The sequence below is a fragment of the Salvelinus fontinalis genome, unplaced genomic scaffold (genome assembly GCF_029448725.1).
Source record: "Salvelinus fontinalis isolate EN_2023a unplaced genomic scaffold, ASM2944872v1 scaffold_0080, whole genome shotgun sequence".
In the NCBI taxonomy this organism is placed as follows: domain Eukaryota; kingdom Metazoa; phylum Chordata; class Actinopteri; order Salmoniformes; family Salmonidae; genus Salvelinus; species Salvelinus fontinalis.
Window position 1 is genome coordinate 271216 of NW_026600289.1, and position 72089 is coordinate 343304.

Consider the following 72089-nt stretch of genomic DNA (forward strand, 5'->3'; position numbering starts at 1 on the left):
CTGAGTGAGAATAGTGGAGCATAACAAAGATAACTGTCAGACCTCCATATAGATTTAAATGATTGAGTGAGAATAGTGGAGCATAACAAAGATAACTGTCAGACCAAGAAACAAAGAGCTCACTGCCTTTACTGCAGGTAAAAATAGCAAACCTGAGAGAAAAAATGAAACAATAAATATCCATTACTCCAGTAGTCCTGTTTAGTTAGAGCTACAGTTAAATCACCTCAGAGCTGGGAGTGAGATCTGCTCACATCAGAGGTAGATAACTAGGTATGTTGACTATCAGTTACAGTCTGGGAGTGAGATCTGCTCACATCAGAGGTAGATATCTAGGTATGTTGACTATCAGTCAGTCTGGGAGTGAGATCTGCTCTCATCAGAGGTAGATAACTAGGTATGTTGACTATCAGATACAGTCTGGGAGTGAGATCTGCTCACATCAGAGGTAGATAACTAGGTATGTTGACTATCAGTCACAGTCTGGGAGTGAGATCTGCTCACATCAGAGGTAGATAACTAGGTATGTTGACTATCAGTTACAGTCTGGGAGTGAGATCTGCTCACATCAGAGGTAGATAACTAGGTATGTTGACTATCAGTTACAGTCTGGGAGTGAGATCTGCTCTCATCAGAGGTAGATAACTAGGTATGTTGACTATCAGTTACAGTCTGGTCTATGACCATCCTCAAGGAGGATCATCAGCATGTTTCCACTGTCCAAACCTGCCTACACCTTTAACACCAGAGACAACATGATTCAGGTTTCCACTGTCCATACCTGCCTACACCTTTAACACCAGAGACAACATGATTCATGTTTCCACTGTCCATACCTGCCTACACCTTTAACACCAGAGACAACATGATTCATGTTTCCACTGTCCATACCTGCCTCCACCTTTAACACCAGAGACATCATGATTCATGTTTCCACTGTCCATACCTGCCTACACCTTTAACACCAGAGACAACATGATTCATGTTTCCACTGTCCATACCTGCCTCCACCTTTAACACCAGAGACATCATGATTCATGTTTCCACTGTCCATACCTGCCTACACCTTTAACACCAGAGACAACATGATTCATGTTTCCACTGTCCATACCTGCCTACACCTTTAACACCAGAGACAACATGATTCATGTTTCCACTGTCCATACCTGCCTCCACCTTTAACACCAGAGACAACATGATTCATGTTTCCACTGTCCATACCTGCCTACACCTTTAACACCAGAGACATCATGATTCATGTTTCCACTGTCCATATGCTACACCTTTAACACCAGAGACATCATGATTCACGTTTCCACTGTCCATATGCTACACTCGCATTAACATCTGCCAAGTGACAAATACAATTTGATTTGGATGATTCCATCTCATCATTCCAAGTTTGAGACAAAACAATCATAATGAATCAGATTACATGGACACCAGGCTACATGAATATAAAGAGACATGAGACAAAACAATCATAATGAATCAGATTACATGGCCCCCAGGCTACATGAATATAAAGAGACATGAGACAAAACAATGGACCTGTTGAATGTAATAAGTTATAAGACCTCTATGATTCATTTCATTCTTCAGTTCTACCAGCTAATGTGAGATATTTAGATTACAGAAATTTTGAGGACACATACTGTAATTTAAAAGGAAGCCACATCCCTACATATAAGAGTGTGTATAGTTTCTGACACTGACTCCAACTGAGGTTCCCAATGTGAGGGGTTTGGAAATAGTATCTGAGGAAAATCTGTTTCATATTCAAAATGATCTGATAACTTCAACCCTCTATGATAGACGTGTAGATCCCTCCGGAGCTCCCCCCAGTCCACCTGTTTAGGAGTTGGTATGAAAGTCAGTCCTCTTTCTAGAACCTCACTCTCGGCTTGGTTGAGCCCAATGGGACATTGCTGGTCAAGACCTCAAAATGGTTGTGAAGTAGTATGGACATATTGATGGAACGAGATCACTAAACTGGTGGTTAGACAGGGTAGATCCAAGAGCCTCTGCTGTCATCTAGAGGGTGTTTCTCTGTACTGCTTGACACATGGAGACTCAATGGAGGCCCAGTGGTTAGACAGGGTAGATCCAAGAGCCTCTGCTCTCATCTAGAGGGTGTTTCTCTGTACTGCTTGACACATGGAGACTCAATGGAGGCCCAGTGCAAGTGCTCAAAGTAAGGCCCAAACAATTGTTTGTCAGGTTGGGATCTATAAAGCAGTATGTTCTTTATTGAATAGCAACTGGTTCATAAAAAGAGAGTGCCTGGAATACTCGGTTACTGAAGACATTGCCGAAAGTTATTAATTGATTCTTAAAGAATAAAGCTTGTTTTACAAATCATGATTCTCATCTTGAAGAGTCACCTGTGACAGTATTCATAAAGAGTAGGAGAGCTGATCTAGGATCAGTTTAGCCTTTTAGATCATAATGAATCAGATTACATGGAGAGGGGGGACCTGATCCTAGATCATAATGAATCATATTACATGGACTGGTGGACCTGATCCTAGATCATAATGAATCAGATTACATGGAGAGGGGGGACCTGATCCTAGATCATAATGAATCAGATTACATGGAGAGGAGGGACCTGATCCTAGATAATAATGAATCAGATTACATGGACAAGGGGACCTGATCCTAGATCATAATGAATCAGATTACATGGAGAGGGGGGACCTGATACTAGATCATAATGAATCGGATTACATGGAGAGAGGGGACCTGATCCTAGATCATAATGAATCAGATTACATGGAGAGGAGGGACCTGATCCTAGATAATAATGAATCAGATTACATGGACAGGGGGACCTGATCCTAGATCATAATGAATCAGATTACATGGAGAGGGGGGACCTGATCCTAGATCATAATGAATCGGATTACATGGAGAGAGGGGACCTGATCCTAGATCATAATGAATCAGATTACATGGAGAGGGGGGACCTGATCCTAGATCATAATGAATCAGATTACATGGAGAGGGGGGACCTGATACTAGATCATAATGAATCGGATTACATGGTGAGGAGGACCTGATCCTAGATCAGCACTCCAACTCTGGGACACCGCCTGTATGAAACCAAACACATAGTTGTAAAATCTAGTTACAGCAGGTGTTTACTGCCATCTAGTGGAAGATACCAATAACACACTTTATTGTCAGGGTGGGGAGGTGGCTGAGTGAAACAGAAAGTAAAGTTGTTATTTTGTACAGGATCTATTTTGAGACGACAGAGCAGAAATCACAATATGGGGAGAACTGACAAATAAAGTAAGAATTTCTGAACAATAATTAATTATAATGGACAGAGTAAGAGAATGAATACCTGGAATGAGATATTACTAGTTAGTAGAACTGCTACTTGAGCTGAGTTGCTGACAGACAGCAGTTTTCAAAGTGTAAACTAATCAGTAGGCTGACATGTTATCAGTAAAACGTCTGGTAAAGATGGTGGGGGAGCTTTTCAATTATATAGTTTTATGTTTATCTCAGGGTTTCTCAATCCTTTTGTTCTTACCAGCACTTACACACCTGATTCAACTAATCATCAAGTATTGGGGCGGCAGGGTAGCCTAGTGTTTAGAGCGTTGGAATAGTAACCGAAGTTCAAATCCCCGAGCTGACAAGGTACAAATCTGTTGTTCTTCCCCTGAACAAGACAGTTAACCCACCTAGGCTGTCATTGAAAATAAGAATTTATTATTAACTGACTTGCCGAGTTAAATAAAGGTGAAATAAAAATAAATACAATTTTAAAACAGTTTAATATTTGAGAGACAGCAGTTTTCAAAGTGTAAACTAATTAGTAGACCTACATGTTATCAGTAAAACGTCTGGTAAAGATGGTGGAGGAGCTTTTCAATGATATGGTTTTATGTTAATCTCAGGGTTTCACAATCCTTTTGTTCTTACCAGCACTTACACACCTGATTCAACTAATCAGCAAATATTTTAAGACAGTTTAATATTTGAGGCATACAAATGAACATTCTGAAATTAAAACCTTTTTGGTTTGTAGGCCTGCTTACAATTATTAAAGGCCTACAGTAACTCACATTTTGGAGGAAAAAAACACAGCTAAACTTGGTTTCTAGTAAATTATATGTTTATCAAAAACAATGTAAGAGAGATGTCTTGAAGAAACGCGTCTGGGTTTAGAACTCTGTGTCTCAGTGCGCTGCCACAGTGGGAAGTTCGTTTTACATGGCCCGGTGCTACAGGGGAGTGGACATTTATTTATAGGACCAATGGAATGGTATTAAATGCGTAAACTCTGCTCACCCGGGGCACCGGGCAATGCACAACTAATTCACCCAGGGACCGTCACTTTATTTCCTTATATGAAATTGAAAGTAACTTTGTAGCCTACGCAGTTACAAAATGTCTGTTGAAACTGCACACATTTGTAACAAACATCTTCAGCCCGTGGAGAACACTCAGTTCACTCAGGGGTTGGGGTTCCCCAACCCCCCCCAGCCTATTGGGATTGAGGGGAAATTGTGATGTGAGAGGATTGGACGTGTGTGTCTGGGTGTGTAAGCATTTGAGTGTTTTTTCATATAAGGAAATAAAGTGACGGTCACTGGGTGAATTAGTTGATTAGTTAATTCGTTTTGCACGTCTCTAGAACGTTAGAACAGTGGTGGAAAAAGTACTGAATTGTCATACTTGAGTAAAAGTAAAGATACCTTAATAGAAAACTCAAGTAAAAGTGAAAGTCACCCAGCAAAATACTACTTCTGTAAAAGTCTAAAAGTATTGGATTTGAAATATAATTAACTATTAAAGGTAAATGTAATTGCTAAAATATACTTAAGCATCAAAAGTAAAAGTAAACCAGATGGCACAATTTTCTAGTTCTTTTAATTTACGGACAGCCAGGGTCACACTCCAACACTCAGACATCATTTAAAAACAAAGCATTTGTGTTTAGTGAGTCTGCCAGATCAGAGGCTGTAGGGATGACCAGGGATGTTCTCTGTTTAGTGAGTCCTCCAGATCAGAGGCTGTAGGGATGACCAGGGATGTTCTCTGTTTAGTGAGTCTGCCAGATCAGAGGCAGTAGGGATGACCAGGGATGTTCTCTGTTTAGTGAGTCCTCCAGATCAGAGGCAGTAGGGATGACCAGGGATGTTCTCTGTTTAGTGAGTCCTCCAGATCAGAGGCTGTAGGGATGACCAGGGATGTTCTCTGTTTAGTGAGTCCTCCAGATCAGAGGCTGTAGGGATGACCAGGGATGTTCTCTGTTTAGTGAGTCTGCCAGATCAGAGGCAGTAGGGATGACCAGGGATGTTCTCTGTTTAGTGAGTCCTCCAGATCAGAGGCAGTAGGGATGACCAGGGATGTTCTCTGTTTAGTGAGTCCTCCAGATCAGAGGCAGTAGGGATGACCAGGGATGTTCTCTTGATAAGTGTTCAAATTGGACCATTTTCTGTCCTGCTAAGCATTCAAAATGTGACGAGAACTTTTGGGTGTCAGGGAAAATGTATGGAGTAAAAAGTACATAATTGTCTTCATGAAAGTAGTGAAGTAAAAGAGAAAGTTGTTAAAATATAATTATTAAAGTAAAGGACAGATTCCCCAAAAACTACTTCAGTAGTACTTTAAAGTATTTTACTGAAGTACTTTACACCACTGCATTAGAAGACAGATACATGTGTTGATTTGAAGGAAAGACGGGCAGATTCTGGTAGGTAGGCTACAAACTATTATAAAGTTAGGTCGTCGTCAGACATTCAACAGTCACAGTAGGTTTGAGCTACAGTATAATCACTAATCATGCCGACCAACCTGATGGTCTCTGTTGGAAATGTTGTGAAAAGAATCTGGCCCAGGCTATAAATATCTTGCATTACTCATCTCATATGTATATACTGTAATCTATACTATTCTACTGTATCTTAGTCTATGTATTACTCATCTCATATGTATATACTGCATTCTATACTATTCTACTGTATCTTAGTCTATGTATTACTCATCTCATATGTATATACTGTATTCTATTCTATTCTACTGTATCTTAGTCTATGTATTACTCATCTCATATGTATATACTGTATTCTACACTATTCTACTGTATCTTAGTCTATGTATTACTCATCTCATATGTATATACTGTATTCTATTCTATTCTACTGTATCTTAGTCTATGTATTACTCATCTCATATGTATATACTGTATTCTATACTATTCTACTGTATCTTATTCTATGTATTACTCATCTCATATGTATATACTGTATTCTATACTATTCTACTGTATCTTAGTCTATGTATTACTCATCTCATATGTATATACTGTATTCTATACTATTCTACTGTATCTTAGTCTATGTATTACTCATCTCATATGTATATACTGCATTCTATACTATTCTACTGTAACGGCTCTCGTCGGTGGAAGGAGAGGAGGACCAAAGCGTTTCCATATTTATTGGAACACTTTTTTCAATACGAACAAAAAACATGAAAACCTACGAAGCTACAGTCCTGAACAAGAGAACATAAAACACATGAACGCACGAACAGGAACAATCACCCACAAACAAACAGTGAAAACAGGCTACCTTAATATGGTTCCCAATCAAAGACAATGAAAACACCTGCCTCTGATTGAGAACCATATTAGGCCAAACAACAAACCCAACATAGAAACACAAAACATAGACTACACCCACCCAGCTCACGTCCTGACCAACTAAACAAAGACTAAACAAAGGAAATAAGGTCAGGAACGTGACATCTACTGTATCTTAGTCTATGTATTACTCATCTCAAATGTATATACTGTATTCTATACTATTCTACTGTATCTTAGTCTATGTATTACTCATCTCATATGTATATACTGTATTCTATACTATTCTACTGTATCTTAGTCTATGCCGCTCAGACATTGTGACCAATAACATTTGATTTGATTTGATTTAGATTAGGCGATATACACTACATGACCAAAAGTATGTGGACACCTGCTAGTCGAACATCTCATTCCAAAATCATAGCCATTGATATGGAGTTGGTCCCCCCCTTTGCTGCTACAACAGCCTCCACTCTTCTGGGAAGGCTTTCCACTAGATGTTGGAACAGAGCTGCGGGGACTTGCTTCCATTCAGCCACAAGAGCATTAGGGAAGTCGGGCACTGATGTTGGGTGATTAGGCCTGGCTCGCAGTCAGCGTTCCAATTCATCCCAAAGGTGTTGGATGGGGTTGAGGTCAGGGCGCTGTGCAGGCCAGTCAAGTTCTTCCATACCGATCTCGACAAGCCATTTCTGTATGGACCTTACTTTGTGCATGGGGACATTGTCATGCTGAAACAGGAAAGGGCCTTCCCCAAACGGTTGCCACAAAGTTGGAAGCACAGAATCGTCTATAGTGTTATTTTATGCTGTAGCGTTAAGATTTCTCTTCACTAGAACTAGGGGGCCCAAACCATGAAAAACAGCCCCAGACCATTATTCCTCCTCCACCAAACTTTACAGTTGGCACTATGCATTCGGGCAGGTAGCGTTTTCCTGGCATCCGCCAAACCCAGATTCGTCCGTCGGACTGCCAGATGGTGAAGAGTGATTCATACACCACTCAAGCCAATGCTTGGCATTGCGCATGGTGATTTTGTGTGCGTTCGGCTGCTCGGCCATGGAAACTAATTTCATGATTTCATAATTTCAGCTCCCGACGAATAGTTATTCATAGTTATTTTGCTGTTTGGAACTCGGAGTGTTGCAACCGAGGACAGCACTCGGCGGGCCCTTTCTGTGAGCTGGTGTAGCCTACCACTTCACGGTTGAGCCGTTGTTGCTCCTAGAGGTTTCACAATAACAGCATTCACAGTTGACCGGGGCAGCTCTAGCAGGGCAGGAATTTGACGAACTGACTTGTTGGATAGGTGGCATCCTATGACGGTGCCACGTTGAAAGTCACTGAGCTCTTCAGTACGGGTCATTCTACTTACAATGTTTCTCTATGGAGATTGCATGGCGGTCTGCTTGATTTTATACACCTGTCAGCAATCGGTGTGGCTGAAATAGCCGAATCCACTAATTTGAAGGGGTGTCCACATACTTTTGTATATATAGTGTAGATGCTCTGTCCTGCTACTGGTAGGACTATAACATTATGTGAACTGACCTGAACAGGTTTAGACTGGTCATTTATGATATGTAGGCTATAGCTGAGGTATAGACCTTGATCTGCATATCACTAACAAACTGCTATTATACATTATAACCTAGTCTACTTTACATAATATAACATCTACATATCACTAACAACCCTCTATTATACATTATAACCTAGTCTACTTTACATAATATAACATCTGCATATCACTAACAACCCACTACTATACATTATAACCTAGTCTACTTTACATAATATAACACCTACATATCACTAACAACCCACTACTATACATTATAACCTAGTCTACTTTACATAATATAACACCTACATATCACTAACAACCCACTACTATACATTATAACCTAGTCTACTTTACATAATATAACATCTACATATCACTAACAACCCACTATTATACATTATAACCTAGTCTACTTTACATAATATAACATCTACATATCACTAACAACCCACTATTATACATTATAACCTAGCCTACTTTACATAATATAACATCTACATATCACTAACAACCCACTACTATACATTATAACCTAGTCTACTTTACATAATATAACATATCACTAACAAACCTCTACTATACATTATAACCTAGTCTACTTTACATAATATAACATATCTTACTTGATGCATAAAACTTTCTGAATGGATCAATGATTTCCCCCTCAGATCATTCATGTCCGTTTCAGCCCTTCTGTCTACATTCTCAGATACGTTTAGAAAACAACAGATTGAAAGACAATAAATATCCTACTTTTAATGAATACAAATAATTGTGAGACATGGCCTTGTGTTGCTGTACTGTCTATAACTACCTTAACAAACAGTGACTTATTATTATTATTATTATTATTATTATTGTTGTTGCTGTACTGTCTATAACTACCTTAACAAACAGTGACTTATTATTATTATTATTATTATTGTTGCTGAACTGTCTATAACTACCTTAACAAACAGTGACTTATTATTATTATTATTATTATTGTTGCTGAACTGTCTATAACTACCTTAACAAACAGTGACTTATTATTATTATTATTATTATTATTGTTGCTGTACTGACTAGAACTACCTTAACAAACAGTGACTTATTATTATTATTATTATTATTGTTGTTGCTGTACTGTCTATAACTACCTTAACAAACAGTGACTTATTATTATTATTATTATTATTATTATTGTTGCTGTACTGTCTATAACTACCTTAACAAACAGTGACTTATTATTATTATTGACAGTTACCATGGAGATGAAATGTCACAACTACATGTTCATGTGATGCATTAAATCACCTGACTGTTTCTATGTCTGTTAGTAAATGTTTTATTTCTCAAAGAGATAATGAATAAATGAGAACAATTGACATTCAAGAATTAGTTATCAATGTTTTAACCACGACCAACATGTTGGATCTCTGTTTAGTTGTCACTGTGTTAACCACAACCAACATGTTGGATCTCTGTTTAGTTGTCACTGTGTTAACCAACATGTTGGATCTCTGTTTAGTTGTCACTGTGTTAACCACAACCAACATGCTGGATCTCTGTTTAGTTGTCACTGTGTTAACCACAACCAACATGCTGGATCTCTGTTTAGTTGTCACTGTGTTAACCACAACCAACATGCTGGATCTCTGTTTAGTTGTCACTGTGTTAACCACAACCAACATGTTGGATCTCTGTTTAGTTGTCACTGTGTTAACCACAACCAACATGTTGGATCTCTGTTTAGTTGTCACTGTGTTAACCACAACCAACATGCTGGATCTCTGTTTAGTTGTCACTGTGTTAACCACAACCAACATGCTGGATCTCTGTTTAGTTGTCACTGTGTTAACCACAACCAACATGCTGGATCTCTGTTTAGTTGTCACTGTGTTAACCACAACCAACATGCTGGATCTCTGTTTAGTTGTCACTGTGTTAACCACAACCAACATGCTGGATCTCTGTTTAGTTGTCATTGTGTTACCACAACCAACATGCTGGATCTCTGTTTAGGGGTCAGTGCTCTAAAATGAGTCTCTCTGTGGAGAGAGAGGAGGGGGGCCCTGCCTCTAAAATGCATCTCTCTGGGGGACATGACACCAAAACTAAGAGGTAAGATTACAATTTTATGAAGAATTTATAAAGTTTATTTCCTAAATAAATATCTATCTTAAGATGAATGCACTTACTGTAAATCACTCTGGATAAGAGCATCTGCTAAATCAGGGGTTCTCAATCCGGGGTCTGTGGAGGTACTGCAGGGGTTCTCAATCCGGGGTCTGTGGAGGTACTGCAGGGGTTCTCAATCCGGGGTTTGTGGAGGTACTGCAGGGGTTCTCAATCCTGGGTCTGTGGAGGTACTGCAGGGGTTCTCAATCCGGGGTCTGTGGAGGTACTGCAGGGGTTCTCAATCCGGGGTCTGTGGAGGTACTGCAGGGGTTCTCAATCCGGGGTCTGTGGAGGTACTGCAGGGGTTCTCAATCCGGGGTCTGTGGAGGTACTGCAGGGGTTCTCAATCCGGGGTCTGTGGAGGTACTGCGGGGGTTCTCAATCCGGGGTCTGTGGAGGTACTGCAGGGGTTCTCAATCCGGGGTCTGTGGAGGTACTGCTGGGGTTCTCAATCCGGGGTCTGTGGAGGTACTGCAGGGGTTCTCAATCCGGGGTCTGTGGAGGTACTGCAGGGGTTCCGCGCCACCCTGACTGTACTCGTTGCAATGTAAGACATTTGATAGAATTTTTACATGAAACGACCACTTTGCCTACTCTTAATTATTGCCTAATATAATGGAATGCATATTTTTTTTACCAATTCTGATCGTTGTTACAAGCAGAATTTGGACAATATTACCGTTATATCAACACACTCTTCACACCCGTTTAACAACTCTAATAGCTTTGGCATAGTAGCATCAAGTCCCTTGCCAATAATGTTGCCTACAACGTTGCATACAATGTTAATTTTCATCCAACACATATTACACCCGAGATGCCTTCAATCTCCCAATTTATAGCCACGCCCAATTTAGTATTATTTTTAACAACGTGATGTTGCGCTCCAAAGGGATAACTTGAAATAACATGATGTAGATAAATAAATAATCAAAAGAAAAACGTGTTTATTATACACTCTTAGAAAAGAAGGTTCCTTATAGAACCAAAAAGGCTTCTGTCACTTCATTAATATATGGAACCACTAAAAGTGATATATATGTTTTGGTTCATGGAAAGAAGAACCTCTAGAGTTCTGATCAACAAAAGGTTAATGTTTTGAGGATGTGAACCCAGCAGCCCTCCAGTGGTCAGATCAAGTCCACCTGTTTTTTTCAGCTAACCAATGTCTCACCAATGTCTGTAAGTGAATTAATACCTTTTAATTGCTAAATTCCATTAGATGGCAGCATAAGACCACGAAGCATCAGTTATAGGCTACAAGCAGCAATATGATTGTCATAAAATAGCATGCAACCACAGACTGTATGTCCCATGATTTTCTAAAATGGTCACTCATTACTTTACAGTTAATGTTAGCTATGTATCTCGTATTAGGGCTAAACATATTGACTATAGCAGGTATTGAACCCCAGGTAAATTATCACTAGTCAGAACCTCAACCTCAGTATACATTCATTATAAAAAACATCTTAATATCTGATATTGCGAGTAAACAACCTCGGAATAGAAAAGACAAGAGTGCGTCTTCCAGCCCACCAATAAATTACATCATTCAACCCTCCCGGTTAGTAAATTTACCTCAACATGCCCCCGGAGAAGGCAGAGTAACGACACCAGCCTTTTAGCGAGGCTGAGTTGACATACTTGCTCGAGAAGGCATCGCGGGTCGATGCTGGTTGAGGAATTTGACAATGAATGTACCTGGAAAATAAGTTTTTCTCGACCAGAGATGTCTGAATTAATGTTCAGGCTTATTGGTAATTGGTATATTAATGAAGTATCATTTCAAAACATGAGCATAAAAACAGGTAACAATAAACATGAATCATCATTATATTACTTCACAGTAATCTGTTAAATGCTTTTTCAGTCCTTCCTCTTGCGTTAGCAGTGTAGAAAGGGACAGAAAGAAGCACACAGGAGTTTTCCTGTGAGGGGGAGTGGTGGTGTATCCTGGGAGAAAACTAAACTAATCTTCTGAAATGTCATTTGTGGTCTTATGCTGCCATCTATTGGAATTATGTAGCAACTGCAGTAGTACTGAATAATGTGTAATTCCTTACTAATGTATTAATTACTCAGAATTGCAAAATTTTACATTTTCTAGTTCATTTTACCACTTTCAACTATAAAATAGAAATGTATTGCATTACAAACAATTAAACTGACTCAAACCAAAAACATCATACATTTAGTTAATTATATCTCTACCAACAGCATCTTACATTTAGTTAATTACATATATATATATAACATAATATATATATAATTAACTAAATGTATTAAACATTATTCAGTACTACTGCAGTTGTTATATATATATCTATAACTATTTGTTTAGATGGGTGACATAATCTGCCAAAGTAACAGCCCTGTAGACAAAGAAGAGCTCTTCAGTAGGAACCAAAACATTCAAAGGTCATTTTCTCAAAAGTGAGGCTACAAGTTTATCAACGTTCAAAGAAGAATGACTTTCCCATTGTTCCTCAACTGTAGTGTATGTTATACCATTTACATTTACATTTTTAGTCATTTAGCAGACGCTCTTATCCAGAGAGACTTACAGTAGAGTGCATACATTTTATTACATTTTTTTTTACATACTGAGACAAGGATATCCCTACCGGCCAAACCCTCCCTACCGGCCAAACCCTCCCTAACCCGGACGACGCTATGCCAATTGTGCGTCGCCCCACGGATCTCCCGGTTGTGGCCGGCTGCGACAGAGCCTGGGTGTGAACCCAGAGACTCTGGTGGCGCAGCTATCACTGCAACGCAGTGCCCTAGACCACTGCGTCACCCGGGAGGCCCGGGTTTTTTAAAGCTATGATTCTCTGCTTTTATCCAATGTAAAAAACACCATTGCACATTTTTCTACATAAGACCGAATCGAGACGGTCGGTCACATTTTGAGGCAGATATACAACAATTTGCAAAAAAAAAACATGATTATTTGTCCCTCTGAAATGAAACCATCAAGTCAACGGATCCAGTGTTTTGCCTTCCACCCAATACAATGGATCTGATCCCAGCCGGCGACCCTATGCGACGCCGTAAAAGGGGCAAACGTAGCGGTCTCCTGGTCAGGCTTCGGAGACGGGCACATCGCGCTCCACTCCCTAGCATACTAATCGCCAATGTCCAGTCTCTTGCCAACAAGGTTGATGAAATCTGAGCAAGGGTAGCATTCCAGAGAGACATCAGAGACTGTAACGTTCTTTGCTTCACGGAAACATGGCTCACTCGAGAGAGGCTAACGGAGTCGGTATAGCCAGCTAGTTTCTTCACGCATCGCGCCGACAGAAACAAGCATCTTTCTGGTAAGAAGAGGGGCGGGGGGGTATGCCTTATGATTAACGAGACGTGGTGTGATCATAACAACATACAGGAACTCAAGTCATTCTGTTCACCTGATCTAGAATTCCTCACAATCAAATGTCGACCGCATTATCTACCAAGGGAATTCTCTTCGATTATAATCACAGCCGTATATATTCCCCCCCAAGCAGACACATCGATGGCCCTGAACAAACTTTATCTGACTCTTTGTAAACTGGAAACCACACACCCTGAGGCTGCATTCATCGTAGCTGGGGATTTTAACAAGGCTAATCAGAAAACCAAACTCCCTAAGTTCTATCAGCATATCGATTGTGCTACCAGGGCTGGTAAAAGCCTGAATCATTGTTATTCTAACTTCCGCGACGCATATAAGGCCCTCCCCCGCCCTCCTTTCGGAAAAGCTTACCACGACTCCATTTTGTTGCTTCCAGCCTACAAACAGAAACTAAAACAAGAAGCTCCCGCGCTCAGGTCTGTTCAACGCTGGTCCGACCAATCTGATTCCAAGCTTCAAGACTGCTTTGATCACATGGATTGGGATATGTTCCGCATTGCGTCCAACAACAACATTGACGAATACGCTGATTCGGTGAGCGAGTTCATTAGAAAGTGCATCAGCGACGTAATACCCACAGCAACGATTAAAACATTCCCAAACCAGAAACCGTGGATTGATGGCAGCATTCGCCCGAAACTGAAAGTGCGAACCACTGCTTTTAACCAGGGCAAGGTGACCGGAAACATGACCGAATACAAACAGTGTAGCTATTCCCTCCGCAAGGCAATCAAACAAGCTAAGTGCCAGTATAGAGACAAAGTAGAGTCGCAATTCAACAGCTCAGACACAAGAGGTATGTGGCAGGGTCTACAGTCAATCACGGATAACAAAAAGAAAACCAGCCCCGTCGCGGACCAGGATGTCTTGCTCCCAGACAGACTAAATAACTTTTTTGCTCGCTTTGAGGACAATACAGTGCCACTGACACGGCCCGCTACCAAAACCTGCGGGCTATCCTTCACTGCAGCCGAGGTGAGTAAAACATTTAAACGTGTTAACTCTCGCAAGGCTGCAGGACCAGACGGCATTCCCAGCCGCGTCCTCAGACCATGCGCAGACCAGCTGGCTGGTGTGTTTACGGACATATTTAATCAAACCTTATCCCAGTCTGCTGTTCCCACATGCTTCAAGAGGGCCACCATTGTTCCTGTTCCCAAGAAAACTAAGGTAACTGAACTAAACGACTACCGCCCCGTAGAACTCACTTCCGTCATCATGAAGTGCTTTGAGAGACTAGTCAAGGACCATATCACCTCCACCCTACCTGACACCCTAGACCCACTCCAATTTGCTTACCGACCCAATAGGTCCACAGACAACGCAATCGCAACCACACTGCACACTGCCCTAACCCATCTGGACAAGAAGAATACCTATGTGAGAATGCTGTTCATCGACTACAGCTCAGCATTTAACACCATAGTACCCTCCAAACTCGTCATCAAGCTCGAGACCCTGGGTCTCGACCCCGCCCTGTGTAACTGGGTACTGGACTTCCTGACGGGCCGCCCCCAGGTGGTGAGGGTAGGTAACAACATCTCCACCCTGCTGATCCTCAACACTGGGGCCCCACAAGGGTGCGTTCTGAGACCTCTCCTGTTCTCCCTGTTCACCCACGACTGCGTGGCCATGCACGCCTCCAACTCAATCATCAAGTTTGCAGACGACACTACAGTGGTAGGCTTGATTACCAACAACGACGAGACGGCCTACAGGGAGGAGGTGAGGGCCCTCGGAGTGTGGTGTCAGGAAAATAACCTTACACTCAATGTCAACAAAACAAAGGAGATGATTGTGGACTTCAGGAAACAGCAGAGGGAGCACCCCCCTATCCACATCGACGGGACAGTAGTGGAGAGGGTTGTAAGTTTTAAGTTGCTCGGTGTATACATCACGGACAAACTGAATTGGTCCACCCACACAGACAGCGTTGTGAAGAAGGCGCAGCAGCACCTCTTCAACCTCAGGAGGCTGAAGAAATTCGGCTTGTCACCAAAAGCACTCACAAACTTCTACAGATGCACAATCGAGAGCATCCTTTCGGGCTGTATCACCGCCTGGTACGACCACTGCTCCTCCCACAAACGTAAGGCTCTCCAGAGGGTAGTGAGGTCTGCACAACGCATCACCGGGGGCAAACTACCTGCCCTCCAGGACACCTACACCACCCGATGTCACAGGAAGGCCATGAAGATCATCAAGGACAACAACCACCCGAGCCACTGCCTGTTTACCCCGCTATCATCCAGAAGGCGAGGTCAGTACAGGTGCATCAAAGCAGGGACCGAGAGAATGAAAAACAGCTTCTATCTCAAGGCCATCAGACTGTTAAACAGCCACCACTAACATTTAGTGGCTGCTGCCAACATACTGACTCAACTCCAGCCACTTTAATAATGGGAATTGATGGAAATGTATGTAAAAATGTATCACTAGCCACTTTAAACAATGCCACTTAATATAATGTTTACACACCACACCTCATCTCATATGTATATGTATATACTGTACTCTATATCATCTACTGCATCTTGCCATCTTTATGTAATACATGTAACACTAGCCACTTTAAACTATGCCACTTTATGTTTATATACCCTACCATCTACTGCATCTTGCCTATGCCGTTCTGTACCATCACTCATTCATATATCTTTATGTACATATTCTTTATCCCTTTACACTTGTGTGTATAAGGTAGTAGTTGTGGAAATGTTAGGTTAGATTACTCGTTGGTTATTACTGCATTGTCGGAACTAGAAGCACAAGCATTTCGCTACACTCGCATTAACATCTGCTAACCATGTGTGTGTGACAAATAAAATGTGATTTGATTTGATAGTGAAAAACACCAATCTCTTTCATAATTTCTTTAAACAATAGAGGCTAATTTTCGAACATTTCTGAAAATGGATATATAGAGTTTTGGAATTAAACTCTTGTTATGTTTCCCCATCTGAGCACAGAGTAGATGAGAGATGTAATGTTTGTCTCTGTTGTGTTGAAGCCCAATCAAGCAGGAGAGACCAGCCTCCCCTGTACCCAGCTGTGTGTCCATGAAGAGTGACTGGTCTATGGAACTTCCTATACTGTTTAGAGAGGGAGACTTTTCTACTGAACAAAGGTAAGAAGAACTCATGGGTCATGGTCAGTGAGTTAAACAACACTGTCTCTAGTCATTTCTCCTCTCCCATTTTCCCATTTATTTTTGTTGTTTTCATAATCCATAGGCTAATCCTTTTGTCCATTTTCATAGTCCTTAAACAATATTAAACAAATATTAAACAAACACAACATTCCCTCCTTGTGTGTGTGTGTGTGTGTGTGTGTGTGTGTACTCCCTGGATGAGGAGATGTAATCTCATGTTTTGTCCACAGAAACCAACAGGAGAGATCAGAGTCAGAGATTCTCAGTGGTCAGTCTTCCCAGAGTCATCAAACAGACCTGGCCTCCATATTCAGTGTATGTGGTCCTGTTATGTACATTTGTTTTTGTTTACCTCAAGTAAAGTTGATCTGTCAATCATTCATTAATGTGTTAATGAGAAAGCATTTATTTTCTTGCTTAACTTATTTACTTGATTTATTTCAGTTGCTTGAAGAGAATATTATGACATTTGTGAAGAACGAGCTGAAGATGTTCAAGAGGATTCTTAGTCCAGAACTCCCAGAAGGCTTTGAGAGTCAGAAGCAGGATAAGGAAGTGGTGGATGCTGAAGATGAGAAGCAGGAGAGCAGTGCCAGAGAGGGGGCTCTGAAGATCACACTGCACATCCTGAGGAAAATGAACCAGAAGGAGCTTGCTGACACACTGGAGAAATGTAAGAGCTGTCTGCCTCATGTTGAATGCTGTTGTATAACATTTAAAAGCTGTAGCTAAAGTACAGCTAAAGTAGCTGTGTTACTCAATGATATTGTAGCAGCCTTAACACAACACCTAGTGACCTCATCAAGTAGCAGCAGGGATGTGTTGTGGTGATTAATTTGGAGGGTGAGAGGAGAGAGAGAGACGGAGACAGGGAGAGAGTATTATGTATTATGAAAACATTTACACATTTATACAGTCAGTTAAGAGAAGGAAATATCATATTTAAAAACTTTTTAACAGTCCTTCAATACTGTAGGCATTAAAACAAACGTAATATTAATATCCTCTGTGTTATTTCTTCATTCAGATGAGCTTGCTGTGATTTGCCAACGTGAACTCAAATCTAATCTAAAGAAGAAGTTTCAATGTGTATTTGAGGGGATCGCTAAACAAGGAAACCCAACACTTCTCAATAAGATCTACACAGAGCTCTACATCACAGAGGGTGGAACAGGAGAGGTCAATAATGAACATGAGCTGAGACAGATTGAGACAACAACCAGGAAACAAGCAAGACCAGAGACTGCAATCAAATGTAACGACATCTTCAAACCCTTAACTGGACAAGACAAACGTATCAGAACTGTGCTGACAAAGGGAGTCGCTGGCATTGGAAAAACAGTCTCTGTGCAGAAGTTCATTCTGGACTGGGCTGAAGGAAAAGCAAATCAGGATGTCCAATTTGTATTTTCATTCCCTTTTCGGGAGCTGAATTTGATGAAAGAGGACAAACACACTTTGATTGAACTTCTCAATCACTTCTCAATGGAAACCAAACAATCAGGAATCTCCAACTACGACAAGTACAAAGTTCTGTTCATCTTTGATGGTCTGGATGAGTGCCGACTGCCCCTAGACTTCCAGAAGAACAAGATCTGTTGGGACGTCACAGAGTCAACCTCAGTGGATGTTCTGCTGACAAATCTCATCAAGGGAAACCTGCTTCCCTCTGCTCTCCTCTGGATAACTACCCGACCTGCAGCAGCCAATAAGATCCCTTCAGGGTGTGTTCACCAGGTGACAGAGGTACGAGGGTTCAATGACCCACAGAAGGAGGAGTACTTCAGGAAGAGATTCAGTGATGAGGACCTCGCCAGCAGAATCATCTCACACATAAAGACATCAAGGAGCCTCCACATCATGTGCCACATTCCAGTCTTCTGTTGGATTTCTGCAACAGTCCTTGAACACATGCTGGAACATAAGAGAGAAGAGATGCCCAAGACTCTGACTGAGATGTACACACACTTTGTGGTGTTTCATACCAAACAGAAGAATGAAAAGTATCTTGGGAAAGAAGAGACAGGTCCACACTGGAATAAAGAGAGCATTCTGTCACTGGGAAAACTGGCTTTTCAACAGCTTGTGAAGGGCAATCTGATTTTCTATGAAGAAGACCTGAAAGAGGCTGGTATTGATGTCAGTGAAGCCTCAATGTACTCAGGATTGTGCACACAGCTCTTTAAAGAGGAATGTGGGCTGTACCAGGACAAGGTGTACTGCTTTGTTCATCTGAGCATTCAGGAGTTTCTGGCTGCTGTATATGTGTTCCTCTCATTCATCAACAACAATGAGAATGTAATGAACAAACTGAAAACAAAAGACCAGCCTGAAGTTACTTTCTACAAGAGTGCTGTGTATAAAGCCTTACAAAGTGAGACGGGAAACCTGGACCTTTTCCTCCGCTTCCTTCTGGGCCTGTCACTGGAGTCCAATCAGAAGTACTTACAAGGTTTACTGACAAAGACAAGAAGCAGCTCACAGAGCCATGCAGAAACAGTCAAGTACATCAAGAAGAAGATCAGGGATAATCCCTCTCCAGAGAGGAGCATCAATCTGTTCCACTGTCTGAATGAACTGAATGACCATTCTCTAGTGGAGGAGATCCAAAGCTTCCTGAGATCAGGAAGTCTCTCTAGAGCCAACCTGTCACCTGCACAGTGGTCAGCTCTGGTCTTTGTGTTGCTGACTTCAGAAAAGGAACTGGATGTGTTTGACCTGAAGAAATACTCCAGATCAGAGAAAGGTCTTCTGAGGCTGCTGCCAGTGGTCAAAGTCTCCAGAGTTGTTCTGTGAGTAAATAAAATGACATATAAGAACTAATCATCAGGAAGAAATCAGTTTAGAGAAAAATATGTTTTCTAATATTATATGGAATAACATACTGAATCAATGCGTTTATTTTCACATTAGTATAACAATATGACCATACAATTCTAGGAGACGGAAGATTAATCTATATGTTGTTTGGGAGAATAAACCAAATGCATCTGCATTGTCCTTCTACGCTACTCGTTAAATTAACTGTTTGTGAAGTCATGATGATCTCTTTGCAGGCTGTCAGGCTGTGGAGTCACAGAGGAAGGCTGTGCTTCTCTGGTCTCAGCTCTGAAGTCAAACCCCTCACACCTGAGAGAACTGGACCTGAGTAACAATGACCTGAAGGATTCAGGAGTGAAGCTGCTCTCTGCTGGACTAAGGAATCCCCACTGTAAACTGGAGACTCTGAGGTCAGTATTCCTGTAGTTGGTCAACAAGTGATAACTGTTCACCAGATCCACATGTGTTTACCAGACACACATAGTCCACACCATGTGTGTTTGGACAGTGAAGCTTACAGCTTTTGAAGCTTTTGATTCATTCATGATTTTGTATTAATCATGGCATCATCAGGATTAATTTAGTAGTGTTTAGAAACCTGTTATCTATTCACTTAGAAAGAAAATTACTCCAGTCATCATCCACCATTTTAATATTGGGCAAAACACAACCCAAAACACAACCAAAACAAACTGCAAATGCAACAGACGAATTTGAGTCACAAGCTTGATGTAGTCATTGCGTTCAAGGAATATCAGACCAAATACTAAACTTTTGACTACTTTAATACACTATAAGTGAATTGGTCAGAATACTTATGACTTCTTCAAATAGGCGGACTATATACATAAGTGCTTTCATTTATAAACCGTGAAACAGATATGTATTAAAATGTCCTCAAATGAAAGGTGACATTATATACTGCCACCTCATATGAAACATTTGGTCTGAAATCCAAAATGTTGGAGTATAGAGTCACATTTAAAATGTTACCTTCACTGTCAAAATAGATATGGTGTGGACTGTATACTCAATACAATCTAAATCTGATACCTCACTGTCATTATAGATATGGTGTGGACTGTATCCTCAATACAATCTAAATCTGATACCTCACTGTCATTATAGATATGGTGTGGACTGTATACTCAATACAATCTAAATCTGATACATCACTGTCTGTCTTTTGACTGATACTGCTTTTAAACTGGTCTGGTCAGTCTACTCAAATATTTGTACTATACATGTTTCTATCTACAAGAAATACCTGGATAATTTGTCATTTCTAATAATGATAAGTTAATTTATGAATAGATATGGCAGGATGTCATCGATATACATCACTACACCATGCCCATGCAGGTCATGCAGGTCCCTGAAAATCTCATCTACAAAGGCTTGGAAGACTGATGGAGCATTCATCAACCGGTACGGCATGAAGAGGTACTCATAATGCCCTGAGGTGGTACTGAACGCTGTCTTCCACTCATCTCTCTCCCAGATACGCACCAGGTTGTAAGCGCTCCTGAGATCTAGTTTCGTGAAGAAGCGTGCCCCGTGCATTAACTCTATCACTGTGGCTATGAGAGGTACCGGGTAACTATACTTCACAGTGATCTGGTTAAGAGCTCGATAGTCAATAGACAGGCGCAGACCTCCCTCCTTCTTCTTCACAAAAAAGAAACTCGAGGAGGCGGGGAAAGTGGAGGACCGAATGTACCCCTGACGCAGGGATTCAGAGACATATGTTTCCATAGCCGTCTCCGCCTGTGACAGGGGATACACGTGACTCCTGGGAAGTGCAGCGTCTACCAGGAGATTTATCGCACAATCCCCCCGACGATGGGGTGATAATTGAGTCGCCTTTTTTTTTGGAGAAGGCGAGAGACAAATCAGAATATTCGGGGGGAATGCGCACGGTGGAGACCTGGTCTGGATTTTCCACTGTAGTAGCACCAACAGAAACCCCTAAACACCTCCCGAGCACTCTCGCGACCACCCCGTGAGAGCCCTCCGTTGCCATGAAACAGTCGGGTCATGACAGGCCAACCAGGGTAGGCCTAGCACCACGGGAAACGCAGGAGAGTCAATGAGGAAGAGACTGATTCTCTCCTTGTGACCCCCCTGCGTCACCATGCCCAGAGGAGCGGTGGCCTCCCTAATCAACCCAGACCCTAATGTTCGACTGTCTAAGGCGTGAACTGGGAAGGGCATAGCCACTGGAACAATGGGGATCCCTAAACTATGGGCGAATGATCTGTCTATGATATTCCCAACTACGCCTGAATCGATGAGCACCTTATGCTGGGAATGCGGGGAAAACTCAGGAAAAGTGACATACAAAAACAGGTGTGCAACAAAGGGCTCTGGGTGGCCAGAGTGCCCTGCCTGCTGCCTCGACCCCCAAAGGAACCAACCCGACAGCGACCGGCAGTGTGACCTCTGCGGCCACAGATGGTGCACGTAAAGGATCCTCCTCCGGTTTCCCTGAGCGCAGCACCTCCCAGCTCCATGGGTATCGGAGCGGTGGTGGTGCGGGATGAAACCGACAGACCCCGATCTGGACGTCCGCGGGTAGCCAGCAGGTTATCCAGCCGAATGGACAGGTCCACCAGCTGGTCAAAAGTGAGGGTCGTGTCCCTGCAGGCCAACGGACGTCCTTGCGCAAACTGCAGCGATAGTGGTCGATCAAGGCCCTGTCATTCCATCCCGCGCCGGCGGCCAGGGTCCGAAAGTCCATTGCGAACTCCTGCGCGCTCCTCGTCCCCTGCCTCAGGTAGAAAAGACGTTTACCTGCCGCTCTACCCTCGGGCGGACGGTTGAAGACTGCCCGGAAGCTGCGGGTGAAATCCTCGAAGTGGTCCAGCGCCGCATCTCCTTCTCCCCACACAGATTGGCCCACTCCAGGGCTTTCCCCCGAGAGGCACGAGACGAGGGCGGACACCCTCTCACGGCCCGAGGGAGCCGGGTGGACAGTCGCCAGATATAAATCCAGCTGCAGCAGGAAACCCTGGCATTGTGCGGCCGTCCCATCGTACACTCTGGGAAGTTCGAGACAAGTCCCACTGGAACCGGGTGTGGAGGGGGTAGTGGAGACCCCTGTTGTGCTGGTGGGGGCGCTGGAAGGACTCGGTCCACGGCGGCGCCGAGATGGTTAATCTCCGCCGTGTGCTCCCGGATGCGCTCCATCGACTCCGCTACCAGGGGTACCTGCTCCTACTGACTCCATACTTGTGGTGTGGAATTCTGTAGCGTGTGCGTAACTGGCTGCAGGGAAGTCAGGCGCAGGAGAGCAGAATTGGGTAGCAAGCGGAGCCTTTTAATATGGCGAACAAAACACAAGGCACTAAGAGAACTAAACAAATACGGGTAGACATAACCCGGCGCAAACCAGTCTGACGTGCACATACACATAACAACAAACAATTCCACACACAGACATGGGGGGAACAGAGGGTAATATACATTCAGACTGATGAGGGAAGGTTAATCAGGAGTGCGAGAAAACAAGACAAAACAAATGGAAAATGAAAGGTGGAGATGCGATGGCTAGAAGACCGGTGACGTCGACCGCCGAACGCCACCCGAACAAGGAGAGGGACCGACTTTGGTAGAAGTCGTGAAACTCACTGTCTGTCTTTTGACTGATACTGCTTTTTAAACTGGTCTGGTCAGTCAACTCAAATATTTGTACGATACATGTTTCTATCTACAAGCAATACTTTGATAATTTGTCATTTCAAATAATGATACATTAATTTATGAATAGATATGTCAGTTTTCATGACACTGATGTATCTAAACATTTTGAAAAAATATACTACCACTATTTTCACCACCAAAGAATAGCAGTGTCATTTTAATATGATTTGACTCTTTGCAGGCTGTCAGGCTGTCTAGTCACAGAGGAAGGCTGTGCTTCTCTGGTCTCAGCTCTGAGGTCAAACCCCTCACACCTGAGAGAGCTGGACCTGAGAAACAATGACCTGAAGGATTCAGGAGTGAAGCTGCTCTCTGCTGGACTGGGGAATCCCCACTGTAAACTGGAGACTCTGAGGTCAGTATTCCTGTAGTTGGTCATCAAGTTATAACTGTTCACCAGATCCACATGTGTTTACCAGGCACACATAGTCCACACCATGTGTGTTTGGACAGTGAAGCTTACAGCTTTTGAAGCTTTTGATTCATTCATGATTTTGTATTAATCATGGCATCATCAGGATTAATTTAGTAGTGTTTAGAAACCTGTTATCTATTCACTTAGAAAGAAAATTACTCCAGTCATCATCCACCATTTTAATATTGGGCAAAACACAACCCAAAACACAACCAAAACAAACTGCAAATGCAACAGACGAATTTGAGTCACAAGCTTGATGTAGTCATTGCGTTCAAGGAATATCAGACCAAATACTAAACTTTTGACTACTTTAATACACTATAAGTGAATTGGTCAGAATACTTATGACTTCTTCAAATAGGCGGACTATATACATAAGTGCTTTCATTTATAAACCGTGAAACAGATATGTATTAAAATGTCCTCAAATGAAAGGTGACATTATATACTGCCACCTCATATGAAACATTTGGTCTGAAATCCAAAATGTTGGAGTATAGAGTCACATTTAAAATGTTACCTTCACTGTCAAAATAGATATGGTGTGGACTGTATACTCAATACAATCTAAATCTGATACCTCACTGTCATTATAGATATGGTGTGGACTGTATCCTCAATACAATCTAAATCTGATACCTCACTGTCATTATAGATATGGTGTGGACTGTATACTCAATACAATCTAAATCTGATACATCACTGTCTGTCTTTTGACTGATACTGCTTTTAAACTGGTCTGGTCAGTCTACTCAAATATTTGTACTATACATGTTTCTATCTACAAGAAATACCTGGATAATTTGTCATTTCTAATAATGATAAGTTAATTTATGAATAGATATGGCAGGCTTCATGACACCGATGTATCTAAACATTTTGAAAAAATATACTACCACTATTTTCACCACCAAAGAATATCAGTGTGATTTTAATATGATTTGACTCTTTGCAGGCTGTCACGCTGTCTAGTCACAGAGGAAGGCTGTGCTTCTCTGGTCTCAGCTCTGAGGTCAAACCCCTCACACCTGAGAGAGCTGGACCTGAGTAACAATGACCTGAAGGATTCAGGAGTGAAGCTGCTCTCTGATGGACTGGGGAATCCCCACTGTAAACTGGAGACTCTGAGGTCAGTATTCCTGTAATTGGTCAACAAGTGATGTTCACCAGATCCACATGTGTTTACCAGATACACATAGTCCACACCATATGTGTTTGGACAGTGAAGCTTACAGTTTTACATTTGGTGCTGTCCTCCAGCATTTTGGATTTGAGATATAATGTTTCATATTAGGTGACAGTACAGAATGTCACCTTTTATTTGAGGTTAATGGTGAGAGGTTAACATGTTTTGTTGTAGTCTCTGTTATTGGTAATGTGAGAGGTTAGCATGTTTTGTTGTAGCCTCTGTTATTGGTAATGGTGAGAGGTTAGTATGTTTTGTTGTAGCCTCAGTTATTGGTAATGGTGAGAGGTTAGCATGTTTTGTTGTAGCCTCTGTTATTGGTAATGGTGAGAGGTTAGTATGTTTTGTTGTATCCTCTGTTATTTGTAATGGTGAGAGGTTAGCATGTTTTGTTGTAGCCTCTGTAACTCTCTCACTCATTATTATTCATGATTCATTCATGATCTTTCCCAATCATGGCAGTCACAGTCTTGCTGTAGTCATTGCGTTCAAAGAATATGGGACCAAATACTACACTTCTGACTACTTTAATACACTATAAGTGAATTGGTCAGAATACTTATGACTTCTTCAAATAGGGGGACTAGATACATAAAGTGCTTTTATTTTTCTAAATGGTGAAACAGATATGTATTAAAATACCCTCAAATAAAAGGTGACATTATATACTGTCAATTCATACAAAACATTTGATCTGAAATCCAAAATGCTGGAGTATAGAGCCACATTTAAAATGTTAGCTTCACTGTCAAAATAGATATGGTTTGGACTGTTTACTCAATACAATCTAAATCTGATACCTCACTGTCTGTCTTTTGACTGATCCTGCTTTTTAATGACAGGATTCAGGACGCTGATGTATCTGAATATGTTGAAAAAATATACTTCCATTTTTTTCACCACCAAAGAATAGCAGTGTGGTTTTAATATGATTTTACTCTTTACAGGCTGTCAGGCTGTCTAGTCACAGAGGAAGGCTGTGCTTCTCTGGTCTCAGTTCTGAGGTCAAACTCCTCACACCTGAGAGAGCTGGATCTGAGTAACATTGACCTGAAGGGTTCAGGAGTGAAGCTGCTCTCTGCTGGACTGGGGAATCCCCACTGTAAACTGGAGACTCTGAGGTCAGTATTCCTGTAGTTGGTCAAAAAGTGATAACTGTTCACCAGATCCACATGTGTTTACCAGACACACATAGTCCTCACCATATGTGTTTGGACAGTGAAGCTTACAGTTTTACATTTGGTGCTATGCTCCAGCATTTTGGATTTGAGATAGAATGTTTCATGTTAGGCAACAGTACAGAATGTCATATTTGATTAAAAAGTATTAATAAATATATGTTTTACCGTTTAGAAATGAAAGCACTTTGTCTGAGATCCCTAAAGATTTGAAAGCTGCCGCAGTCATCCCCCTCTTCAAATGGGGTGACACCCTAGACCCAAACTGCTACAGACCTATTACTATCCTACCCTGCCTCTCTAAGGTCTCCCGAAAGCCAAGTTAATAAACAGATCACTGACCATTTTGAATCCCACCGTACCTTCTCCACTGTGCAATCCGGTTTCCGAGCCGGTCATGGGTGCACCTCAGCCACGCTCAAGGTACTAAACGATATCATAACCGTCATCGATAAAAGACAGTACTGTGCAGCCGTCTTCATCGACCTGGCCAAGACTTAGGACTCTGTCAATCACCACATTCTTATTGGCAGACTCAACAGCCTTGGTTTCTCAGATGACTGCCTCGCCTGGTTCACCAACTACTTCTCAGATAGAGTTCAGTGTGTTAAGTCGGAGGGCCTCGTAACACTGACCATCCTATCATGTTGTCCGGACCTCTGGCAGTCTATATGGGGGTGCCACAGGGTTCAATTCTTGGACCTACTCTCTTCTCTGTATACATCAGTGATGTCGCTCTTGCTTCTCATGATTCCCTGGTCCACCCCTACGCAGACGACACCATTCTGTATACTTCTGGCCCTTCTTTGGACACTGTGTTAACTGACCTCCAAACGAGCTTCAATGCCATACAACTCTCCTTCTGTGGCCTCCAACTACTCTTAAAAGCTAGTAAAACCAAATGCATGCTTTTCAACCATTCACTGCCTGCACACGCCCGCCCGATTAGCATCACTACCCTGGACGGCTCTGACCTAGAATATGTGGACAACTACAAATACCTAGGTGTCTGACTAGACTGTAAACTCTCCTTCCAGACTCATATTAAACATCTCCAATCCAAAATCAAATCTAGAATCGGCTTCCTATTCCGCAACAAAGCCTCCTTCACTTACTCACGCCGCAAAACTTGCCCTATTAAATCTGACTATCCTACCGATCCTCGAGTTTGGCGATGTCATTTACAAAATAGCTTCCAATACTCTACTCAGCAAACTGGATGCAGTCTATCTGTCACGGTAAGAACGGGACCAAGGCACAGCGGATGTTGAGTTACACATATTTATTACAAGGTGAAACTTTTTGCAAAAGCAAATAAATCAATAAATGAACAACGAAACGTGACTATGTCGTGCACATGCACAAACACAAACCATTATCCCACAAACACAGGTGGGAAAAATAGCTACTTAAATATGATCCCCAATTAGAGGCAACGATTACCAGCTGCCTCTAATTGGGAACCAAACCAAAACACCAACATATACATTTTAAACTAGAACACCCCCTCGTCACGCCCTGACCTACTACACCATAGAGACACATCCATTTTGTCACCAAAGCCCCTTATACCACACACCACTGCGACCTGTATGCTCTAGTCGGCTGGTCCTCACTACATATTCGTTGCCGAACCCACTGGCTCCAGGTCATCTATAAGTCTATGCTAGGTAAAGCTCCGCCACATCTCAGCTCACTGGTCATGATAACAACACCCACCCGTAGCACGAGCTCCAGCAGGTATATCCCAAAGCCACACCTCCTTTGGCCGCCTTTCCTTCCAGTTCTCTGCTGCCAGCGACTGGCAAGAATTGCAAAAATCGCTGAAGCTGGAGACTTATATTTCTCTCACTAACTTTAAGCATCAGCTATCTGAGCAGCTAACCGATCGCTGCAGCTGTACACGGCCCATCAGTAAATAGCCCACCCATTCTACCTACCTCATCCCCAAATTGGTAATGGTGAGAGGTTAGCATATTTTGTTGTAGCCTCTGTTATTGGTAATGGTGAGAGGTTAGCATGTTTTGTTGTAGTCTCTGTTATTGGTCATGGTGAGAGGTTAGCATGTTTTGTTGTAGTCTCTGTTATTGGTCATGGTGGGAGGTTAGCATATTTTGTTGTAGCCTCTGTTATTGGTAATGGTCAGAGGTTAGCATGTTTTGTTGTAGCCTCTGTTATTGGTAATGGTGAGAGGTTAGCATGTTTTGTTGTAGCCTCTGTTATTGGTAATGGTGAGAGGTTAGCATGGTTTGTTGTAGCCTCTGTTATTGGTAATGGTGAGAGGTTAGCATGGTTTGTTGTAGTCTCTGTTAATGGTAATGGTGAGGTTAGCATGTTTTATTGTATCCTCTGTTATTGGTAATGGTGAGAGGTTAGCATGTTGTGTTGTAGCCTCTGTTATTGGTAATGTTGAGAGGTTAGCATGTTTTGTTGTAGCCTCTGTTATTGGTAATGGTGAGAGGTTAGCATGTTTTGTTGTAGCCTCTGTTATTGGTAATGGTGAGAGGTTAGCATGTTTTGTTGTAGCCTCTGTTATTGGTAATGGTGAGAGGTTAGCATGTTTTGTTGTAGCCTCTGTTATTGGTAATGGTGAGAGGTTAGCATGGTTCGTTGTAGCCTCTGTTATTGGTAATGGTGAGAGGTTAGCATGTTTTGTTGTAGCCTCTGTTATTGGTAATGGTGAGAGGTTAGTATGTTTTGTTGTAGCCTCTGTTATTGGTAATGGTGAGAGGTTAGCATGTTTTGTTGTAGCCTCTGTTATTGGTAATGGTGAGAGGTTAGCATGTTTTGTTGTAGCCTCTGTAACTCTCTTACTCATTATTATTCATGATTCATTCATGATCTTTCCCAATCATGGCCGTTACAGGCTTGATGAAGTCATTACGTTCAAGGAATATGGGACCAAATACTAAACTTTTGACTACTTTAATACACTATAAGTAAATTGGTCATAATATTGAATTACTATTTCAAATAGGGGGACTAGATACATAAAGTGCTTTCATTTCTCAATGTGAAACAGATATGTATTAAAAAAACCTCAAATTAAAGGTGACATTATATATCTTTGTAATATTATGATAATTTATAATAATGACACATTAATTTATGAATAGATTTTGCAGGTTTCAGGACACTGATGTATCTGAATATGTTGAAAAAATATACTGCCACTATTTTCACCACCAAAGAATAGCAGTGTGATTTTAATATGATTTGACTCTTTGCAGGCTGTCAGGCTGTCTAGTCACAGAGGAAGGCTGTGCTTCTCTGGTCTCAGCTCTGAGGTCAAACCCCTCACACCTGAGAGAGCTGGACCTGAGCTACAATCACCCAGGAGACTCAGGAGTCAGACTGCTCTCTGCTGGACTGGAGGATCCACACTGCAGACTGGAGAAACTCAAGTATGTAGAGGGTTTATGTCAATGTTCATATCAGACATGTTTGACTTACCAGGCGAGTAAAGACAAACATTCTTACCACCACTTGGACAAAGTTATATGCTGATAGTGTGTTTGTGTCAGTGTTTGTATGCGTCTCCAGTGTGTGTGTGTGTGTGTGTGTGTGTCTAGTGTGTGTGTGTGTGTGTGTGTCTAGTGTGTGTGTGTGTGTGTGTGGTAACGGTTTTGACTTGAGGTTATTTATAGGGGTGCCAGGTAGGTTGAGCCTACCAGAGAACGCATGGGTTTCTCCTTTTAGTTTGGGAGGGAATGAGTCCCATCTGGTCCGTCAAGTCACACCAATACAAAGGACTTATGTAAAAGTCAAGATGGAAATATACTTTTCATAAACCCCTTAAAACATTGGAAAGAACTTCAAACAAGTGTATTCTTTTGCGTGGTTGTATTAACAACATAAATGATCACACACACCCACACCCAACAATATAACAAATCAATGCACTTATGTTCATTTAGAAATGTCCTGTACCTCGGGCATAAAGAGTCCAGCCCAGTAAATAAGTTCAGTGACTCAAGTGACCTTAGTCACGCAACGTTTGTCCATAGCGTAAACCAAGTATATTCATACACTCAAAATAACACTTATTTTGCAACACAACTAGAACGCGTATCAAAGACTAATCAAAGAATAATATGTCTGAACAACTAGATAAATCACAGTATACATCACCCCAAACAAATGAAATACCGTGTACAAAAAGTTGTAGTCAGTCGGTCAGTCAGACAATCCGCCAACAGATCTCCAGCTGAGAAAAGGCCACGAAAACCAACGGAGAGTTGTAGCCCACAGATGCACAGAGGGGATCCACTCCTGGGTAAACTCGTTTTAAGGCTACAAAACACACTGTAAGGCAACAAACAAACGTAATAGCGAAGCTTCATGAACTGAAGGTAGTACACATCCTCATTCATGTCTCAATCACAACTTCACCTTTGCGCAGCTGATGCTGGCTATTTAATGGCAAATTAGAAGGAGAAGCACTGAGACGGTTCAGAAATATTCAGGGCCGTCACAGTGTGTGTGAGTTCAGGTGTATCCCTCAATGACTGTCTGTTCTTCTGCTTACCGCTACAGTGTCGAACATGGTGGAGAGAACAGAATGAAACCTGGGCTTAGAAAATGTGAGTGTTGACTGCTGTGAAGAATATGACTAAGAATAAGTCTTAATTCAAGTTAAGTCAAAGTCAAAGACCACCATCATTACTTACTTGGTCATATTAAATATCAGCTGTAGTTCTACAGAAGCAGAAATCAGGGACACCAACGTTTACAAAGAGTTGCTTTGACGTGTGTGTGTGTGTGTGTGTGTGTGTGTGTGTGTGTGTGTGTGTGTGTGTGTGTGTGTGTGTGTGTGTAAGTAAGTAATGGGAATAAGTGTGTTTTATATTACCATACAATATAACATATGATCATTCAACAAGTCTCAAGTTACCTTAACTTCTCCTTTTGATACCTAGAAACATCTACATTAAATGAATTAGTGAAAAGTGAGTTAACATTCTAATGTGAATGATGATGATTTCTAATATTGTGTCTGGTTTCATCCATCAGATGTCTGTGATCTCACACTGGACCTAAACACAGTAAACAGACGCCTCTCTCTGTCTGAGGAGAACAGAAAGGTGACATGGAGGAGAGAGAAGCAGCCGTATCCTGATCACCCAGAGAGATTTGAGGTCTGGGAACAGGTGCTGTGTAGAGAGGGTCTGACTGGGCGCTGTTACTGGGAGGTAGAGTGGAGTGGGAGAGGGGCTGATATAGGAGTGACATATAAAGGAATCAGCAGTAGAGGAGGGGTTGATGACTGTTGGCTTGGATGGAATGACAAGTCCTGGAGTCTGCGCTGCTTTGACAACAGTTACTCTGCCTGTCACAATAATAATCGGACTACCATAGACGTCCCCTCCTCCAGCTCCCACAGAGTAGGAGTGTATCTGGACTGGTCAGCCGGCACTCTGTCCTTCTATAGAGCCTCCTCTGACACACTGACCCACCTGTACACATTCACCTCCACATTCACTGAGCCCCTCTATCCAGGGTTTGGGGTTTATTATGACTCCTCAGTGTCCCTGTAAATAATAACCAGAGACACACACACAAACACACAGGACACAAACACACCCACACAAACACACACTGGACTCACACACATTGACACACATTCACACACACACACACACACACACACACACACACACACACACACACACACACACACACACACACACACACACACACACACACACACACACACACACACACACACACTGGACACACACACATATGCGTTTTCCTATAATTGTGAGGACATTGACCCAGGACCTTCAAATGAGGACCATCATTTCTGATTGGGAACAAACAGACACCTCATTCCAGCACCACGTGGTCCCACAAACACAGAGGTGAAAATATTACAGGAATATTCTGCAAATGTTGATGAAGACGTCACTCAATCCACCCAAAACAACATGCAGTCTTTCCACAAGACTCCCATGAAGTTATAGTGTGACATTATGAGTTGACGTTAAAGTAACATTCTCAGAACATACTGCACTTGTTTTATACTGTTTTAGATGGATCCTCTGTTTATCATCTTGTTTTATACTGTTTTAGATGGATCCTCTGTTTATCATCTTGTTTTATACTGTTTTAGATGGATCCTCTGTTTATCATCTTGTTTTATACTGTTTTAGATGGATCCTCTGTTTATCATCTTGTTTTATACTGTTTTAGATGGATCCTCTGTTTATCATCTTGTTTTATACTGTTTTAGATGGATCCTCTGTTTATCATCTTGTTTTATACTGTTTTAGATGGATCCTCTGTTTATCATCTTGTTTTATACTGTTTTAGATGGATCCTCTGTTTATCATCTTGTTTTATACTGTTTTAGATGGGTCCTCTGTTTATCATCTTGTTTTATACTGTTTTAGATGGATCCTCTGTTTATCATCTTGTTTTATACTGTTTTAGATGGATCCTCTGTTTATCATCTTGTTTTATACTGTTTTAGATGGATCCTCTGTTTATCATCTTGTTTTATACTGTTTTAGATGGGTCCTCTGTTTATCATCTTGTTTTATACTGTTTTAGATGGATCCTCTGTTTATCATCTTGTTTTATACTGTTTTAGATGGATCCTCTGTTTATCATCTTGTTTTATACTGTTTTAGATGGATCCTCTGTTTATCATCTTGTTTTATATTGTTTTAGATGGATCCTCTGTTTATCATCTTGTTTTATACTGTTTTAGATGGATCCTCTGTTTATCATCTTGTTTTATACTGTTTTAGATGGATCCTCTGTTTATCATCTTGTTTTATATTGTTTTAGATGGATCCTCTGTTTATCATCTTGTTTTATATTGTTTTAGATGGATCCTCTGTTTATCATCTTGTTTTATACTGTTTTAGATGGATCCTCTGTTTATCATCTTGTTTTATACTGTTTTAGATGGATCCTCTGTTTATCATCTTGTTTTATACTGTTTTAGATGGATCCTCTGTTTATCATCTTGTTTTATACTGTTTTAGATGGATCCTCTGTTTATCATCTTGTTTTATACTGTTTTAGATGGATCCTCTGTTTATCATCTTGTTTTATACTGTTTTAGATGGATCCTCTGTTTATCATCTTGTTTTATACTGTTTTAGATGGATCCTCTGTTTATCATCTTGTTTTATACTGTTTTAGATGGATCCTCTGTATATCATCTTGTTTTATACTGTTTTAGATGGATCCTCTGTTTATCATCTTGTTTTATACTGTTTTAGATGGATCCTCTGTTTATCATCTTGTTTTATACTGTTTTAGATGGATCCTCTGTTTATCATCTTGTTTTATACTGTTTTAGATGGATCCTCTGTTTATCATCTTGTTTTATACTGTTTTAGATGGATCCTCTGTTTATCATCTTGTTTTATACTGTTTTAGATGGATCCTCTGTTTATCATCTTGTTTTATACTGTTTTAGATGGATCCTCTGTTTATCATCTTGTTTTATACTGTTTTAGATGGATCCTCTGTTTATCATCTTGTTTTATACTGTTTTAGATGGATCCTCTGTTTATCATCTTGTTTTATACTGTTTTAGATGGATCCTCTGTTTATCATCTTGTTTTATACTGTTTTAGATGGATCCTCTGTTTATCATCTTGTTTTATACTGTTTTAGATGGATCCTCTGTTTATCATCTTGTTTTATACTGTTTTAGATGGATCCTCTGTTTATCATCTTGTTTTATACTGTTTTAGATGTGTCCTCTGTTTATCATCTTGTTTTATACTGTTTTAGATGGATCCTCTGTTTATCATCTTGTTTTATACTGTTTTAGATGGATCCTCTGTTTATCATCTTGTTTTATACTGTTTTAGATGGATCCTCTGTTTATCATCTTGTTTTATACTGTTTTAGATGGATCCTCTGTTTATCATCTTGTTTTATACTGTTTTAGATGGATCCTCTGTTTATCATCTTGTTTTATACTGTTTTAGATGGATCCTCTGTTTATCATCTTGTTTTATACTGTTTTAGATGGATCCTCTGTTTATCATCTTGTTTTATACTGTTTTAGATGGATCCTCTGTTTATCATCTTGTTTTATACTGTTTTAGATGGATCCTCTGTTTATCATCTTGTTTTATACTGTTTTAGATGGATCCTCTGTTTATCATCTTGTTTTATACTGTTTTAGATGGATCCTCTGTTTATCATCTTGTTTTATACTGTTTTAGATGGATCCTCTGTTTATCATCTTGTTTTATACTGTTTTAGATGGATCCTCTGTTTATCATCTTGTTTTATACTGTTTTAGATGGATCCTCTGTTTATCATCTTGTTTTATACTGTTTTAGATGGATCCTCTGTTTATCATCTTGTTTTATACTGTTTTAGATGGATCCTCTGTTTATCATCTTGTTTTATACTGTTTTAGATGGATCCTCTGTTTCTCATCTTGTTTTATACTGTTTTAGATGGATCCTCTGTTTATCATCTTGTTTTATACTGTTTTAGATGTATCCTCTGTTTATCAACTTGTTTTATACTGTTTTAGATGGATCCTCTGTTTATCATCTTGTTTTATACTGTTTTAGATGGATCCTCTGTTTATCATCTTGTTTTATACTGTTTTAGATGGATCCTCTGTTTATCATCTTGTTTTATACTGTTTTAGATGGATCCTCTGTTTATCATCTTGTTTTATACTGTTTTAGATGGATCCTCTGTTTATCATCTTGTTTTATACTGTTTTAGATGGATCCTCTGTTTATCATCTTGTTTTATACTGTTTTAGATGGATCCTCTGTTTATCATCTTGTTTTATACTGTTTTAGATGGATCCTCTGTTTATCATCTTGTTTTATACTGTTTTAGATGGATCCTCTGTTTATCATCTTGTTTTATACTGTTTTAGATGGATCCTCTGTTTATCATCTTGTTTTATACTGTTTTAGATGGATCCTCTGTTTATCATCTTGTTTTATACTGTTTTAGATGGATCCTCTGTTTATCATCTTGTTTTATACTGTTTTAGATGGATCCTCTGTTTATCATCTTGTTTTATACTGTTTTAGATGGATCCTCTGTTTATCATCTTGTTTTATACTGTTTTAGATGGATCCTCTGTTTATCATCTTGTTTTATACTGTTTTAGATGGATCCTCTGTTTATCATCTTGTTTTATACTGTTTTAGATGGATCCTCTGTTTATCATCTTGTTTTATACTGTTTTAGATGGATCCTCTGTTTATCATCTTGTTTTATACTGTTTTAGATGGATCCTCTGTTTATCATCTTGTTTTATACTGTTTTAGATGGATCCTCTGTTTATCATCTTGTTTTATACTGTTTTAGATGGATCCTCTGTTTATCATCTTGTTTTATACTGTTTTAGATGGATCCTCTGTTTATCATCTTGTTTTATACTGTTTTAGATGGATCCTCTGTTTATCATCTTGTTTTATACTGTTTTAGATGGATCCTCTGTTTATCATCTTGTTTTATACTGTTTTAGATGGATCCTCTGTTTATCATCTTGTTTTATACTGTTTTAGATGGATCCTCTGTTTATCATCTTGTTTTATACTGTTTTAGATAGATCCTCTGTTTATCATCTTGTTTTATACTGTTTTAGATGGATCCTCTGTTTATCATCTTGTTTTATACTGTTTTAGATGTGTCCTCTGTTTATCATCTTGTTTTATACTGTTTTAGATGGATCCTCTGTTTGTCATCTTGTTTTATACTGTTTTAGATGGATCCTCTGTTTATCATCTTGTTTTATACTGTTTTAGATGGATCCTCTGTTTATCATCTTGTTTTATACTGTTTTAGATGGATCCTCTGTTTATCATCTTGTTTTATACTGTTTTACATGTATCCTCTGTTTATCATCTTGTTTTATACTGTTTTAGATGGATCCTCTGTTTATCATCTTGTTTTATACTGTTTTAGATGGATCCTCTGTTTATCATCTTGTTTTATACTGTTTTAGATGGATCCTCTGTTTATCATCTTGTTTTATACTGTTTTAGATGGATCCTCTGTTTATCATCTTGTTTTATACTGTTTTAGATGGATCCTCTGTTTATCATCTTGTTTTATACTGTTTTAGATGGATCCTCTGTTTATCATCTTGTTTTATACTGTTTTAGATGGATCCTCTGTTTATCATCTTGTTTTATACTGTTTTAGATGGATCCTCTGTTTAAACATTTAAACTCTTACAATAACACTGTTAAAATACCAATGTGATAATTTGTTGTATGTCTTTTATGTTGAATAACAAATTGTACAATTATATATGGACATACTCTCCATAGTTGTACAAGTATACAAGGATATATTGTACTTTTCATAATAAAACATACTTGAAACAAGAAAAAGCATGTTAATTGTGAAAATAATTTCGTTATTAATTTTACATTGCCTCTCCCAGTCGCAGGTTGACGTTTGTCATGAATCTTGACCTGGAGGCAGAACTGCCCGATTTCCTCTAGATATGCCAGCTGCAAAGTCATAATTGGCTGTGTAAAATAATGTTATTTTATGGTCTTAATTTAAGGGAAGGATTAGCAGTGTGGTTAGGGTTGAGGTTAGGATTAAAATCAGATTTTATTACTTTGTGCCTGTTCCAGCTAGTGACCACTTTGCTGAACTGCCTCCAGAACAAGATTCATGACAATAAATGCCAACCTGCCTCGCAGTCATCCCCTCCTTATCTTTACAAGGCTGCAGAACATGCAAGCTAGTGATGTGGGGGTTCTCTCATAACCCTCAGTCCCCAGGTGGGTAGATGGCAGGTTGTATAAAGAGAAGCTAGTGATGTGGGGGTTCTCTCATAACCCTGAGTCCCCAGGTGGGTAGATGGCAGGTTGTATAAAGAGAAGCTAGTGATGTGGGGGTTCTCTCATAACCCTCAGTCCCCAGGTGGGTAGATGGCAGGTTGAATAAAGAGAAGCTAGTGATGTGGGGGTTCTCTCATAACCCTCAGTCCCCAGGTGGGTAGATGGCAGGTTGTATAAAGAGAAAACAATAGGCTACATAAAACAATCCACAAATGTATAATTTATTATGCAATTTACACAAAACATTAAGGACACCTTTCTTTCCATGACAAACTGACCAGGTGAATCCAGGTGAAAGCTATGATCCCTTATTGATGTCACTTGTAAATGAAGGGAAAGGGACAGGTTAAAGAAGGATTTTAAGCCTGGAGACAATTGAGACATGAATTGTGTCTGTGTGCTATTAAGAGGGGTAATGAGCAACACAACATTTTTAAGAACATTTAAAACGGGTATGGTAGTAGGTGCCAGGCACACCGGTTTGTGTCAAGAACTGCAACGCTGCTGGGTTTTTCACGCTCGTGTTTCACAACCCAAAGGACATCCAGCCAACTGGACACATTGGAGTGTTGGAGTCAACATGGGCCAGCATCCCTGTGGAACGCGTTCAACACCTGTAGAATCCATGACCCGATGAATTGAGGGTGTTCTGAGGACAAAAGGGGGGGGGGAGTGAGGGGGGGGGGGGGGGACTCAATATTAGGAAGGCGTCCTTAATATCTAGTCCACTCAGTGTATAACCTGTAGACTACACTGCTCAGTTAGAGTAATATCTAGTCCACTCAGTGTATAACCTGTAGGCTACACTGCTCAGTTAGAGTAATATCTAGTCCACTCAGTGTATAACCTGTAGGCTACACTGCTCAGTTAGAGTAATATCTAGTCCACTCAGTGTATAACCTGTAGACTACACTGCTCAGTTAGAGTAATATCTAGTCCACTCAGTGTATAACCTATAGACTACACTGCTCAGTTAGGGTAATATCTAGTCCACTCAGTGTATAACCTATAGACTACACTGATCAGTTAGAGTAATATCTAGTCCACTCAGTGTATAACCTATAGACTACACTGCTCAGTTAGAGTAATATCTAGTCCACTCAGTGTATTACCTGTAGGCTACACTGCTCAGTTAGAGTAATATCTAGTCCACTCAGTGTATAACCTGTAGACTACACTGCTCAGTTAGAGTAATATCTAGTCCACTCAGTGTATAACCTGTAGGCTACACTGCTCAGTTAGAGTCATATCTAGTCCACTCAGTGTCTAACCTGTAGGCTACACTGCTCAGTTAGAGTAATATCTAGTCCACTCAGTGTATAACCTGTAGGCTACACTGCTCAGTTAGAGTCATATCTAGTCCACTCAGTGTATAACCTGTAGGCTACACTGCGCAGTTAGAGTCCGTCTGTTAAGGTGCCTCTTTATCAGCATCATAAAAGCTGATAGTATTTCAACCACATCAAATTTGCATCCAACTTAAACTGAAATCTGATCAGAAACATGTTGGGTCTTTTACAACGAAGATTGGCCGCTAGATTATTACCAGTTTATATTAATAACTAAAACTACACCTACATTTTAATATTCTGTCATAAAAACACATTCAAATTAATAACTAAAATAAAATAAGGGTTTCCTATCTCAAAAGGTTAAATGAAAAAATGACTGTGATAAGTGCCTATTAAGTTCCAAATACAGTAACGGTTGACAATAACAGGGTTTGATATTAAATCATGTATAAATCCCTTGTGACTGTCACACCCTGATCTGTTTCACCTGTCTTTGTGATTGTCTCCACCCCCTCCAGGTGTCGCCCATCTTCCCCATTATCCCCTGTGTATTTATACCTGTGTTCTCTGTTTGTCTGTTGCCAGTTGGTCAACCAGTGTTTTTGTCTCAGCTCCTGCTTTTCCCCAGTCTCTCTCTTTTCTCGCCCTCCTGGTTTTGACCCTAGCCTGTCCTGACTCTGAGCCCACCTGCCTGACCACTCTGCCAGACCCTGAGTCTACCGACCTGTACTTTTGCCCCACCTCTGGATTATTGACCTCTGCCTACCCCGAGCCTGCCTGCTGTCCAGTACCGTTGCCCAACCTCTGGTTTACTGACCCCTGCCTGCCTTGACTTGCCTATTGCCTATGTTGGAGCTAGGACCTGCATGTTGGAGTTAGTACCTGCATGTTGGAGTTAGTACCTGCATGTTGGAGCTAGGACCTGCATGTCTACAAAGCTTTTTGTATTTTACAACTCTTCCATTCACCTGTGTGAACTTCAATTTCATTCCATGTTAGCCTTTTACTGGCTGCTTCATGCTAGCCTTTTACTGGCTGCTTCATGCTAGCCTTTTACTGGCTGCTTCACGCTAGCCTTTTACTGGCTGCTTCATGCTAGCCTTTTACTGGCTGCTTCACGCTAGCCTTTTACTGGCTGCTTCATGCTAGCCTTTTACTGGCTGCTTCACGCTAGCCTTTTACTGGCTGCTTCATGCTAGCCTTTTACTGGCTGCTTCATGCTAGCCTTTTACTGGCTGCTTCATGCTAGCCTTTTACTGGCTACTTCATGCTAGCCTTTTACTGGCTGCTTCATGCTAGCCTTTTACTGGCTGCTTCATGCTAGCCTTTTACTGGCTGCTTCATGCTAGCCTTTTACTGGCTGCTTCATGCTAGCATTTTACTGGCTGCTTCATGCTAGCATTTTACTGGCTGCGGAGACCCTTTTCTGTTTGTATTGTGTTGTGCACCAGGTTTTTTATGTCTTTACATGCTCTGTTTTTGAGAGCTCTGACCCTTTACATAACAGGCAATTCTCTTTTCAGGAACCTTCTTTAGTGCTTTAAATGTTCCCAAACACTGATGCTCTCTCACAGCTGCTCATCTGCTCATCTTCCACACCCCTGAGATGAGTGTGACGTTTCTTTACATCTTCTGTAAGGGGAATGATGTCATCTTTGTTCCACTGAGCTGGTTTAAGAGTATTACGTGTTCCAGCGTGGTATAGAGTACAGTATATACATATGAGATGAGTAATGTAGGGTATATAAACATTATAGCTGGTATAAGAGTATTACGTGTTCCAGCTTGGTATAGAGTACAGTATATACATATGAGATGAGTAATGTAGGGTAACATTATAGCTGGTTTAACAGTATATACATATGAGATGAGTAATGTAGGGTAACATTATAGCTGGTTTAACAGTATATACATATGAGATGAGTAATGTAGGGTAACATTATAGCTGGTTTAACAGTATATACATATGAGATGAGTAATGTAGGGTAACATTATAGCTGGTTTAACAGTATATACATATGAGATGAGTAATGTAGGGTAACATTATAGCTGGTTTAACAGTATATACATATGAGATGAGTAATGTAGGGTAACATTATAGCTGGTTTAACAGTATATACATATGAGATGAGTAATGTAGGGTATGGTAACATTATAGCTGGTTTAACAGTATATACATATGAGATGAGTAATGTAGGGTAACATTATAGCTGGTTTAACAGTATATACATATGAGATGAGTAATGTAGGGTATGGTAACATTATAGCTGGTTTAACAGTATATACATATGAGATGAGTAATGTAGGGTATGGTAACATTATAGCTGGTTTAACAGTATATACATATGAGATGAGTAATGTAGGGTAACATTATAGCTGGTTTAACAGTATATACATATGAGATGAGTAATGTAGGGTAACATTATAGCTGGTTTAACAGTATATACATATGAGATGAGTAATGTAGGGTAACATTATAGCTGGTTTAACAGTATATACATATGAGATGAGTAATGTAGGGTAACATTATAGCTGGTTTAACAGTATATACATATGAGATGAGTAATGTAGGGTATGGTAACATTATAGCTGGTTTAACAGTATATACATATGAGATGAGTAATGTAGGGTAACATTATAGCTGGTTTAACAGTATATACATATGAGATGAGTAATGTAGGGTATGGTAACATTATAGCTGGTTTAACAGTATATACATATGAGATGAGTAATGTAGGGTATGGTAACATTATAGCTGGTTTAACAGTATATACATATGAGATGAGTAATGTAGGGTAACATTATAGCTGGTTTAACAGTATATACATATGAGATGAGTAATGTAGGGTATGGTAACATTATAGCTGGTTTAACAGTATATACATATGAGATGAGTAATGTAGGGTAACATTATAGCTGGTTTAACAGTATATACATATGAGATGAGTAATGTAGGGTATGGTAACATTATAGCTGGTTTAACAGTATATACATATGAGGTGAGTAATGTAGGGTATGGTAACATTATAGCTGGTTTAACAGTATATACATATGAGATGAGTAATGTAGGGTATGGTAACATTATAGCTGGTTTAACAGTATATACATATGAGATGAGTAATGTAGGGTATGGTAACATTATAGCTGGTTTAACAGTATATACATATGAGATGAGTAATGTAGGGTAACATTATAGCTGGTTTAACAGTATATACATATGAGATGAGTAATGTAGGGTAACATTATAGCTGGTTTAACAGTATATACATATGAGATGAGTAATGTAGGGTATGGTAACATTATAGCTGGTTTAACAGTATATACATATGCGATGAGTAATGTAGGGTAACATTATAGCTGGTTTAACAGTATATACATATGAGATGAGTAATGTAGGGTAACATTATAGCTGGTTTAACAGTATATACATATGAGATGAGTAATGTATGGTAACATTATAGCTGGTTTAACAGTATATACATATGAGATGAGTAATGTAGGGTAACATTATAGCTGGTTTAACAGTATATACATATGAGGTGAGTAATGTAGGGTAACATTATAGCTGGTTTAACAGTATATACATATGAGATGAGTAATGTAGGGTAACATTATAGCTGGTTTAACAGTATATACATATGAGATGAGTAATGTAGGGTATGGTAACATTATAGCTGGTTTAACAGTATATACATATGAGAGGAGTAATGTAGGGTATGGTAACATTATAGCTGGTTTAACAGTATATACATATGAGATGAGTAATGTAGGGTATGGTAACATTATAGCTGGTTTAACAGTATATACATATGAGATGAGTAATGTAGGGTATGGTAACATTATAGCTGGTTTAACAGTATATACATATGAGGTGAGTAATGTAGGGTAACATTATAGCTGGTTTAACAGTATATACATATGAGATGAGTAATGTAGGGTAACATTATAGCTGGTTTAACAGTATATACATATGAGATGAGTAATGTAGGGTAACATTATAGCTGGTTTAACAGTATATACATATGAGATGAGTAATGTATGGTAACATTATAGCTGGTTTAACAGTATATACATATGAGAGGAGTAATGTAGGGTATGGTAACATTATAGCTGGTTTAACAGTATATACATATGAGATGAGTAATGTAGGGTAACATTATAGCTGGTTTAACAGTATATACATATGAGATGAGTAATGTATGGTAACATTATAGCTGGTTTAACAGTATATACATATGAGATGAGTAATGTAGGGTAACATTATAGCTGGTTTAACAGTATATACATATGAGATGAGTAATGTAGGGTATGGTAACATTATAGCTGGTTTAACAGTATATACATATGAGATGAGTAATGTAGGGTAGGGTAACATTATAGCTGGTTTAACAGTATATACATATGAGATGAGTAATGTAGGGTAACATTATAGCTGGTTTAACAGTATATACATATGAGATGAGTAATGTAGTGTATGGTAACATTATAGCTGGTTTAACAGTATATACATATGAGATGAGTAATGTAGGGTAACATTATAGCTGGTTTAACAGTATATACATATGAGATGAGTAATGTAGGGTATGGTAACATTATAGCTGGTTTAACAGTATATACATATGAGATGAGTAATGTAGGGTAACATTATAGCTGGTTTAACAGTATATACATATGAGATGAGTAATGTAGGGTAACATTATAGCTGGTTTAACAGTATATACATATGAGATGAGTAATGTAGGGTATATAAACATTATAGCTGGTTTAACAGTATATACATATGAGATGAGTAATGTAGGGTATATAAACATTATAGCTGGTTTAACAGTATATACATATGAGATGAGTAATGTAGGGTATGGTAACATTATAGCTGGTTTAACAGTATATACATATGAGATGAGTAATGTAGGGTATGGTAACATTATAGCTGGTTTAACAGTATATACATATGAGATGAGTAATGTAGGGTATATAAACATTAAGCTGGTTTAACAGTATATACATATGAGATGAGTAATGTAGGGTATGGTAACATTATAGCTGGTTTAACAGTATATACATATGAGATGAGTAATGTAGGGTATGGTAACATTATAGCTGGTTTAACAGTATATACATATGAGATGAGTAATGTAGGGTATGGTAAAATTATAGCTGGTTTAACAGTATATACATATGTGATGAGTAATGTAGGGTATGGTAACATTATAGCTGGTTTAACAGTATATACATATGAGATGAGTAATGTAGGGTATGGTAACATTATAGCTGGTTTAACAGTATATACATATGAGATGAGTAATGTAGGGTATATAAACATTATAGCTGGTTTAACAGTATATACATATGAGATGAGTAATGTAGGGTATATAAACATTATAGCTGGTTTAACAGTACATACATATGAGATGAGTAATGTAGGGTAACATTATAGCTGGTTTAACAGTATATACATATGAGATGAGTAATGTATGGTAACATTATAGCTGGTTTAACAGTATATACATATGAGATGAGTAATGTAGGGTAACATTATAGCTGGTTTAACAGTATATACATATGAGATGAGTAATGTATGGTAACATTATAGCTGGTTTAACAGTATATACATATGAGATGAGTAATGTAGGGTAACATTATAGCTGGTTTAACAGTATATACATATGAGGTGAGTAATGTAGGGTAACATTATAGCTGGTTTAACAGTATATACATATGAGATGAGTAATGTAGGGTAACATTATAGCTGGTTTAACAGTATATACATATGAGATGAGTAATGTAGGGTATGGTAACATTATAGCTGGTTTAACAGTATATACATATGAGAGGAGTAATGTAGGGTATGGTAACATTATAGCTGGTTTAACAGTATATACATATGAGATGAGTAATGTAGGGTATGGTAACATTATAGCTGGTTTAACAGTATATACATATGAGATGAGTAATGTAGGGTATGGTAACATTATAGCTGGTTTAACAGTATATACATATGAGGTGAGTAATGTAGGGTAACATTATAGCTGGTTTAACAGTATATACATATGAGATGAGTAATGTAGGGTAACATTATAGCTGGTTTAACAGTATATACATATGAGATGAGTAATGTAGGGTAACATTATAGCTGGTTTAACAGTATATACATATGAGATGAGTAATGTATGGTAACATTATAGCTGGTTTAACAGTATATACATATGAGAGGAGTAATGTAGGGTATGGTAACATTATAGCTGGTTTAACAGTATATACATATGAGATGAGTAATGTAGGGTAACATTATAGCTGGTTTAACAGTATATACATATGAGATGAGTAATGTATGGTAACATTATAGCTGGTTTAACAGTATATACATATGAGATGAGTAATGTAGGGTAACATTATAGCTGGTTTAACAGTATATACATATGAGATGAGTAATGTAGGGTATGGTAACATTATAGCTGGTTTAACAGTATATACATATGAGATGAGTAATGTAGGGTAGGGTAACATTATAGCTGGTTTAACAGTATATACATATGAGATGAGTAATGTAGGGTAACATTATAGCTGGTTTAACAGTATATACATATGAGATGAGTAATGTAGTGTATGGTAACATTATAGCTGGTTTAACAGTATATACATATGAGATGAGTAATGTAGGGTAACATTATAGCTGGTTTAACAGTATATACATATGAGATGAGTAATGTAGGGTATGGTAACATTATAGCTGGTTTAACAGTATATACATATGAGATGAGTAATGTAGGGTAACATTATAGCTGGTTTAACAGTATATACATATGAGATGAGTAATGTAGGGTAACATTATAGCTGGTTTAACAGTATATACATATGAGATGAGTAATGTAGGGTATATAAACATTATAGCTGGTTTAACAGTATATACATATGAGATGAGTAATGTAGGGTATATAAACATTATAGCTGGTTTAACAGTATATACATATGAGATGAGTAATGTAGGGTATGGTAACATTATAGCTGGTTTAACAGTATATACATATGAGATGAGTAATGTAGGGTATGGTAACATTATAGCTGGTTTAACAGTATATACATATGAGATGAGTAATGTAGGGTATATAAACATTAAGCTGGTTTAACAGTATATACATATGAGATGAGTAATGTAGGGTATGGTAACATTATAGCTGGTTTAACAGTATATACATATGAGATGAGTAATGTAGGGTATGGTAACATTATAGCTGGTTTAACAGTATATACATATGAGATGAGTAATGTAGGGTATGGTAACATTATAGCTGGTTTAACAGTATATACATATGTGATGAGTAATGTAGGGTATGGTAACATTATAGCTGGTTTAACAGTATATACATATGAGATGAGTAATGTAGGGTATGGTAACATTATAGCTGGTTTAACAGTATATACATATGAGATGAGTAATGTAGGGTATATAAACATTATAGCTGGTTTAACAGTATATACATATGAGATGAGTAATGTAGGGTATATAAACATTATAGCTGGTTTAACAGTACATACATATGAGATGAGTAATGTAGGGTATGGTAACATTATAGCTGGTTTAAAAGTATATACATATGAGATGAGTAATGTAGGGTATGGTAACATTATAGCTGGTTTAACAGTATATACATATGAGATGAGTAATGTAGGGTATGGTAACATTATAGCTGGTTTAAAAGTATATACATATGAGATGAGTAATGTAGGGTATGGTAACATTATAGCTGGTTTAACAGTATATACATATGAGATGAGTAATGTAGGGTATGGTAACATTATAGCTGGTTTAACAGTATATACATATGAGATGAGCAATGTAGGGTATGGTAACATTATAGCTGGTTTAACAGTATATACATATGAGATGAGTAATGTAGGGTATATAAACATTATAGCTGGTTTAACAGTATATACATATGAGATGAGTAATGTAGGGTATATAAACATTATAGCTGGTTTAACAGTATATACATATGAGATGAGTAATGTAGGATATGGTAACATTATAGCTGGTTTAACAGTATATACATATGAGATGAGTAATGTAGGGTAACATTATAGCTGGTTTAACAGTATATACATATGAGATGAGTAATGTAGGGTAACATTATAGCTGGTTTAACAGTATATACATATGAGATGAGTAATGTAGGGTATGGTAACATTATAGCTGGTTTAACAGTATATACATATGAGATGAGTAATGTAGGGTAGGGTAACATTATAGCTGGTTTAACAGTATATACATATGAGATGAGTAATGTAGGGTAACATTATAGCTGGTTTAACAGTATATACATATGAGATGAGTAATGTATGGTAACATTATAGCTGGTTTAACAGTATATACATATGAGATGAGTAATGTAGGGTAACATTATAGCTGGTTTAACAGTATATACATATGAGGTGAGTAATGTAGGGTAACATTATAGCTGGTTTAACAGTATATACATATGAGATGAGTAATGTAGGGTAACATTATAGCTGGTTTAACAGTATATACATATGAGATGAGTAATGTAGGGTATGGTAACATTATAGCTGGTTTAACAGTATATACATATGAGAGGAGTAATGTAGGGTATGGTAACATTATAGCTGGTTTAACAGTATATACATATGAGATGAGTAATGTAGGGTATGGTAACATTATAGCTGGTTTAACAGTATATACATATGAGATGAGTAATGTAGGGTATGGTAACATTATAGCTGGTTTAACAGTATATACATATGAGGTGAGTAATGTAGGGTAACATTATAGCTGGTTTAACAGTATATACATATGAGATGAGTAATGTAGGGTAACATTATAGCTGGTTTAACAGTATATACATATGAGATGAGTAATGTAGGGTAACATTATAGCTGGTTTAACAGTATATACATATGAGATGAGTAATGTATGGTAACATTATAGCTGGTTTAACAGTATATACATATGAGAGGAGTAATGTAGGGTATGGTAACATTATAGCTGGTTTAACAGTATATACATATGAGATGAGTAATGTAGGGTAACATTATAGCTGGTTTAACAGTATATACATATGAGATGAGTAATGTATGGTAACATTATAGCTGGTTTAACAGTATATACATATGAGATGAGTAATGTAGGGTAACATTATAGCTGGTTTAACAGTATATACATATGAGATGAGTAATGTAGGGTATGGTAACATTATAGCTGGTTTAACAGTATATACATATGAGATGAGTAATGTAGGGTAGGGTAACATTATAGCTGGTTTAACAGTATATACATATGAGATGAGTAATGTAGGGTAACATTATAGCTGGTTTAACAGTATATACATATGAGATGAGTAATGTAGTGTATGGTAACATTATAGCTGGTTTAACAGTATATACATATGAGATGAGTAATGTAGGGTAACATTATAGCTGGTTTAACAGTATATACATATGAGATGAGTAATGTAGGGTATGGTAACATTATAGCTGGTTTAACAGTATATACATATGAGATGAGTAATGTAGGGTAACATTATAGCTGGTTTAACAGTATATACATATGAGATGAGTAATGTAGGGTAACATTATAGCTGGTTTAACAGTATATACATATGAGATGAGTAATGTAGGGTATATAAACATTATAGCTGGTTTAACAGTATATACATATGAGATGAGTAATGTAGGGTATATAAACATTATAGCTGGTTTAACAGTATATACATATGAGATGAGTAATGTAGGGTATGGTAACATTATAGCTGGTTTAACAGTATATACATATGAGATGAGTAATGTAGGGTATGGTAACATTATAGCTGGTTTAACAGTATATACATATGAGATGAGTAATGTAGGGTATATAAACATTAAGCTGGTTTAACAGTATATACATATGAGATGAGTAATGTAGGGTATGGTAACATTATAGCTGGTTTAACAGTATATACATATGAGATGAGTAATGTAGGGTATGGTAACATTATAGCTGGTTTAACAGTATATACATATGAGATGAGTAATGTAGGGTATGGTAACATTATAGCTGGTTTAACAGTATATACATATGTGATGAGTAATGTAGGGTATGGTAACATTATAGCTGGTTTAACAGTATATACATATGAGATGAGTAATGTAGGGTATGGTAACATTATAGCTGGTTTAACAGTATATACATATGAGATGAGTAATGTAGGGTATATAAACATTATAGCTGGTTTAACAGTATATACATATGAGATGAGTAATGTAGGGTATATAAACATTATAGCTGGTTTAACAGTACATACATATGAGATGAGTAATGTAGGGTATGGTAACATTATAGCTGGTTTAACAGTATATACATATGAGATGAGTAATGTAGGGTATGGTAACATTATAGCTGGTTTAACAGTATATAGATATGAGATGAGTAATGTAGGGTATGGTAACATTATAGCTGGTTTAAAAGTATATACATATGAGATGAGTAATGTAGGGTATGGTAACATTATAGCTGGTTTAACAGTATATACATATGAGATGAGTAATGTAGGGTATGGTAACATTATAGCTGGTTTAACAGTATATACATATGAGATGAGCAATGTAGGGTATGGTAACATTATAGCTGGTTTAACAGTATATACATATGAGATGAGTAATGTAGGGTATATAAACATTATAGCTGGTTTAACAGTATATACATATGAGATGAGTAATGTAGGGTATATAAACATTATAGCTGGTTTAACAGTATATACATATGAGATGAGTAATGTAGGGTATATAAACATTATAGCTGGTTTAACAGTATATACATATGAGATGAGTAATGTAGGGTAACATTATAGCTGGTTTAACAGTATATACATATGAGATGAGTAATGTAGGGTAACATTATAGCTGGTTTAACAGTATATACATATGAGATGAGTAATGTAGGGTATGGTAATGTTTTAATTACACCAGGTGGTGTAACTGCAGTAGCAGAATTACATCATGGCTTGATGTTTTAAAAACACCAGGTGGTGTAACTGCAGTAGCAGAATTACTCCATGGCTTGATGTTTTAAAAACACCAGGTGGTGTAACTGCAGTAGCAGAATTACTCCATGGCTTGATGTTTTAATAACACCAGGTGGTGTAACTGCAGTAGCAGAATTACTCCATGGCTTGATGTTTTAATTACACCAGGTGGTGTAACTGCAGTAGCAGAATTACTCCATGGCTTGATGTTTTAATAACACCAGGTGGTGTAACTGCAGTAGCAGAATTACTCCATGGCTTGATGTTTTAATTACACCAGGTGGTGTAACTGCAGTAGCAGAATTACTCCATGGCTTGATGTTTTAAAAACACCAGGTGGTGTAACTGCAGTAGCAGAATTACTCCATGGCTTGATGTTTTAAAAACACCAGGTGGTGTAACTGCAGTAGCAGAATTACTCCATGGCTTGATGTTTTAACAACAGCCCGAGGTGTAACTGCAGTAGCAGAATTACACCATGGCTTGATGATTTAATAACACCAGGTGGTGTAACTGCAGTAGCAGAATTACACCATGGCATGATGTTTTAATAACACCAGGTGTTGCCATATTTTAGCTGTTAGTCAAACTCAGAAAACGTGAAACTAAAACTTAAGTTTATTCATTAATTACGAATGGTTAAGATTAGCATTAAAGTTAGGGATAGGATTGAATTTAAGTTTAAGCATTAATTCCGAATGGTTAAGATTAGCGTTAAGGTTTGGAAAAGCTTGAAAAAATACAACAAAAACCTTCCTAGTGCTAGAATTGAACACGAAACCTTTGGATTGGGAGTCTGCAGCCTAAACACCCTCCACCACTGCAGCTCATATATACATATATATGTAACATGTCTTACCGATCCTTTCCATAAGTCCACTCCAGTTTCTTCAACTGTCTTCTGACTGTGATTAGAGCGATGTTGATGTGCCATGAAGCCAGCAGATTACAGATGGCCTTTGCTGATCGCTCATCATCTTCATTCATCAGTGAGTCGATGGCTTGAATAGTCTCTCTGGAAATACAGTTGACAGCTGATGCATTGGTCCAGAGACAGGAGACAGCTGATACATTGGTCCAGAGACAGGAGACAGCTGATACATTGGTCCAGAGACAGGAGACAGCTGATACATTGGTCCAGAGACAGGAGACAGCTGATACATTGGTCCAGAGACAGGAGACAGCTGATACATTGGTCCAGAGACAGGAGACAGCTGATACATTGGTCCAGAGACAGGAGACAGCTGATACATTGGTCCAGAGACAGGAGACAGCTGATACATTGGTCCAGAGACAGGAGACAGCTGATACATTGGTCCAGAGACAGGAGACAGCTGATACATTGGTCCAGAGACAGGAGACAGCTGATGCATTGGTCCAGAGACAGGAGACAGCTGATACATTGGTCCAGAGACAGGAGACAGCTGATACATTGGTCCAGAGACAGGAGACAGCTGATACATTGGTCCAGAGACAGGAGACAGCTGATACATTGGTCCAGAGACAGGAGACAGCTGATACATTGGTCCAGAGCCATGCGGTATTGGCATGTTTAATACAGTATGTGCTGTAGGCTGTGTTTACTACAGTATGTATTGTAGGCTGTGTTTACTACAGTATGTATTGTAGGCTGTGTTTACTACAGTATGTACTGTAGGCTGTGTTTACTACAGTATGTACTGTAGGCTGTGTTTACTACAGTATGTACTGTAGGCTGTGTTTACTACAGTATGTACTGTAGGCTGTGTTTACTACAGTATGTACTGTAGGCTGTGTTTATTACAGTATGTACTGTAGGCTGTGTTTACTACAGTATGTACTGTAGGCTGTGTTTACTACAGTATGTACTGAAGGCTGTGTTTACTACAGTATGTACTGTAGGCTGTGTTTACTACAGTATGTACTGTAGGCTGTGTTTACTACAGTATGTGGTGTAGGCTGTGTTTACTACAGTATGTACTGTAGACTGTGTTTACTACAGTATGTACTGTAGGCTGTGTTTACTACAGTATGTACTGTAGACTGTGTTTACTACAGTATGTACTGTAGACTGTGTTTACTACAGTATGTACTGTAGGCTGTGTTTATTACAGTATGTACTGTAGGCTGTGTTTACTACAGTATGTGGTGTAGGCTGTGTTTATTACAGTATGTACTGTAGGCTGTGTTTACTACAGTATGTGGTGTAGGCTGTGTTTACTACAGTATGTACTGTAGACTGTGTTTACTACAGTATGTACTGTAGGCTGTGTTTACTACAGTATGTACTGTAGACTGTGTTTACTACAGTATGTACTGTAGGCTGTGTTTACTACAGTATGTACTGTAGACTGTGTTTACTACAGTATGTACTGTGGGCTGTGTTTACTTGTCAGACAGTAGCCTAATAAACAAATGCAGGCGTCTTCTATCTTCAAAATGCTTTAAATGCTTTATTATCCACATGTTACTAGTGTGTGTGGGTGACCTCATGCAACCGCAAGATGTCCTATAAAGCTGTACAGTACTGTCTTTCTTCATCAGCATCTTTATGCTTTCGTTAATAAAACAATGATAAAAATACTCTTTCAAAATGCAGATGTTTATTTAGTTATGGATCCATAACAAATTACTATGGGAATAAATATCACTGAATTACAGAAATATGGGAACAAAGTTGTCTAATGAAGGTTAACAGTTTGTTGCTTTCTGGAAAATTCTAGTACAGTGCCATTATGGCTATTAGCAGCGCTATTAGCAGAACAATATACTTGTCTATTAGCAGGGCTATTAGCAAGACAATATACGTGTCTATTATCAGCGCTATTAGCAGAACAATAGAATTGTCTATTAGCAGGGCTATTAGCAGAACAATAGACTTGTCTATTAGCAGGACAATAGACTTGTCTATTAGCAGGGCTATTAGCAAGACAATATACGTGTCTATTATCAGCGCTATTAGCAGAACAATAGACTTGTATATCAGAACAATAGACTTGTCTATTAGCAGGGCTATTAGCAAGACAATATACGTGTCTATTAGCAGGACTATTAGCAGAACAATAGACTTGTCTATTAGCAGGACAATAGACTTGTCTATTAGCAGGGCTATTAGCAGGACAATAGACTTGTCTATTAGCAGGGCTATTAGCAGGACAATATACTTGTATATCAGAACAATAGACTTGTCTATTAGCAGGGCTATTAGCAGGACAATAGACTTGTATATCAGCAGGGCTATTAGCAGGACACTATACTTGTCTATTAGCAGAACAATAGACTTGGCTATTAGCAGGGCTATTAGCAGAACAATAGACTTGTCTATTAGCAGGGCTATTAGCAGGACAATAGACTTGTCTATTAGCAGGACAATAGACTTGTCTATTAGCAGGGCTATTAGCAGGACAATAGACTTGTATATCAGCAGGGCTATTAGCAGGACAATAGACTTGTCTATTAGCAGAACAATAGACGTGTCTATTAGCAGAACAATAGACTTGTCTATTAGCAGGGCTATTAGCAGAACAATAGACTTGTATATCAGGACAATATACTTGTCTATTAGCAGGGCTATTAGCAGAACAATAGACTTGTCTATTAGCAGAACAATATACTTGTCTATTAGCAGGGCTATTAGCAGGACAATAGACGTGTCTATTAGCAGAACAATATACTTGTCTATTAGCAGAACAATAGACTTGTCTATTAGCAGAACAATAGACTTGTCTATTAGCAGAACAATATACTTGTCTATTAGCAGGGCTATTAGCAGGACAATAGACTTGTATATCAGCAGAACAATATACTTGTCTATTAGCAGGGCTATTAGCAAGACAATATACTTGTCTATTAGCAGGGCTATTAGCAGAACAATAGACTTGTCTATTAGCAGGGCTATTATCAGAACAATAGACTTGTCTATTAGCAGGGCTATTAGCTGAACAATAGACTTGTCTATCAGCAGGGCTATTAGCAGAACAATAGACTTGTATATCAGGACAATATACGTGTCTATTAGCAGGGCTATTAGCAGGACAATAGACCTGTCTATTAGCAGGGCATTTAGCAGGACAATAGACTTGCCAAGAAGGAGGGTAGGGTGACAATTCTATCGTCAAATGTATTTCTTAGTTAGGTTGGCTGTATCACAACCGTCCGTGATTGGTTGCAATTTCAGTTTAATCCACCAGAAAATACAGAACCAATAATACAACACATATTGTGGTTAAACTCAAATATACTAATTGATAAAACCATGTGGAAGGGGACAAGTATTATTATTGTTATTGTTAACCTGTTTTTCAGGCTGTGAATTCTGCAGACAACGTTTCTAGGAGGGGCTGTTAGAAGGACAATATATATTGGTCATATTGTTCATGGCTCCCGAGTGGCGCAGTGGTCTAAGGCACTGCATCACTACAGTCCCTGGTTTGAATCCAGGCTGTTTTGGCTGGCCAGGGATGTCCTTCTCTCCCTCTAAAAACATAAATAAATATTTTGGCCTTTATAAATATTATTTTAGCCTTTATTCAGATTACAATCGCTCACTTTCTTTAAAAAAAACGAATAATCTCCAAAATATTGTTACATAGAGCCTAACCGTTGTGGACGACTGTTTCAGCACCGTTTCTGCTCTGACACAAGCATGGAGAAAAGCAGAGAGATAGAGCAGAGAGAAGAGAGAGGGCAGAGAGAAGAGAGAGCAATAGAGAGCAGAGAGAGCGGACAGCAGACAGCAGGCTGAGAAATAAAAGAGAGTGAGAGAGCATAGAGTGAGAGAGCAGAGAGAGAGCAGAGAAAAGAGAGAGAGCAGATAGCAGGCTGAGAGAGAAGAGAGAGGGCAGAGAGAGCAGAGAAAAGAGAGAGCAGAAGGCAGAGAGAGCAGAGGGAGAGAGAGAGAGCAGAGAACAGAGAGAGCAGGCTGAGAAAGCAAAGAGAGAGTGAGAGAGCATAGAGTGAGAACAGAGAGAGAGCAGAGAAAAGAGAGAGCAGAGAGAGCAGGCTGAGAGAGCAGAGGGAGAGAGAGCAGAGAGAGAGAGCAGAGAACAGAGAGAGCAGAGAACAGAGAGAGAGCAGGCTGAGAAAGCAAAGAGAGAGCAGAGAGAAGAGAGAGGGCAGAGAGAGCAGAGAAAACAGAGAGAAGAGAGAGCAGAGAGAGAGAAAAGAGAGAGCAGAGAGAAAGAGCAGAGGACAGAGAGAGCAGAGATAGACAGCAGAGAGAGCAGAGAGAGACAGCAGAGAGTGAGAGAGAACAGAGAGGGCAGAGAGAGAGCAGAGAGAGAGCAGAGAGAGAACAGAGGGTGCTGAGAGAGAAGAGAGAGCAGAGAGAGAGCGAGCAGAGAGAGCAGAGCATAGAGCAGAGCATAGAGAAAAGTGAGAGCAGAGAGAGAGAGCGCAGAGAGAGATAGCAGGGAGAGCAGAGCAGAGAGAGCAGAGAACAGAGAGAGAGAGAGCAGAGAACAGAGAGAGAGAGAGCAGAGAGAGTGCTGAGAGAAAGCAGAGAGAGCAGGCTGAGAAAGCAAAGAGAGTGAGAGAGCATAGAGTGAGAGAGAAGAGAGAGAACAGAGAGAAAGCAGAGAAAAGACAGAACAGCAGAGCAGACAGAGAGCAGACTAAGAGAGAAGAGAGAGCAGAGAGAGAGCAGGGAGGGAGAGAGCAGAGAGAGAGCAGAGCGTGAGAGATATAGCAGAGAGAAGAGAGAGGGCAGAGAGAAGAGAGAGCAATAGAGAGCAGAGAGAGCGGACAGCAGAGAGCAGGCTGAGAAATAAAAGAGAGAGTGAGAGAGCATAGAGTGAGAGCAGAGAGAGAGCAGAGAAAAGAGAGAGAGCAGATAGCGGGCTGAGAGAGAAGAGAGAGGGCAGAGAGAGCAGAGAAAAGAGAGAGAGCAGAGGGAGAGAGAGAAGGGAGAGAAGAGAGAGAGTAGAGAGAGCAGAGTGAGAGAGAACAGCAGAGCAGAGAGAAGAGAGAGGGCAGAGAAAAAAGAGAGCAGAGAGAGCAGAGGGAGAGAACAGAGAGAGAGCAGGCTGAGAAAGCAAAGAGAGAGCAGAGAGAAGAGAGAGGGCAGAGAGAGCAGAGATAGACAGCAGAGAGAGCAGAGAGACAGCAGAGAGAGAGAGAGCAGAGAGAGAGAGAACAGAGAAGGCAGAGAGAGAGCAGAGAGAGAGAGAGTAGAGAGAGAACAGAGAGTGCTGAGAGAGAAGAGAGAGCAAAGAGAGCGAGAGCAGACAGAGAGAAAGCAGAGCATAGAGAAAAGAGAGAGCAGAGACTGAGATAGCAGGGAGAGCAGAGCAGAGAGAGCAGAGAACAGAGACAGAGAGAGCAGAGGGAGAGATAGATCAGAGAACAGAGAGAGAGCAGAGAGAGAGCAGAGAAAGAAGAGTAGAGAAAAGAGAGAGAGCAGAGAACATATAGAGAGAGCAGAGTGAGAGAGAAGAGAGGGAGAGAGAGCAGGGTGAGAGAGAGAGCAGAGAGAGACAGCAGAGAGAGCAGAGTGAGAGAGAAGAGAGGGAGAGAGAGCAGGGTGAGAGAGAGCAGAGAGAGACAGCAGAGAGAGCAGAGGGAGAGAGCTGAGAGCAGAGAGAGCTGAGCGAGCAGAGCACAGAGAGAGCATAGAGAGAGAGCGCAGAGACAGAGCAGAGAGTAGGCTGAGAGAGCAAAGAGAGAGAGCAGAGAGAGAGAGAGAGGGGAGAGGGCAGAGTGAGAGAGAGAGCAGAGGGAGAGAGAGAGCAGAGAGCAGGCTGAGAAAGCAAAGAGAGTGAGAGAGCAGAGAGAGAGCAGAGAAGGCAGAGAGAGAGCAGAGAGAGAGAACAGAGAGAGAGAGCAGGCTGAGAAAGCAAAGAGAGAGTGAGAGAGCATAGAGTGAGAGCAGAGAGAGAGCAGAGAGAGAGCAGAGAAAAGAGAGAGCAGAGAGGGAGAGAGCAGAGAGAGAGCAGGCTGAGAGAGCAGAGGGAGAGAGAGCAGGCTGAGAGAGCAGAGAGAGAGAGCAGAGAGAGAGAGCAGGCTGAGAAAGGAAAGAGAGAGCAGAGAGAAGAGAGAGGGCAGAGAGAACAGAGCAGAAAGAGAAGAGGGAGAGAGAGCAGAGAACAGAGAGAAGAGAGAGCAGAGAGAGAGAGCAGAGAGTGAGAGATAGAGCAGAGAGAAGAGAGAGGGCAGAGAGAGCAGAGAAAAGAGAGAACAGCAGAGCGGAGAGAGCAGAGGGAGAGAGAACTCTGTTGCTATAGTAACCCTGCATCACAACACTCTGTTGTACAATTTGTTTAATTCAATTCCACATATTTAATTGTTTGTATTTCATATTTGTTTCATGTTTCAACCAGTCGCAGGTTAACGTCAACCTGACAGAGGAAACGTAACATCAATAACCAAACTGTTTTCACAATTAACATGCTTTCCTTGTTTCAACTATGTTTTATTATGAAAAGTACAATATATCCTTGTATACTTGTACAACTATGGAGCGTATGTCCATATATAATTATACAATTTGTTATTCAACATAAAAGACAACAAATGATCACATTGGTATTTTAACGGTGTTATTGTCACAATTATAGGAAGACACGCATGTGTGTGTGTGTGTGTGTCCTGTGTGTCCACTGTGTGTGTGTGTGTGTTTCTACAGTGTGTGTGTGTGTGTGTGTGTGTGTTTGTCCAGTGTGTGTGTGTTTGTCCAGTGTGTGTGTGTCAAGTGTGTGTGTGTGTGTGTCCAGTGTGTGTGTATCTGTCCAGTGTGTGTCCAGTGTGAGTGTGTGTGTTTGTCCAGTGTGTGTGTGTGTGTGTGTGTGTGTGTGTGTGTGTGTGTGTGTGTCCAGTGTGTGTCCAGGGTGTCTGTCCAGTCAGTGTGTGTGTGTCCAGTGTGAGTGTGTGTGTGTGTCCAGTGTGTGTGTGTCCTGTGTGTGTGTCCAGTGTGTGTCCAGTGTGAGTGTGTGTGTCCACTGTGTCTGTGTGTGTGTCCAGTGAGTGTGAGTGTGTGTCCAGTGTGAGTGTGTGTTTCCAGTGTGTGTGTGTGTGTGTGTCCAGTGTGTGTGTGTGTGTGTCCAGTGTGTGTGTGTGTGTGTGTCCAGTGTGTGTGTCCAGTGTGAGTGTGTGTTTCCAGTGTGTGTGTGTGTGTCCAGTGTGTGTGTGTGTGTGTCCAGTGTGTGTGTGTGTGTGTGTCCAGTGTGTGTGTGTGTGTCCAGTGTGTGTGTGTGTGTGTGTGTATGTGTGTGTTTCCAGTGTGTGTGTGTGTCCAGTGTGTGTGTGTGTGTGTCCTGTGTGTGTGTGTCCAGTGTGTGTGTATCTGTCCAGTGTGTGTGTGTGTCCAGTGTGAGTGTGTGTGTCCAGTGTGTGTGTGTCCATTGTGAGTGTGTGTGTCCAGTGTGTCTGTGTCCAGTGAGTGTGTGTGTGTGTCCAGTGTGAGTGTGTGTGTGTGTTTCCAGTGTGTGTGTGTGTCCAGTGTGTGTGTGTGTGTGTGCCCAGTGTGTCCAGTTTGTGTGTGTGTGTGTGTGTGTGTGTCCAGTGTGTGTGTATCTGTCCAGTGTGTGTGTGTGTGTGTGTGTGTGTCCAGTGTGTCTGTGTGTGTGTCCAGTGTGAGTGTGTGTGTGTGTCCAGTGTGAGTGTGTGTGTGTGTCCAGTGTGTGTGTGTGTGTGTGTCCAGTGTGTGTCCAGTGTGTGTCCAGTGCGTGTGTGTGTGTGTGTCCAGTGTGTGTGTGTGTGTGTCCAGTGTGTGTGTGTATCTGTCCAGTGTGCGAGTGTGTGTGTCCAGTGTGAGTGTGTGTGTGTCCAGCGTGAGTGTGTGTCCAGCGTGAGTGTGTGTGTCCAGCGTGTGTGTGTGTGTGTCCAGTGTGTGTGTGTGTGTGTCCAGTGTGTGTGTATCTGTCCAGTGTGAGTGTGTGTGTGTCCAGTGTGAGTGTGTGTGTGTGTGTGTCCAGCGTGAGTGTGTGTCCAGTGTGAGCGTGTGTGTGTCCAGTGTGAGTGTGTGTGTGTGTGTCCAGTGTGAGTGTGTGTGTGTGTCCAGTTTGAGTGTGTGTGTCCAGTGTGATTGTGTGTGTGTGTCCAGTGTGAGTGTGTCCAGTGTGAGTGTGTGTGTGTGTCCAGTGTAAGTGTGTCCAGTGTGAGTGTGTGTGTGTGTCCAGTGTAAGTGTGTCCAGTGTGTGTGTGTGTGTGTGTGTGGGTGTCCAGTGTGAGTGTGTCCAGTGTGTGTGTGTGTGTGTGTCCAGTGTGTGTGTGTGTCAGGTTATTATTTCAGGGACACTGAAGACTCTTCATAATAAACCCTAAACCCTGGATAGAGGGGCTCAGTGAATGTGGAGGTGAATGTGATCAGGTGGGTCAGTGTGTCAGAGGAGGCTCTATAGAAGGACAGAGTACCGGCTGACCAGTCCAGATACACTCCTACTCTGTGGGAGCTGAAGGGGCGGACGTCTATGGTAGTGGGATTATTATTGTGCCTGGCAGAGTAACTGTTGTCAGAGCAGATCAGACACCAGGACTTGTCATTGTATCCAAGACAACAGTCATCATCCCTTCCTCTCCTGCTGATTCCTTTATATGTCACTCCTATAACAGCCCCCATTATCCCACTCCACTCTACCTCCCAGTAACAGCGCCCAGTCAGAGGCTCTCTACATAGCACCTGTCTACAGACCTTAAATCTCTCTGGGTGATCAGGATACGGCTGCTTCTCTGTCCTACATGTCACCTTTCTGTTCTCCTCAGACAGAGAGAGGCGTCTGTTTACTGTGTTGAGGTCCAGTGTGAGATCACAGACATCTGATGGATGAAACCAGACACAATATTAGAAATCATCATCATTCACATTAGAATGTTAACTCACTTTTCACTAATTCATTTAATGTAGATGTTTCTAGGTATCAAAAGGAGAAGTTAAGGTAACTTGAGACTTGTTGAATGATCATATGTTATACTGTATGGTAATATAAAACACACTTATTCCCATTAATTACAGGCCACAAAAACACACACACACATTTGTTATGTAACACAAACGCGCCACAGAGACACAGACACACACACACACACACACACACACACAGTCAAAGCAACTCTTTGTAAACGTTGGTGTCCCTGATTTCTGCTTCTGTAGAACTATAGCTGATATTTAATATGACCAAGTAAGTAATGATGGTGGTCTTTGACTTTGACTTAACTTGAATTAAGACTTATTCTTAGTCATATTCTTCATAGCAGTCAATACTCACATTTTCTAAGCCCAGGTTTCATTGTGTTCTCTCCACCATGTTCCACACTGTAGCGATAAGCAGAAGAACAGACAGTCATTGAGTGATACACCTGAACTCACACACACACACACTGGACACACACACACACACACACACACACACACACACACACACACACACACACACACACACACACACACACACACACACACACACACACACACACACACACACAGTCAGCATATAACCTTGTCCAAGTGGTGGTCAGAATGTTTATCTTAACTAGCCTGATAAGTCCAACATGTCTGATATGAACATTGACATAAACCCTCTACATACTTGAGTTTCTCCAGTCTGCAGTGTGGATCCTCCAGTCCAGCAGAGAGCAGTCTGACTCCTGAGTCTCCTGGGTGATTGTAGCTCAGGTCCAGCTCTCTCAGGTGTGAGGGGTTTGACCTCAGAGCTGAGACCAGAGAAGCACAGCCTTCCTCTGTGACTAGACAGCCTGACAGCCTGCAAAGAGTCAAATCATATTAAAATCACACTGTTATTCTTTGGTGGTGAAAATAGTGGCAGTATATTTCTCTCCATATTCATGTCACACCCTGATATGTTTCACCTGTCTTGTGATTGTCTCCACCCCCTCCAGGTGTCGCTTATTTCCCTGGTGTATATATCCCTGTGTTTCCCTGGTGTATATATCCCTGTGTTTCCCTGGTGTATATATCCCTGTGTTTCCCTGGTGTATATATCCCTGTGTTTCCCTGGTGTATATCTCCCTGTGTTTCCCTGGTGTATATATCCCTGTGTTTCCCTGGTGTATATATCCCTGTGTTTCCCTGGTGTATATATCCCTGTGTTTCCCTGGTGTATATATCCCTGTGTTTCCCTGGTGTATATATCCCAGTGTTTCCCTGGTGTATATATATCCCTGTTTCCCTGGTGTATATATCCCTGTTTCCCTGGTGTATATATCCCTGTGTTTCCCTGGTGTATTTATCCCTGTGATTCCCTGGTGTATATATCCCTGTGTTTCCCTGGTGTATATATCCCTGTGTTTATCCGGTGTATATATCCCTGTGTTTCCTCGGTGTATATATCCCTGTGTTTCCCTGGTGTATATATCCCTGTGTTTCCCTGGTGTATATATCCCTGTGTTTCCCTGGTGTATATATCCCTGTGTTTCCCTGGTGTATATATCCCTGTGTTTCCCTGGTGTATATATCCCTGTGTTTCCCTGGTGTATATATCCCTGTGTTTCCCTGGTGTATATATCCCTGTGTTTCCCTGGTGTATATATCCCTGTGTTTCCCTGGTGTATATATCCCTGTGTTTCCCTGGTGTATATATCCCTGTGTTTCCCTGGTGTATATATCTCTGTGTTTCCCTGGTGTATATATCCCTGTGTTTCCCTGGTGTATATATCCCTGTGTTTCCCTGGTGTATATATCCCTGTGTTTCCCTGGTGTATATATCCCTGTGTTTCCCTGGTGTATATATCCCTGTGTTTCCCTGGTGTATTTATCCCTGTGTTTCCCTGGTGTATATATCCCTGTGTTTCCCTGGTGTATATATCCCTGTGTTTCCCTGGTGTATATATCCCTGTGTTTCCCTGGTGTATATATCCCTGTGATTCCGGTCTCTCTGTACCAGTTCGTCTTGTATGTTCATCAAGTCAACCAGCGTTTTTCCCTACTCCTGTTTCTATTCTTTTTTGATAGTCCTCCCGGTTTTTGTCCCTTGCCTGTTTTCTGGACTCTGTACCCGCCTGCCTGACCATTCTGCCTGTCCTGACCTCTAGCCTGCCTGACCTCTAGCCTGCCTGACCATTCTGCCTGTCCTGACCTCTAGTCTGCCTGACCATTCTGCCTGTCCTGACCTCGAGTCTGCCTGACCATTCTGCCTGTCCTGACCTCGAGTCTGCCTGACCATTCTGCCTGTCCTGACCTCTAGCCTGCCTGACCAGTCTACCTGTCCTGACCTCTAGTCTGCCTGACCATTCTGCCTGTCCTGACCTCTAGCCTGCCTGACCATTCTGCCTGTCCTGACCTCTAGCCTGCCTGCCCATTCTGCCTGTCCTGACCTCTAGCCTGCCTGACCATTCTGCCTGTCCTGACCTCTAGCCTGCCTGACCATTCTGCCTGTCCTGACCTCTAGCCTGCCTGACCAGTCTACCTGTCCTGACCTCTAGCCTGCCTGACCATTCTGCCTGTCCTGACCTCTAGCCTGCCTGACCATTCTGCCTGTCCTGACCTCTAGCCTGCCTGACCATTCTGCCTGTCCTGACCTCTAGCCTGCCTGACCATTCTGCCTGTCCTGACCTCTAGCCTGCCTGACCAGTCTACCTGTCCTGACCTCTAGCCTGCCTGACCATTCTGCCTGTCCTGACCTCTAGCCTGCCTGACCATTCTGCCTGTCCTGACCTCTAGCCTGCCTGACCATTCTGCCTGTCCTGACCTCTAGCCTGCCTGACCAGTCTGCCTGTCCTGACCTCTAGCCTGCCTGACCATTCTACCTGTCCTGACCTCTATCCTGCCTGACCTCTAGCCTGCCTGACCATTCTCCCTGTCCTGACCTCTATCCTGCCTGACCATTCTGCCTGTCCTGACCTCTAGCCTGCCTGACCATTCTGCCTGCCTTGACCTCTAGCCTGCCTGACCATTCTGCCTGTCCTGACCTCTAGCCTGCCTGACCATTCTGCCTGTCCTGACCTCTAGCCTGCCTGACCATTCTGCCTGTCCTGACCTCTAGCCTGCCTGACCATTCTGCCTGTCCTGACCTCTAGCCTGCCTGACCAGTCTGCCTGTCCTGACCTCTAGCCTGCCTGACCATTCTACCTGTCCTGACCTCTATCCTGCCTGACCTCTAGCCTGCCTGACCATTCTCCCTGTCCTGACCTCTATCCTGCCTGACCATTCTGCCTGTCCTGACCTCTAGCCTGCCTGACCATTCTGCCTGCCTTGACCTCTAGCCTGCCTGACCATTCTGCCTGTCCTGACCTCTAGTCTGCCTGCCAAACTGTACCTCCTGGACTCTTATCTGGTTATGACCTTTTGCCTGTCCACGACCATTCTCTTGCCTACCCCTTTTAGTATATTAATAAATATCAAAGACTCTAACCATCTGCCTCCCGTGTCATCTGGGTCTCGCCTTGTGTCTTAAACCACACTGCTATTCTTTGAGGGTATCACCTTTTATTTGAGGGTAGTTTAATACATGTCTGTTTCACAGTTTAGAAAAATAAAACATGCTAACCTCTCACCATTAACCTCAAATAAAAGGTGACATTCTGTACTGTCACCTAATATGAAACATTATATCTCAAATCCAAAATGCTGGAGCATAACACCAAATGTAAAACTGTAAGCTTCACTGTCCAAACACATATGGTGTGGACTATGTGTGTCTGGTAAACACATGTGGATCTGGTGAACAGTTATCACTTGTTGACCAACTACAGGAATACTGACCTCAGAGTCTCCAGTTTACAGTGGGGATTCCCCAGTCCAGCAGAGAGCAGCTTCACTCCTGAATCCTTCAGGTCATTGTTACTCAGGTCCAGCTCTCTCAGGTGTGAGGGGTTTGACTCCAGAGCTGAGACCAGAGAAGCACAGCCTTCCTCTGTGACTAGACAGCCTGACAGCCTGCAAAGAGTCAAATCATATTAAAATCACACTGCTATTCTTTGGTGGTGAAAATAGTGGCAGGATATTTTTTTTTTAACATATTCAGATATATCAGTGTCCTGAAACCTGCCATATCTATTCAGAAAATTAATGTATCATTATTAGAAATGACAAACTATCAAAGTATTGCTTGTAGATAGAAACATGTATTTTACAAATATTTGAGTAGACTGACCAGACCAGTTTAAAAAGCAGTATCAGTCAAAAGACAGACAGTGAGGTATCAGATTTAGATTGTATTGAGTATACAGACCACACCATATCTATTTTGACAGTGAAGAAAACATTTTAAATGTTGCTCTATACTCCAACATTTTGGATTTCAGATCAAATGTTTCATATGAGGTGACAGTATATAATGTCACCTTTTATTTGAGGATAATTTAATACATATGTTTCACCATTTAGAAATGAAAGCACTCTATGTATCTAGTCCCCACATACTTTGATAATTTGAAGTCGTAAATATTCTGATCAATTTACTTATAGTGTATTAAAGTAGTCAAAAGTGTAGTATTTGGTTCCAAACTCATTGGTTGCATTTGCAGTTTGTTTTGGTTGTGTTTTGGGTTGTGTTTTGCCCAATAGTAACTGAACTGTGGATGATGACTGGAGTAATTTTCTGTCTAAGGGAGTAGATAACACGTTTCTAAACACTACTAAATTAATCCTGATTAGGCCTTGATTAATACAAATCATAAATAAATAATGAATAATAACACAAAGAGTTGGTTTGAACAGATCTGAATCAGGATACTAAGAGTTGGTTTGAACAGATCTGAATCAGGAAACTAAGAGTTGGTTTAAACAGATCTGAATCAGGAAACTAAGAGTTGGTTTGAACAGATCTGAATCAGGACACTAAGAGTTGGTTTGAACAGATCTGAATCAGGACACTAAGAGTTGGTTTGAACAGATCTGAATCAGGAAACTAAGAGTTGGTTTAAACAGATCTGAATCAGGAAACTAAGAGTTGGATTAAACAGATCTGAATCAGGACACTAAGAGTTGGTTTAAACAGATCTGAATCAGGAAACTAAGAGTTGGTTTAAACAGATCTGAATCAGGAAACTAAGAGTTGGTTTGAATAGATCTGAATCAGGACACTAAGAGTTGGTTTAAACAGATCTGAATCAGGACACTAAGAGTTGGTTTAAACAGATCTGAATCAGGAAACTAAGAGTTGGTTTAAACAGATCTGAATCAGGACACTAAGAGTTTATTTAGCTTTTTGGCCATCAAGGGAAACTCTATGTCTGGCGCAAACCCAACACCTCTCATCACCCCGAGAACACCATCCCCACAGTGAAGCATGGTGGTGGCAGCATCATGCTGTGGGGATGTTTTTCATCGGCAGGGACTGGGAAACTGGTTAGAATTGAAGGAATGATGGATGGCGCTAAATACAGGGAAATAATGGAGGGAAACCTGTTTCAGTCTTCCAGAGATTTTGAGACTGCTAAAGCAACACTCGAGTGGTTAAAAGGGAAAAATGTAAATGTCTTGGAATGGTCAAGTCAAAGCACAGACCTCAATCCAATTGAGAATCTGTGGAATGACTTACAGATTGATGTACACCAGCGGAGCCCATCCAACTTGAAGGAGCTGGAGCAGTTTTGCCTTGAAAAATGGTCAAACATCCCAGTGGCTAAATGTGCCAAGCTCATAGAGACAAACCCCAAAAGACTTGCAGCTGTAATTGCTGCAAAAGGTGGCTCTACAATGTATTGACTTTGGGGGGGGGGGGGGGGGGGGGGTGAATAGTTATGCACACTCAAGTTATTATATTTTTTATTTATTGGTTGTTTAACAATAAAGAATATTTTGCATCTTCAAAGTGGTAGGCATGTTGTGTAAATCAACTGATACAAACCCCCAAAACATCTATTTTAATTACAGGTTTTTAGGCAACAAAATAGGAAAAATGCCACGGGGGTGAAAACTTTTGCAAGCCACTGTACATACATAAATATGTATGTGAAAGGTGACATTCTGTACTGTCATCTAATACGAAACATTATATCTCAAATCCAACATGCTGGAGCACAACACCAAATGTAAAACTGTAAGCTTCACTGTCCAAACACATATGGTGTGGACTATGTGTGTCTGGTAAACACATGTGGATCTGGTGAACAGTTATCACTTGTTGACCAACTACAGGAATACTGACCTCAGAGTCTCCAGTTTACAGTGGGGATTCCCCAGTACAGCAGAGACCAGATTCACTCCTGAATCCTTCAGGTCATTGTTACTCAGGTCCAGCTCTCTCAGGTGTGAGGGGTTTGACTCCAGAGCTGAGACCAGAGAAGCACAGCCTTCCTCTGTGACTAGACAGCCTGACAGCCTGACAAAGAGATCATTATGACTTCAAAAACACTGTTAATTTAACACCAGTAGTGTAGAAGGACAATGGCAGATGCATTTGGTTTATTCTCTCAAACAACATATAGATTCATCTTCCATCTCCTAGAATTGTCTGGTCATAATGTTATACTAATGTAAACATCAATGCATTGATTCAGTATGTTATTCAATATAATATTATATACATATTATAATACATCATTTTCTCTAAACTGAATATTGCTTCCTGATGATTAGTTCTTATATGTCATTTTATTTACTCACAGAACAGCTCTGGAGGCTTTGACCACTGGCAGCAGCCTCAGAAGACCTTCCTCTGATCTGGAGTATTTCTTCAGGTCAAACACATCCAGCTCCTTTTCTGAAGTCAGCAACACAAAGACCAGAGCTGACCACTGTGCAGGTGACAGTTCGTCTTCTGAGAGACTTCCTGAACTCAGGTATCTTTGGATCTCCTCCACTAGAGAATGGTCATTCAGTTCATTCAGACAGTGGAACAGATTGATGCTCGTCTCTGGAGAGAGATTCTCCCCGATCTTCTCCTTGATGTACTTGACTGTTTCTTCATGGGTCTGTGAGCTGCTTCTTGTCTTTGTCAGTAGACCTCGTAAGTGCTTCTGATTGGACTCCAGTGAGAGGCCCAGAAGGAAGCGGAGGAAAAGGTCCAGGTTTCCCGTCTCACTTTGTAAGGCTTTATCCACAGCACTCTTGTAGAAAGTAATTTCAGACTTGTCGTTTGTTTGCTGTTTGTCCATTAGATTCTCATTGTTGTTGATGAATGAGAGGAACACATATACAGCAGCCAGAAACTCCTGAATGCTCAGATGAACAAAGCAGTACACCTTGTCCTGGTACAGCACACATTCCTCTTTAAAGAGCTGTGTGCACAATCCTGAGTACACTGAGGCTTCACTGACATCAATGCCAGCCTCTTTCAGGTCTTCGTCATAGAAAATCAGATTGCCATTCACAAGCTGCTGAAAAGCCAGTTTTCCCAGTGACAGAATGCTCTCTTTATTCCAGTGTGGACCTGTCTCTTCTTTCCCAAGATACTTTTCATTCTTCTGTTTGGTATGAAACACCACAAGGTGTGTGTACATCTCAGTCAGAGTCTTGGGCATCTCTTCTTTCTTATGTTTCAACATGTGTTCAAGGACTGTTGCAGAAATCCAACAGAAGACTGGAATGTGGCACATGATGTGGAGGCTCCTTGATTTCTTTATGTGTGAGATGATTCTGCTGGCCAGGTCCTCATCACTGAATCTCTTCCTGAAGTACTCCTCCTTCTGTGGGTCATTGAACCCTCGTACCTCTGTCACCTGGTCAACACACTCTGAAGGGATCTTATTGGCTGCTGCAGGTCGGGTAGTTATCCAGAGGAGAGCAGAGGGAAGCAGATTTCCCTTGATGAGATTTGTCAGCAGAACATCCACTGAGGTTGACTCTGTGACGTCCCAACAGATCTTGTTCTTCTGGAAGTCTAGGGGCAGTCGGCACTCATCCAGACCATCAAAGATGAACAGAACTTTGTACTTGTTGTAGATGGAGATTCCTGATTGTTTGGTTTCCATTGAGAAGTGATTGAGAAGTTCAATGAAAGTGTGTTTGTCCCCTTTCATCAAATTCAGCTCCCGAAAAGGGAATGAAAATACAAATTGGACATCCTGATTTGCTTTTCCTTCAGCCCAGTCCAGAATGAACTTCTGCACAGAGACTGTTTTTCCAATGCCAGCGACTCCCTTTGTCAACACAGTTCTGATACGTTTGTCTTGTCCAGTTAAGGGTTTGAAGATGTCGTTACATTTGACTGCAGTCTCTGGTCTTGCTTGTTTCCTGGTTGTTGTCTCAATCTGTCTCAGCTCATGTTCATTATTGACCTCTCCTGTTCCACCCTCTGTGATGTAGAGCTCTGTGTAGATCTTATTGAGAAGTGTTGGGTTTCCTTGTTTAGCGATCCCCTCAAATACACATTGAAACTTCTTCTTTAGATTAGATTTGAGTTCACGTTGGCAAATCACAGCAAGCTCATCTGAATCTAGAAATAACACAGACGATATTAATATTACGTCTGTTTTAATGACTACAGTATTGTAAGATGGTTATAACGTTTTACATTATAATAATTGATTCTCTTAACTGACTGTATAAATGTGTAAATGTTTTCATAATGCATTACGGACTGGTGTGACTGATTATATTATTTTTGGTATTATTGATCGTATTATTAATGTTCTCTCTCTCTCTAAATTAATCACCACAACACATCCCTGCTGCTACTTGATGAGGTCACTAGGTGTTGTGTTAAGGCTAGAGGTCGACCGATTAATCGGAATGGCTGATTAATTAGGGCCGATTTCAAGTTTTCATAACAATCGGAAATCGGTATTTTTGGACACCGATTTTGCAGATGTTTTTATATATTTTTTTTTACACCTTTATTTAACAAGTCAGTTAAGAACACATTCTTATTTTCAATGACGGCCTAGAAACGGTGGGTTAACTGCCTCGTTCAGGGGCAGAATGACAGATTTTCACCTTGTCAGCTCGGGGGATCCAATCTTGCAACCTTCAGGTTAACTAGTCCAACGCAATAACGACCTGCCTGCCTCTTGTTGCACTCCACAAGGAATGCAGTAAGCCAAGGTAAGTTGCTAGCTAGTATTAAACTTATCTTATAAAAAACAATCAATCAATCATAATCACTAGTTAACTACACATGGTTGATGATATTACTAGATATTATCTAGCTTGTCCTGCTAGATAATATATATAATCTGACTGAGCATACAAGCATACAAGTATCTAAGTATCTGACTGAGCGGTGGTAGGCAGAAGCAGGCGCGTAAACATTCATTCAAACAGCACTTTCATGCGTTTTGCCAGCAGCTCTTCGTTGTGCGTCAAGCATTGCGCTGTTTATGACTTCAAGCCTATCAACTCCCGAGATGAGGCTGGTGTAACCGAAGTAAAATGGCTAGCTAGTTTGCCAGCAGCTCTTCGTTGTGCGTCAAGCATTGCGCTGTTTATGACTTCAAGCCTATCAACTCCCGAGATGAGGCTGGTGTAACCGAAGTAAAATGGCTAGCTAGTTAGCGCGCGCTAATAGCGTTTCAAACGTGCTCTCACCACTGGTGTCCCCCAGGGCTCTGTTCTAGGCCCTCTCCTATTCTCGCTATACACCAAGTCACTTGGCTCTGTCATAACCTCACATGGTCTCTCCTATCATTGCTATGCAGACATATCAGTGTGGATGACGGATCACCACCTCAAGCTGAACCTCGGCAAGACGGAGCTGCTCTTCCTCCCGGGGAAGGACTGCCCGTTCCATGATCTCGCCATCACGGTTGACAACTCCATTGTGTCCTCCTCCCAGAGCGCTAAGAACCTTGGCGTGATCCTGGACAACACCCTGTCGTTCTCAACTAACATCAAGGCGGTGACCCGTTCCTGTAGGTTCATGCTCTACAACATCCGCAGAGTACGACCCTGCCTCACACAGGAAGCGGCACAGGTCCTAATCCAGGCACTTGTCATCTCCCGTCTGGATTACTGCAACTCGCTGTTGGCTGGGCTCCCTGCCTGTGCCATTAAACCCCTACAACTCATCCAGAACGCCGCAGCCCGTCTGGTGTTCAACCTTCCCAAGTTCTCTCACGTCACCCCGCTCCTCCGCTCTCTCCACTGGCTTCCAGTTGAAGCTCGCATCCGCTACAAGACCATGGTGCTTGCCTACGGAGCTGTGAGGGGAACGGCACCTCAGTACCTTCAGGCTCTGATCAGGCCCTACACCCAAACAAGGGCACTGCGTTCATCCACCTCTGGCCTGCTCGCCTCCCTACCACTGAGGAAGTACAGTTCCCGCTCAGCCCAGTCAAAACTGTTCGCTGCTCTGGCACCCCAATGGTGGAACAAACTCCCTCACGACGCCAGGACAGCGGAGTCAATCACCACCTTCCGGAGACACCTGAAACCCCACCTCTTTAAGGAATACCTAGGATAGGATAAAGCAATCCTTCTGACCCCCCCCCTTAAAAGATTTAGATGCACTATTGTAAAGTGGCTGTTCCACTGGATGTCATAAGGTGAATGCACCAATTTGTAAGTCGCTCTGGATAAGAGCGTCTGCTAAATGACTTAAATGTAAATGTAAACGTCACTCGCTCTGAGCCTTGGAGTGGTTGTTCCCCTTGCTCTGCATGGGTAACGCTGCTTCAAGGGTGGCTGTTGTCGTTGTGTTCCTGGTTCGAGCCCAGGGAGGAGCGAGGAGAGGGACAGAAGCTATACTGTTACACTGGCAATACTAAAGTGCCTATAAGAACATCCAATAGTCAAAGGTTAATGAAATACAAATGGTATAGAGGGAAATAGTCCTATAATTCCTATAATAACTACAACCTAAAACTTCTTACCTGGGAATATTGAAGACTCATGTTAAAAGGAACCACCAGCTTTCATATGTTCTCATGTTCTGAGCAAGGAACTGAAACGTTAGCTTTCTTACATGGCACATATTGCACTTTTACTTTCTTCTCCAACACTTTGTTTTTGCATTATTTCAACCAAATTGAACATGTTTCATTATTTACTTGAGGCAAGATTGATTTTATTGATGTATTATATTAAGTTAAAATAAGTGTTCATTCAGTATTGTTGTAATTGTCATTATTACAAATACATGTTTTTTTTTTTAAATGGCCGATTAATCGGTATCGACTTTTTTGGTCGTCCAATAATCGGTATCGGTATCTGCGTTGAAAAATCATAATCGGTCGACCTCTAGTTAAGGCTGCTACAATATCATTGAGTTACACAGCTACTTTAGCTGTACTTTAGCTACAGCTTTTAAATGTTATAAAACAGCATTCAACATGAGGCAGACAGATCTTACATTTCTCCAGTGTGTCAGCAAGCTCCTTCTGGTTCATTTTCCTCAGGACGTGCAGTGTGATCTTCAGAGCCCCCTCTCTGGCACTGCTCTCCTGCTTCTCATCTTCAGCATCCACCACTTCCTGCTTCTGACTCTCAAAGCCTTCTGGGAGTTCTGGACTAAGAATCCTCTTGAACATCTTCAGCTCGTTCTTCACAAATGTCATAATATTCTCTTCAAGCAACTGAAATAAATTAAGTAAATAAGTTAAGCAAGAGACAAAATGCTTTCTCATTACCACATTAATGAATGATTGACAGATCAACTTTACTTGAGGTAAACAAAAACAAATGTACATAACAGGACCACATACACTGAATATGGAGGCCAGGTCTGTTTGATGACTCTGGGAAGACTGACCACTGAGAATCTCTGACTCTGATCTCTCCTGTTGGTTTCTGTGGACAAAACATGAGATTACATCTCCTCATCCAGGGAGTACACAGACACACACACACACACACACACACACACACACACACACACACGGACACACACACACACACACACACACACACACACACACACACACACACACACACACACACACACACACACACACACACACACACACACACACACACACACACACACACACACACACACACACACACACACACAGGGAGGGGATGTTGTGTTTGTTTAATATTGTTTTAGGACTATGAAAATGGACAAAATGATTAGCCTATGGATTATGAAAACATCAAAAATAAATGGGAAAATGGGAGAGGAGAAATGACTAGAGACAGTGTTGTTTAACTCACTGACCATGACCCATGAGTTCTTCTTACCTTTGTTCAGTAGAAAAGTCTCCCTCTCTAAACGTTATAGGTTGAACCATAGACTGGTCACTCTTCATGGACACACAGCTGGGTACAGGGGAGGCTGGTCTCTCCTGCTTGATTGGACTTCAACACAACAGAGACAAACATTACATCTCTCATCTACTCTGAGCTCAGATGGGGAAACAACAGTTTCATTCCAAAATATTATATATCACTTTTCAGAAATGTTGGTAAATTAGCTTTTATTGTTAAAAGAAATTCTGAAATAAATGGTTGTGTTTTCTCACGATCTAATGGCTGGGTTGTTCTATGACAGACATGTATTTGTTTATAATCTATCACTTCACTTCAGAGAGACAAATGTTTTTTTTTTTGCAAAATGCTATATAAGTAGTACTGCTATATTTTACACAGTCAAATGTAACAAATAAATACATTTTAATACAGTACAAAAGATACACTTGTGACATCAATATTAAAAAAGTTTTAAAAAAAGAATTCAATAATATGAGATCTGTATCTGATCTGTTTACATTGGACATTTTATTCATTTAGCAGATGTTTTTGTCCGGTTTCCCAAAAGCATTTTCTTCATCATTAGAATCTTTGTTGCAGCGTCGTTAAATCTCTGTTTAAAAAAACCTTGAAAACGTAATCTAGCACCTGTCTCAGACCACTAGAACAGCTGAGTAATCTAACACCTGCCTCAGACCACTAGAACAGCTGAGTAATCTACCACCTGTCTCAGACCACTAGAACAGCTGAGTAATCTACCACCTGTCTCAGACCACTAGAACAGCTGAGTAATCTACCACCTCCCTCAGACCACTAGAACAGCTGAGTAATCTACCACCTGT

The 72089-nt window shown here is 40.5% G+C and overlaps 2 protein-coding genes across 2 annotated transcripts in view; one reads left to right on the forward strand and one right to left on the reverse strand.

Annotated features, from left to right (window-relative positions):
• The first annotated feature begins 3230 nt into the window (after positions 1–3230).
• On the forward strand, positions 3231–32300 carry LOC129842959 (NACHT, LRR and PYD domains-containing protein 12-like). The gene is made up of 13 exons (XM_055911679.1): positions 3231–3297; positions 10182–10280; positions 16748–16864; positions 17119–17203; positions 17333–17561; positions 17916–19680; positions 19945–20118; positions 23592–23765; positions 24784–24957; positions 25962–26135; positions 29423–29596; positions 30729–30775; positions 31206–32300. Exons 2-13 carry the CDS (start codon positions 10198–10200, stop codon positions 31727–31729), a joined length of 3720 nt encoding a protein of 1239 aa, XP_055767654.1. The 5' UTR covers positions 3231–3297; positions 10182–10197; the 3' UTR covers positions 31730–32300.
• Positions 32301–58492: 26192 nt separating this feature from the next.
• Positions 58493–72089, reverse strand: part of LOC129842960 (NACHT, LRR and PYD domains-containing protein 3-like) — a 35548-nt gene continuing 21951 nt past the window's right edge. Inside the window, exons 5-13 of the mRNA XM_055911681.1 lie at positions 71239–71355; positions 70761–70845; positions 70409–70631; positions 65785–67555; positions 65327–65500; positions 62938–63111; positions 59807–59980; positions 59486–59532; positions 58493–59036 (exon numbers count right to left, since the gene is read on the reverse strand). Coding sequence (XP_055767656.1) covers positions 58504–59036; positions 59486–59532; positions 59807–59980; positions 62938–63111; positions 65327–65500; positions 65785–67555; positions 70409–70631; positions 70761–70845; positions 71239–71355 — 3298 coding nt within the window. The 3' untranslated portion in view covers positions 58493–58503. The remainder of the gene's footprint in view (positions 59037–59485; positions 59533–59806; positions 59981–62937; positions 63112–65326; positions 65501–65784; positions 67556–70408; positions 70632–70760; positions 70846–71238; positions 71356–72089) is intronic.

Excerpts from the sequence above, each read along its gene's own strand:
- LOC129842959 (XM_055911679.1), top strand. The coding sequence starts at position 10,198 with ATGAGTCTCTCTGTGGAGAGAGAGGAGGGGGGCCCTGCCTCTAAAATG. Across the intron at positions 16,865-17,118 it reads GACTTTTCTACTGAACAAAG|AAACCAACAGGAGAGATCAG; the intron begins GTAAGAAGAACT and ends TTTTGTCCACAG. Across the intron at positions 20,119-23,591 it reads TGTAAACTGGAGACTCTGAG|GCTGTCAGGCTGTCTAGTCA; the intron begins GTCAGTATTCCT and ends GACTCTTTGCAG.